Source organism: Andrographis paniculata, unplaced genomic scaffold (genome assembly GCF_009805555.1).
Source record: "Andrographis paniculata isolate CXL003 unplaced genomic scaffold, ASM980555v1 Contig86END, whole genome shotgun sequence".
In the NCBI taxonomy this organism is placed as follows: Eukaryota; Viridiplantae; Streptophyta; class Magnoliopsida; order Lamiales; family Acanthaceae; genus Andrographis; species Andrographis paniculata.
The window spans coordinates 2,656,121-2,727,950 of record NW_026137624.1 but is presented as its reverse complement, the minus strand read 5'-3'; the positions used below and the strand labels follow the sequence as shown (position 1 = coordinate 2,727,950).

Sequence of the window (71,830 nt, the reverse complement as noted above, 5' to 3'; positions counted from 1 at the left end):
TTGGGTATAAAATCAAGTAACTATTGTTTATTTTTTATATTATTTTTATATTTAAAATATTATATCAATATTTATTTTATATCTTATTAAATAATTATTTAAATTTAAATTTTTTTATACAAAAATTTAATATTAAAATCAAAATCCACAAGCAAAAACACACATTCTCTAGAAAAATACTTGTTATTTACTGTGCAAATTTAAATTGACTAATATAATTTAATAAAAGGTGAGCCAATATTTAACTGGCAGACAATATATAAAATTATATTTTTTATTCAAAATATAAAATTTAATGTTTATATTGTATTAAATATTTAATTTTTTATTCAATATTTTATTATTTTGAAACCAGAAAAGGGATTCAAATCTAAAACATCTTATTAAATTTCTATTATCTGAAAATATAATATTAATTACTAACATTTTATTATTTTCTAAATTTTTTCAAAATCTAAAAACTGTGTGTGTAATGGGAGCAAGTTAAAGTTAACTTTGTATTGGAACTAAGGGGACTATCCAATGGTCGACAACTATAGCTATACGACGACTCAGTTGAAACTCTTTCGTAACTGTAAGCATGTGATAAAAACAACATAGTACGTGGATGTATGTATAATGTATCTATGTATATGTATATGAAGAATTAATGTGTAAGTTTAATTTGTTGTTGTTTGCTTTTATTTATTTTTTTAACAGAAAGTAAGGATGGCATTGTGCTCGGGTAGACCCGAGACTCCACCCGGATCCAATATATTTATTTGGGGTCGGGTCTAATTATTTCGGTATCAGATTCAGATCCGAGTTGGGTCTCGGATCTAATGGTGGACTCTACCTGGACTCGAATTCGACCCGGATCACATTAATATATTACTAATATATGAAAATAAAAGACTTTAATCATATAAATTATATTAAAAATATATTTTTAGTTTAATTTATTTATTATTTTTTATTTTATTATAATATTTTGAATAAAATATATAAATTTTAATATGTGTCGAGTCCGGGTCTGTGTTCGGATCCAATTTCAAACTAAATTTTAAGAATTGTAAAAAAAAAATTTGAGTCTGTCGGGTCCATCGGATCTTTTTCGGTATTGTTCAAGTCGGGTCCGAGTATAATTGAGTTCGAATATAATCGGATCCAATTCAGGTCTCGGGTTCAATAATATATATACATAGATCTGGTCTCGAATCCAGCTTGACTCGACCCATACCTGACCCATTGTCATTCCTAGACGAAAATGAATGATAAAAAGTTTATCGGCGTGCCTCAAACTTTGGATTGCCACTTACATTAATTATGGCTAATCTTCATTGGAAAAGATTAGTAGGATTATCGGTCCTATTAAGTAGTTTTTACATATATAAATACTTGGTACTACTAATAAGTAGTTTTAGATTATTTGTATATATGTTGATTAGGGGCAGTTATACAGCTAATCTCAAATCAATACATCATAAAAGTATAAATATTGAATATATTATTATTGAGAACAAAAAATAAGATTTGGATTTGAATTCAGGGAGGATGAATAGATGGGGCCGGTGGCGATCTAGTGGTGGGCCAGATACATTCGATCGGATGGGTGTTGGGGCCAGGCCAATCAACGGTTGGCCCTACAAACAATTTTCATCCGAGTTTGGGCTTTGAGACGGTTCAGATTCAGAACTGACGAGGAAACAATTTTTGGACGGTTCAGATCGGTAATCGACGAGAAAGTGGTTTCGGACGGTTTAGATCGGTAACCGACAAGAAAACAATTTCGGATGGTTTAGATTGGTAACCAACGCAGAAGCGGTTTTTTGACAGTTTAGATTGATAACCGACATGGGAACGGTTTTTGGACAGTTCATATTGGTACCGACATGGAGACGGTTCTCGACGATTTAGTTTGATACGTATATTAACAGCCTCAACGAGAGAGAGTGGACATCTTCAATTGACATCAATTTTAGAGAAATTCTCATCGAGGATCATCATTTTAGTTTTTCAGTCATCCTTTTCAGTCATCCTTTTCAGCTTTCCTTTTTTCTTTTTTTTAGCAATATTATGTACTATCTGTCTAGAATCCGTGATCTCAGACATTCTTCATTCAAGTTCGAAATATATTTTAAAATTTTATTTTTTATTGTTGAAATTTTACCATCAACAAATTGGCAACCACAGTGGGAGAAAGACAAAATTGTTGATCCTACGTCTAACAAAAATTTTATACAATTCCGATCTGGTTGAGTCATTGCAAAGAACCTCATGGCAAGTTCTCAATCTCAAATGATATATCTTCATCCTACTTAGGGGAGCCTTCCATCAATTAGGATTTAGTCGGCCAGGATCAAGCCTGGGAATAAGTGGTAAGTCAGTCAAGAAATTCCAAAAGCGATAATTCCTTAATTTATTTATCATCCATTCTCCACCACAGGGCTCAGAACAAAAATTTTCCAACCCAGCCATCCGTTAGCCGGTGAAAAGTCGAAAGCCGGCATTTCGGTGCTCTACAGCGCTCCCCCACGTGGGCCTCAACTCTTTGTACAGTCCAGTCAAACAACCGATCTGGGCAAGGTAACCCTTCTTGTCTTTAATTCCTGGACTACTACATCTGATCAATTTTACTTATCATTCTTGTTTGACAAGGCCAAGTTGATCTCACGCCTCTATCCAAGATTCTTCTCTCTAATGATGCCTGACCAATGGTGACCGACTGCGTTTCACTGCCTTTCTCTGACTTGAGCAGCGAAGTTCTCTAAGCTTTAGCTCAAGTTGTGATTGATTTGTTAGTTCAACACTCTTCTGGCTTGGGTGCCACTTCAGTTCTTCACCATTTCATGAAACAAATCATGAAGCTACAAGCCGACCTTCCTCTGATTCGGAACCCATCGCCGAGGCCATCTCACCCTCCGCCTGCATATGATCCCACCGCCATTGAGGCCTCAATATCCAAAACCGATGAAGACCTCAAATAGGCACGCGAAAGGCTTGATGGTTTGCTCCAAACCCAAACCAATCCGAATGAAGACATCACCATTAAGTGGAGAGAACTGGAGCGCCTTCAAAGGGAATTGGAGAATCTTGAGAGAGAACAAGCCACCTTGGACGTCTGCATCAAAGAAGAAAGACGCATAATAAAAGGATATCAACAGAGCCGAACCCACTTATCTCAGGAACTGCAAGCATCAATCCGTTTGCGCCTCATGCACAAACATCAAATTGCATTCCACAACTCTCGAGCAGGGCAATCCAAACAAAAATAAGTTGACATACGGGCTGCTCTTAATGCTCTTTTGTAACACACTCTTATTGATAATAAAAATCTCTTTTCGATTAAGTCATGTAGCCTCTTGAACCTAGCTTATCTTTATGGATCTATCAACCAACTACTTATGGACTTCAATCATCACCATTAAATCTAAACTTAAGATTTTCACCTATAAATAAACCGTACCTTGGGACGAGCAACTTAAACCTTCATTAATCCAAATTCTCCTTGTCTCAATGTCCTTTTCACGCATTTGAACCCTAACCAACAATTGGAAAAACTCATTACAACCTTTCCTAGTTAGACAACACCCTGTTAGTTGTCATGCCGAAGACCTGATAAAAGTACTCAAGCAATTGAATTTTAAATTTAAATTTTCTCACTGGGGATGAAAAAATGCACCGTGTGATTTGTTTAATGGAACGCTTCTTGAGTGGATATGAGTGAGCCATTTTTTTATATCATCAGCCGAGTACCCGATCTTGATCATCACATGGATTTAATAGAACACCATGTTACAGAAATCCTTCTAGAACTTAGTTGGAACAACGTATTTTTCCAACAATGGTCATCCCTTACCCGAATGTGTGTTCTTGTCGACCGAGAACGTCAATCTTTGCAAGATATGGAAGTTCAAACTGAACAAGACCTGGAAAAGATGTAAGAGCAATGTGAATGGTACCGGCCTGATCTTGAGGAGCTTTTGGATGAAGAGCAAAAACTTATTTTCACCAGATGAGATCAAGATTCTGAGCCAGAATGAAAACAACATCCTTGCATCATTCTTTCAGATGACGAATAAACTCTTTGTGGGTAATATGGTGAGAAATGATGTAACCGGATACTGAAATCAGCCAAGAACCCAATAAACGTTTTTCCAATGAAGACCACACCCTGACTAATGATAAGAGTATGTGGGATCCCAAATCAGTATATGATTTGATTCAGAATAAACTTAATTACCTTATTTAGTGTCATGTTTTTAAATCAAATCACTTTTACCCACTTAGTGAAATAATCGGTCAATACCAGAATAAAGCAATGATGCTTTGAAGAAACATGATAAAACTTACCAATAATGTCGATCGCGCATGCTTAAACGGCCATGGCTTGATTGTTGCTTAGAGTTCGACCATCGGTAAATGATTCAATGGACCAGGTCTCTGACACTCTTGGCATCCTTTATCAAATCAAATACAATCTTTGAATATCATTGGCCAATAAAACCCCATGCGGTGTATGGCCCACCTCAAATTCAAACTTGTCCGATGAGCTTAAAAAATTCCACTATGTACGTCCTTCATTACATCAGTCGATTCCTCAGGCCCCATAAATCTTAATAACACATCTTTGATAGTCCTTTTATAAAACCTCTTCAATTAGCCAAAACCGTAATGCCTTCAGACGTATTCCCACGGGCGCAACCGAATTTGGTTCTTCGAGATATGCAACGATGTCCGTTCTCCAATCAGTAGGCGCATCCAACTCTGTATCAATGTTACATATAGATACAATCGGTACCTATTTACAAGGAGTCTGGGCTAAGTCATCTACATGCCGATTCTCTGACCTCGAAATATGCTCAATAATAACTTTTGGGATTCTGGATAGCAAATGATATACAAAATTTATGTACTGTCGCAACTGAGGGAAATTACAAGCATACCGTTTCATTACTTGATTGACTACCAATTTTGAATCTCCTTGAATCACAACTGATTGAATTCCTTTCGCAACTAAAACTTTTAATCCCATAATTAAAGCCTCATACTCAGCTGAATGATGAGTCATTGCCTTCAATTATAATTGCAATTTCACTTTTTGGGAATCGGGTCCCTCAAGAACCACTTCAGCTCCTAAATTCCAACCTAAATTGGACCCATAAGAAACATGTACCATATTCGGGTACTGATATATGATTGTATATGCCCCACTTCTTCCCGTTCGTCCTCAGTGAATTCTGCCAAAAAGTCGGTAATCGTTTGTCCTTTTACAACCTTGATGGTTCTATGTTTAATGAGAACGAAACTAATTTGATGGCCCATTTTATTAATCTACCCTACATGGTTATCCTATGCAAAATTAATTTGATCAAATCTACCTTGGAGATGACCTCAGTTTCTTGAGGGGGATGTGCTCCAATTTGGTACATGCAAGCACCAATGAATAGCATATCTTTTCGGACACCGTATAATTTAAGTCAGATCGCGTGAGGATTTTACTCAAATAATAAATGGCCCGCTCTTTACCGTCATCCTAATCATGTGCCAAAATATAACTCATCATATCGTAGGTGTTTGCTACGTATAACTTGAAAGGTCAGTCCCCACGATGAGACACCAACACAAGCGGCTCTGTTAGTGCCCTCTTTATAGCGTCCAAAGCCTGTTGATGTTCAACTCCCCAGATAAAATTGGTTGTCTTAGCTTTCAACAATTTTTTTATTGGCCTAATCTTTTCTGCAGCATTGGCGATAAATCTTTTTAAATAGTTTACCTTTCCAAGCATTCTTTGCACTTCATTGACAGAACTGGGCGGTCGGATCATCATAATTGCCTCAGCCTTATGCATATCAACCTCAATTCCTCTTACATGTACTAAGAAACCTAAAAAATTTCCTATTGACACACCAAAAATGCATTTGGTAGGATTCATCTTCAGATTATATTTTCTTATCCTACGTAATGCTTCTATTAGATCGATTAAATGACCCTCAAATTTTGATGATTTAACAATCACATCGTCAATGTAAACCTCCCTAGTCACTAATAAGGTCATGAAAAATTGCATCCATGACCCTTTGATACGTGGCTTTAATATTCTTTAAACCAAACGGCATGACGGTCCACTCGTAAATACCCAGAGCCCCAAGACATCCGAAGCCGTCTTGGGGATATCTTCTTCAGCCAAGAATATCTAGTTGTATCCTGCATATCCATCCATGAGACTAAGAATTCAATGTCCTGCAGCTGAATCGATTAGCATGTCATCCATTGGCATTACATATTCATCATTGGGAGTTTCCAAATTAAGATCTCTAAAGTTAACATAGATTCGGATCTTGCCGTTCTTTGTGGTAATTTTACAATATTTTCTTAACATTCGCATACCGACATGGTCGGATGAACCCTACTTTCAGTAGCTTCTCAATTTCTTCTTTGATTTTTGGTATCAATTCAGGGCTAACATGTCATGGTGGTTGTTTGCATGGCTTGAATCCCATTTTCATGGATAATCTATGCTCAATTAAACTCCATTTCAAACCTGTCATTTCCAAATAATCCACGCCAAGCTATACACGTGCTGTTGAATCAAAACAATCATCTCTCTTGTTGTTGCGGAGATAAAAGACCACTCACTCGAACCAACTTTGAAACCTGATCATTTGCTAAATTGTATTCAATTAGAGGATCTTGTGCCAAAAGAGATGGCTCCGTTTTTCTAACAAGCCTAGCCAATGGAACTGCCTATCTTCATTATAAACTTCTGTAATGTGCCATAGGCTATGTAGTCTACTTATTAACTGTCTTAAATAATATTGATTAATCAAAATGCTGCAAATTATCCAGGCTTGTATCAACCATAATAAACTTACTTAATAGAGTAATAAAGATTGGCTAACAACGAGCCACATACTTTAGAAAAATGTTATTTCACAAGAAAATATACCCTTGATTCGTGAGCTTACAGCTTTGCTATGAATATTCATTCACCAATACAGTTTGTGGGATATGAGGAATGTGCCCTGAATAGAGTACAAACTCTTCCACGGCTTCCGATGAACAAAAAGGGTTAGCACTGGCTTCCATCTTAAAAATCTAATTGTTTCCTAAAACATCAACTGCTTATGTAATGATAATGGTATGCATTGAGACAAATGAATCCAATCTCTTCTCAGCAACACCAAATAAGTGGTATTTGCATCTACCACAAAGAACACAGTGGATATTGTTTATGGTTCCACTTAGATTGGGGCCACCATCATGCCCTCTGGCTTGGTCGGCTGCCCAGTAAAACTTGTCATCTCGATATCTTTAGGAGCCAAATCGGTTACTCATTTGCTTAACATTTTTAGAGTTTTCAGAGGCATAATGTTGAAAACAGCTCTGTTGTCAATGAATACTTTATTGATCGGCTTGCCACAAATATGAGCACTGACATAAAGGGTTTTAGATGGGGAACCGTCCCTTCAGGGAGAAGGGAGAAGACCATTGGAGGAGGTGTATCCGATTGTAAGTTGGGATATGTTATCTTTATCCATTCAGGTTCTTCCGTATACTCCTTGGCGAGATTGGCCCAAATGGGCTCTTCCTCATGCCAATGCATTCCTGACATTCCAATTTGAAAGGAAAACTATTTGGCGGGTGGGCTTGGTCATTCTTTAATGAACGATTTCACTTCGGCGGTAGAGAACGACCCAAACAAAACTTTTTGGTTTCTTTCAAATTATTTTATGATTGGTTTAATATTGATTTGTCTGCAATACTGACATCTGAAAAATTTGGCCTTTTTATTTGGCCCTTCATGACTTCCATCTCCCTTTTGGACGGATTGATGGTCTGTTGTGGTGTCAAGGGAGACCTTGATTTCGGACCGGGATTCTAAGGTGGAAAGCTCCTTATCGTTAATTGAATGCCAGCCATGCCTAGCGGCATATCTGCATTTTACATTATGAATTTAAGTATGGTTCATACCTGGGAATCTAGGGTCCACATCAACCGGTAATGTTTCCTGTTTTGATTCCACTTGTTGTCAACCACATGCGGCTTCCAGGTCGTCCAATCTCGAAACAACGTCCGGTCTTTGAGTTCCATTTCATAGGTACTTTCAGGATGATCTCATTTATCTACAACTCGGGCTTCATACACCTTGAACTCTTTAACCTTTAAGATGTTCTTTTAGTCAGACTCCTTTTTTCAGTCATGGTTTGAAACGACCAACCATAGTAGCCACTATTACTTATGGAAATGGTTGTTGTTCCATACCCAAGATAATGTATTTGACTTGACCTACTTTAATAGCCCTTTGATTTTTATTTTTTTTTTGAAAAATGTGTGCATTGGCTTGTATTATGAGTGAAGGAGTTGTGCCATTTTGAATATGATTTGCCCTTGATTTCTTTTATAGTTGTTAGTCGTTGGCCTCTTGGAATTTGGATCTGACCATATTCCTAAATGATGCTAAAAATCTAATCTGCCTTAGAGATATCGAACGTCGGTTTGTCTTTTCCTTCCATTTCTAGGATCAGTTTTAATTTGGGGCATACATAAGGCTTTTCGCTGACAATTTTGATTGCCATTTTTTAAACTCCTACAATCTGATCCATATCTGGGACATACGACCCTATCTCTATGCTAGCCATTTGTTGAATCTTATTCCGTAAAATTTTTTGATATTTATATTTAAACAAAGATTCAGTCGACCCGCTTTAGATTCCAAACTGGCTAAGTCTTCAACATCATGGGCGGTTAAACCCTCTCGTAGCCTTGCATGCATGTTTCTGACCACAAGGTTGGTCATTTTTTTCTCTTCTATCAACTTCAGACACCTTTCCTTCATCAAACGAACCCGTTCAATAAACTGGGAAGCATATTCTTTAGGCATCTTCCTGATCTCTAACAAATCGGTAAAAAAGACCGTCGGAATAGGATTAAAGAACCTAGCCTGGAAGACTGCTTCTAATCCTTCCCATATTTGGATTTTCCCGGACGGTAGGTTGGCGTTATTTCTGACCTCACCCAGTTGGGCAATAAAATGATCAACGTCTTCGATGGTGGAGGAGTCGTTTTCTCCTGAAAACACATGGAAGTTAGAGATTCGATAATTTCTTAAGAGAGGATTTCAGTGATGATCCTTTCTGGAAATGACCTTTGGTAGGCAGGTCGGTTGGCCATCTGAGAATTCATGCCAAAATGAACCCTCAATACCTGTGCGACTTCCTCGGGATCAACCTTGAGTGGAAGGTGAGCAAGAACGGAAATTGGATCATGGGCTTGACCTTGTGGTCGTTCATCCCTTGAGTAGGTTGTTTGGAAGGGGTCGGGTCTTGTGCCCAACGGGATGTTGTTGGGATAACTCGGGGGGTTTTTCCCCTGTCCGTCATATTGTCCGTCCTATTAGGGGCGATAGCACTTGAAATAGTGCTATCCACCTAAGATGGCCCAACGAAATTCGGCTGAAGCCGTGAAGCAGACATCCTTGGCGGCGTAGGGATAGCATGCAACGTGATCCTTAAAAAAGCCTAATCCAGCATATTTTGTATTAAATTTTATTGATCACGCAACATTGCCTGCACTATTTCCGTTTGCTGGTTGTTCAATTGTTAAACATATGTCAACCATTCGGCTGGTACTTAAAGAGCTCATCCTGTAGTCAGGATGATGAGTGGAGCTGAGATAGTGGCTCCAATGGGCGTGCTGAAGGTTTGGGACTGAGAACTTAGCATATGGATTCTTCCGATTATTCAACCAGACCGGAGACGTATAAAGTTTTCGTTGGACGTAGGATCAAAAATCTTATCGTGTCCCCCACTGTGGTCGCAAATTTGTTGATGTGGAAAATTCAACAATAAAAAATACAATTCGGAAATATATTTCGAACTTGAAAAAGAGGTGTATGAGATTACATATCCCTAAACACCGAAAATAATTCATATCAAACCAAAATATCTGAAATTCGAAATATGAAAATCCAAAATCTGAATTAAAAATTTCAAACCAAACTGAAATATTCGAAATAATCCAAAAAGATCTATTTTTTATTATTATTTTTAAATCTATATTTTATTTTATTTTTTATAATATTAAAATATAATAAATAAAAATGAGTATATTAATATATAATTAATAATTTTATTTTTTTTAATATTTTATTAAAATATTAAATAGTATATAATAAAATATGTTAATAAATTATATTTCAAATTTCGAATTGGTTGAGATTTTTAATATATCAGTTTGAAAATTTAAAATTCATAAAATTTTCAATTCGATCCAATATGAAAATTTAAAAAGTACGAACCAAATTTTTGTTGGGTAATTGGTTATTTACACAACATATTAATTGGAGAGTGAAAATGCGAACCAAATTAATTAAATTAATTCAAATTCGATTTTACGGTACATTTATTTGTCGCAATACCTATTTAGCTAACAATTTTTAATTTCAATTTGATCTGGATTAATTTTTTGAATTTCAAATATTTTTGCTCACCTCTAGTGAGGATAGGAGGCTTCACTGCTCCTACATGGTTTGAATTATTACTACTTTTTTAGTTAAACTACAAGGCAAGGCAGAGTTCTAACCAACGATCTTATATTTGACTAATTACAAATCGAACTGACTTAGCAATCCTTTGTAAAATATTTGTTTAGGCTTTTGTTTATGTGCCTATTTTTATATTCAAGTTTTTAGGAATTTTGATATCATCCTTTAATTGTGGATTATTTTTATTTTATTGTGTGTATATTGTATTTCTTCCATTAGGTAAAAATGAACTTATCTAATTTTTATTGTGAGCACGGATTTTAAATGATATTCATTTTTTTATCTTTTATGGTAAGAAAAGTCAACACAATATTTTAAAAAATAGTAAAAAATAATACTTCACCACTTTCTTAACGAGAGTTACATTTTCTTTTAAAACAATTATTTAAAAAAATTATATTTTATTGGTAGTAGGTGGTGTTTTAGGTTAAATTACAAATTTATCCTTGTGAATTTATTTGTAGTAAAATGATATTTGTGTAAGTATAAGTACGATTAAAAGAGTATTTATAATGGAGGGTGGACTAGGTGATTATTAAATAGAAAAATGTAACTACGGTAAGGGGATAATCAAAAATAGAAAATATAACATTTGTTGTAGAACGAAAGAAATATATCTTTCGCTATAAAAATAAACGAACTTATTTTCATGACAAATAAATAACTAAAGTGAGCGTAATTTTATGATAGAAAAATATTACTCCCTCTGTTTGTAAAAATTAGAACATTTGGATTCAACACAGAAATTAAAAAAAAAAAAGAATATTTTATTGAAAAAGTGATCAAAGTAAAAAGATAGTTGGATGTATTTTTGAGAAGTAAGTTAGAAATTAAAGAAAATGAATAGGGAGAATGTAATAAAGGTAGTGATATTTGTTGTAAATAAGTATTGAACAGAGGACAATAATCAAATATTAATTTATTAATTTTGCCAAAATTAGTAATAAAGTAAATTTAACGGACAGACTAAAAAGAAAAGTGAGAATAAATTGGAGAACGGATGGATGGATGGAGTATTTCATTATATTCATGCAAAATGGAATTGATAAATTGTGTTGGAGAAATAAGAAAATTGAAATGGAAATTGAGAATGAGCAAACTACGTGGAATTGAAGTGGATCGACAGGTAAGAAGGGTCAGAAAAGAAGAGACGCCACCGAAAATCGACAGGTTTCAGCTTCCAAAATTTCTGCATGTAGCCAAACATGATCATGATTAATTAATGGGAATATTATATCTATATATGTATATATGAAGGAGGAGATGATAAGGCTACATATATATGTAAAAGCGTGTGTCAGTCTAGCTAGAAAAAAGAAAGCTGCAAATTCCGACTTTGAACGGTCGATCTGTGGCGTGGCGTTGCGTTGTGTTGTGGTGCCCTAGCCACTCAGACAAACAAACTACCCAAGAAAAACAACATATCATGTCGTATCATAGATCGTACGCCCTCTCTCTCTCTCTCTCTCTCTCTCTCTCTCTCTCTCTCTCTCTCTCTCTCTCTCCTCGTCGCCAATCGCCATGCACGCATCTTTAATTTTACCTCCCTCGTCTCATCTCATCTTTTTGATTCTTTCTGTCACCTCACCATTCAATCCCAATCTCATATTTTAATCTTTTAGGAAGGACGTGGCCTCACTCACTTTGCCGCTGCCCACTTTGCCACCAACGAATATTCTAAATAATACTCTTTCCATGTCCGGTAAGGGATAGTTTGATGGTGTGGGGAGTGAATTTGTAACGGTAAGGTCAGATCTAGTTTACAGGATATTAAGTTCGGTCGGAGGTTTACCCGGTGCGCACTTTCGGGTAGCGGCAGCAGATTCCCACACTTATTTATTTTTTACATGCATATTAATATAATAAAAAAATAATATATTGTTTTACTTAAATAAAAAAATAAATATATTTTTTTTATGACAAACAAAACAAATCTTTTTTTTTTCTTTTTTTTGTTTAATAGAGGAAGTATTTGTTAGTCACCACTCCCGTGTCATATATAAATATTGATTATATACACCAATATACATTGTCAAATATACAAATAATTCTAATTTCGTTTTAATTCAAATTATTTTTTACTATTTTCATTTGTTCTATTCAAAAGTATTTTTTTTTTTTTTTTTTGTAAAAGTACTTGTTAGAAATAAATTATAAAGTCTCAAAAAATTACATTATTATTCCTAACCAAAATAGGTACATAGTAACATACTCCATAAATTCAAATCTAAACTAAATAACTAAATCTACTAAATCTAAAAACTAAATATATAAAATATCTCAACATCTCCTATAACATAAACCAACTTGAGTTTGATAATAAAGTTGAATACACCAAATAAAAGTAACAGTTTCTTGTGTGATGTTGTCAAAGCCAGAAACAATGCTCTCAACTGAATTAGAGTCGAAAATAACATAACTCACAATGGAGTCGAAAAGAACATGACTCTGTAATGGAGCCGAAAATGACATGAGTCTCTACTAGAGCCGAAAACGATATGACTTAAATTTTTTTTACTTAAATTACAAATATGCATAAAGTTAAAAATAAAAAATGTCAAAACATCTTACACATTTCCACCAAACAATAAAATAATATTATTTTTCAGTCTATTACAAAATCTCAAAGAACTCTTTTGGTGTGGGACGGGAAAGAATATTTTTTATAATATTTATAGGAAATTATATCATCAAAAAATAGGTTGGGTGAATAAACCCGTATTATAAAACACTGTATTTGGTGGGATTTATTGAAGTTTTATTAATGGCTAACGGGTATGTACACTACCCATATTCTAGATTTGGTGCTTTGAATGTATTTCAACGATTTTAAACATTATTGAGTTGTATTGAGTGTATTTGTCACATCGGGTTTTTGTGTTGAGAGGAATATATACTTTTTCTTTTACTTAGTTTTGTTTTAAAGCCGAACTTAAAGAAAAATACATATATACTATATTTTAAAGGAAAAAAATGCAATTAGTCAATGCAATCAAAGGACTTGAAAAACAAACTAGTTCACTAAGCTATACTGAAACAAAATTTAAATATATCTAAAAAAGTAGTAAAATAATTGTATAGTAAATTCAAACTGGATAAAACTCTAGATATAAGTGTCAATAGTTATGAGCTAATAAAATTATGATGTAAGAGGTGTTAGGACAGTGAACAAAAGATAAGAGAGAACCTATGGGATAGAAATTGTGCAGTTGGGAGCAATATGAATGTATACGTTAACAAGGATTTGTACTTAAAAGAATGTGATAGAAGAAGTGAAGGTAATCTGACTAAAGATTTGAGCGACAATTAGGATTTTTGTTATGAAATGACAAATTTGTTATTTATTTTGTCTATAAAAAAGAAAAGAGTAAAGAAATAAAGATAAAAAAGTAAATTCTGTGTATAAAAATACGAAAAGGATAATAATTGTGAATCAAGAAATATTATCCCAACAAGTTATGCATACACTCGCCTATATCTGGCACCAAGTTAATGTCTGAGTTTTTGAATGGTTATCCTACTTAGATCAAGAAACCTCTGCACAATTTGAAAGAATCCTTCGTTGACCTTTGCAAATCCTTGACAAAAAAAAAAGGGCTATGAAGTTAGACACTCAATAAGAAATTATTGTGCAAGAGTTTGTTGCCATTTTTCTTCATGCAATTGCTCAAAAAAATAGTTCCAATATTTAATCAAGGATGTGATAGTACCGGTAAATCAAATCACGACCAGGGCCGGCCCTGGGCCCGGGCGAAAGGGACGCCCGCCCAGGGCCCAATCTACACAGGACCTATTATATATTTATGTTATCTATAAATATTTATATATACATATTATTTGATTTTAATGCATTAATAGAGAAATATGACTTGATGGTTAAGTATTACATGTACTACTCTTGAAGTTTAGAGTTCAAACACAAGGCTTTCCCGGTGTTTTACATATCACAATGGGTACACTACCCAACCCAATCACGCCTCACAATAGCCAACTTTGAGTTGCGGTTTGTGTATGTTTGAAGGGAGTGTCACTCACAGCGCGAGGTGGTGAATCAAACAATATCAATGGCTTGAATTTTTTCATTCCCACCACTAAGAACTTACTCTTTTTTTTTTCCAATTCTAAATATGTGAATGTCTTAAAAATTGTTACGCCGTTTAAATTCCATTGTGATCGCCTACAAAACTCTATGGTACATAACTCTGCACGTACTACCTTAAAGGAACGCTTCAACTACCATAATTCTCAAATTTGAAATGTCATAGTACAAGCTTTTGGTTGTTTGAAGATGTAGTTTACCATCCTAGAGGAGCCTATGTTTGACTACTAGCAAAGCACTACACAAATTAACATGATTGTAGCATGTGCTTTCATGAAAAATTGTACTCTCTCCGTCCCAAACAGTTTGTCCCAAACTAATTGCAATATTTTCAAATTTAGAAATAATTAATTATATTTATTAGTATATATTAATATATATTTCACTTTATCCCATCACATCACTCAAATTTAAAAAAAAAAAAAAATCACTTCTCTCTCCAATCATATCAGTTACTCTTCAAATTACCATACTTAATACTACCCACCTAAATTCTCGTGTCGAACACAAATATTGCACGATGTTTGAGACGGAGGGAGTATGATAAAGCACTCAGAACATTTTAAAGACCATTCTCTTGAAGGTGGGTCTCTTTCCTATTTGGATTCTAAGGAAGAAGACGAGCCTAACAAATTCCGGGATGACCCAAGGTTTGTTCATTTTCAGTTTCTATTCCTATTTTTACAATTTCGACTTTATATTCCATGAAAACAATACAAATTTTCTCTTATGAAATATCACATCAAATATTATTTTAATAAGAAATCCTACCCTCCAAACTCAATCCAAATGAGAAGATATAGACCCCTGACTGCTTGGATATGGCACTGAAAAAATCATTTTTGTAACAAAACTTTTTTGTCTCTAAATCTACTTTTTCCGTTACTAATCACATTAGAGACGGAATTAGGAATGGAATTACGTTAGCTACGTGAACTTTAGGGACGGAATTCCGTTACAAATATATTATTTTTTTGTAGTGTGGGAGGTACATCACAATGGTTAGATCGTGCTTATGCAATGAACTATCTACTTAACTAGCATAGTGATGCTGTTACGGATATATGTTTTGATGCCAAGTCGAACTAGGAAAGTTATGTATCGATTATGTACATGCCTTTGTCAATGGTGTATCGTTTTTCAACAATTGGCTTGTTGGGACCTATTATATATAAGACTTATGGATTGAACTACGTAGACATTGTTGTAGCTTGATATTTTTATTAAAAAGTAGAAGACAAATATTGGAAGAAATTGAGAGAAAGTAGAAGTTTATGGGGTGTATAGATTATTGGAAATTAGAGATGAAATGAAGTATTGATCTATAGTAATTTTACTCAAACCATAAATTTCAATTTTTTACTCTAAAAAGTATATTCCGTATTTCTCTTTTATATTATTTTATATAACTTTTTATATTTATAAATTACACCCCAACTTTAATTTATTTTTACAATATAACCCAAATATATATAATTACACATTATTTTTAAAAAATTATATAATTATATATCACTTTTTGAAAGGTAAAATTATATATCACTTTTAAAAAAATAAAATTATACATTATTTTTAAAAAATAAAATTATATTACTTTTCAAAAAATAAAATTATACATATTTTTTCAAAAAAATAAAATTACATATCATTTTCTGAAAAATAAAATAAAATTACATAATATACCAAAAATAACAAAGATACACAAATACTACAAAATACCACACAAACTCCACTCCATTTTGTACAGTGTTACAGTGTAGCAGACTGCAAAAATGGGGGGAATTTGGGGGTGAATACGAGCAACAAAGACTGGATCTAGTGGCTAAGTATGAATTTAAAAAAATTGCAGTGACTGTGTCTTCACAGGACAATAAATTTATATGTTTAAACCAACAACATGGCCTTCATGGAAAAGCACCTAGTGAACAAATCCTTTAAGCAAATATATCTACTTTTAAAAATTAATTGGCCACCCTAGTAAAATTTGAACACTGAAAAAAATATTTAAATTGACATAAATATTGTATATATCAATAATAAAATTAAACGCAAGGTAAACATAAAATACAGCAAAATATTAATTAATTAATTATGTTTTTATATGCAAGATGCAACAAATATAAATTTTGAAATAATTTACGATAAATATGATCAAAACTTGATATATATATACATAAATAGTTAAATAAATATAAACCACAAAATATAGAATAATCAAGAGTTATCATCCCCCATTTATGCATAATACTACGCACATAAGTATATATGGTGGGTTGATAGCTACATCGAGCGGGATGGTCCTACTCAGCGGCGGATCTAGAAAAATTATTCAATGGTGGCAAAATATATCAACTTTAAAATAAAATAAAATAAATTTTTTAATTTTATTAATTAAAAAAAATATACTAACAATTTACGGCTTCATTCGAGACATTAAAATTTATTATTAATAATAGAAAAAATAACATACCAGTATTATTTTTTTATATAAATTAATTATTTTAATTGAATTGAATTTTAATTATTTTGATACGGATGGTATTTTAAATTTTAGATTTTAAATAATTTATCTAATTTTTTTGGATAATAATGTATTTAAAATTTTAATGGGGGCCTACAATTTTTTACTGGTAACACAATTAATAAATCATAATAAATTTTTTTTTATCAGAATAAATCACTTGTGCCACTTGCCACCATTGGACAGAATGTAGGTCATCCCCTTGTCCTACTACATGGTATTGGGGATAGCAGAGTTGCGTTGTTTACAAATCTTGATAAGGACTATGTATATTATGGATCTGTTTTTTATATGTACACCTGAGCTGGAGATAAAGCACCAATCGTGAGGTTATAATACGGTTGTTGTGATGATCCTCCAGGTTTGTTCATAGGGTATTTCTTCTTTGTATATTATGTCATCCAGACATATTAGATATATTCGAGAAACATTATGGGAGAGATGCTATTAGTGTCTTTGTTAATAATGGAATGAATTTTTTATTAAACAAGATGATGTTAAGAATCGACAATTACAATGAATGTTTGAGATCTAAATATAGATTACATAAGCTCGTAATCTATTAAAACCTCATAACCATGTTATTAAATTTTTAATTTGAATTTAAAATTTCAATTTCAACATTCAATATAGAATTTGAATTCAGAATTTCAAATTTCAAATTCAAAAATTCAAATTTGAGAATTTATTTCAGAATTAATCAATACATTAATTCTCAACAAATGGCTACTACTATGAACTAGGTGACAATAGTATCCCTACCAATGAGTTTAAAGGGTAGACAAATCCAATTCTTGTTGAGTTGGGTGACCAAGATGATACTGAAAACTGAGAATGATTTTGGTGGGTTTAGAACAAAAATGTTTGGAGAGGAGAACATGGCTAGGGAATAGATATGAGAGAGCAGATGTTATGCATGAAATGAAAGGGTATTGTAACCTACAATTCTAAAAAAAAAAAAAAAAAAAAAAAAAAAAAAAAGACCAAACGGATGTAGAATACAAGTCATACTATAGTTATTCATTGAAAAATGAAATGTAAATCAATAATTTGAAAATGACATAGATTAGATTCATCTCCATGAATCAAACTCGGAAAGAAAATATCTTATATATATTTTGGAAACTTAAAAAGGACGAATCGAAATAAAAATAGGATAAATCGAATTCCGAAAGCAATCACTCCTCTCGAGCAAGCAGTTTCGAGAATCCACGGATTATCCGAGGTTACCGATGCGTCTTCTGTCTCTCACGCTATTGCATCCGAAGCTCAAACAATCAATTTTCCCTCTTGGCGGATGAAATCACTTCAACTCTAAGGAATCTCTTTAAATGTAGCTAGGGTCAACCTCTCTAATTGTTCTCATATCTAGGTTGTGTGTCCATTAAGAAAATACAAGGCTATATACACTAAATGAATAATTAATCTAAGCCACACATCTTAAGTGGCAACCTAATCTAAACCACACATTTTGATTAAGATCAAAGGATCACAGTCTCCAAGCAAACAAGTAACTTCGACCGAATCCGGGTTGCAATCGATCCGTCTAAGGTCGGGTTCGGGTGATCTGAAGCCGTGTCGGAGGTAGTTAAAACGTTTCTTAAGAGTTTGGAAGGCCTCTTCACACTATTCTGTCCGTACAAACAAAGCATCCTTACACAATAATATGGTGATACGCTGCAAAATCTTGTTGAAATCCTTAATAAAGCGACAATAGAATCCAATATGGTCTTAGAAACTTTGCGCAATCATTTCACAATTATAAGCTGACATCGTCGAAATATCACTAACCTTGGATATATTTTCTATCCTCTGAGAGATACTTTGTGGCCAAGAATTATTCCTTTGGTTACCATAAAATGGCATGTTCGGAAATTCAACCCCAAATTTGATTGCACACAGTGAATAAGCATTTGCTCTAGATTTGCGAGGCAAACGGGGAAAGTCTTTCCGCATACAAGAAAATCATCTATGAACACCTCAACCCAAGAATCTTGATAGCTCGCCTATCATGTTCTTTAATTGTTTATATTTTTGGAGTATTTGAATTTTTGGATTTGATTCTACTGAAAATTTGGCTCATATTTGGATATTTTGCAGGTTTTTGACTTAATTGATAAAATTAGTGAAAACAAGAATAATTGGAGAAAAAATTATGAAAGCCCAACAATTCCAAGCCCAGCTTCTATTTTTAAGGCCCAAGAGCCAAGATTTAAAAAAGAATTTAATGCAGAAAATTAGAATAGGCATGCAAGGGGCGGCCAAGGAGGGGAAGAAATGTGCAGTGTAGTTCAAGAACTGTTCGACAACCACAATTTCACTTGTTTTTATTCATTTTCATGAATATTAAGTAGATCCCAATCTAGTTCAAGGATTGATTAGGATTGAGATTTATATTGTGTGACATTTTCAGATATTTATTGATTATTGGTATTTGCATAATTACTGATTTAGTGTTTATGATTGTTGAATTAAATAGGTACTTTTGATCCGATATTTTATTTGATTCAATAGTTTAATGCCAATTCAAGTAGGGTATCCGTAATTATACATTTATTTGAATTGGTGGCGTACAGGTTGAGTAGTTACATCCCGTGGATTATGCAATCAAATTTTAACTATTCTGCGTAGGTAGTAGTAATTCGAACTAAGTTTTCTAAATCGTAATGCAATTAGGCGGTTATTATCTTTAGTTCTCTTTGAGAAGTTCTATAGAAGTAGTTGTTCGGTATTTTAAGAATGTACAAGGAATCAATCATGTTGTAGATTGGCGACATTAATGGTATCAGTCCCATTACTTGCATGTCAAATATCTATTTGGAGGAAAACACCAAACCTTGCTTACTACTCTGTTTTGATTAACGGAGACCTTGGGGGATTTTTTAAATCCTCCAGGGGGGTCCGGCAGGGAGATCCGTTGTCGTCTACTTTATTTGTGCTTGCGGCGGACCTATTGTCGAGGGGTTTGGAGCGTCTTTACCAGGGACATCCGGAGCTTTACTTTCGATGTAGATGAGGGTTTCGGTTGTCTCACTTAGCATATGCCGATGATGTGCTGATATTTGCGAGTGCCTGTGGGGTGCAGATGAGCTCTTTGACGACCTTTTTGGCTGATTATGCGAGGATCACCGGCCAAAAGGTCAACTGTAAGAAGAGCTCGATTGTTTTTAGTCGACGATGCCCGGGGGAGGTTCGGGAGCAGCTTCAGCCAGTCACGGGCTTCAGAGTGGCTGACCTCCCCCTTACTTACCTTGGTGCGCCCCTCTATGTGGGGAATCAGAGAAGCATTTTGTATGAGGAGCTGCTGGGGAAGCTTCGGAGATACTTGAGCCGCTGGGATTGGGCTGTCTTATCACATGGCGCTCGATTACAGCTTATCCGGAGCACACTTTTATCCCTACCACTATATTTACTTCAGGTTTTGCATCCCCCACAGTCGATTCTTCATGAGGTTGAGCAGATCTGTGCGCGTTTCTTTTGGGGCTCGTATCATGGTCACCGCCAGCGTCATTGGATTTCATGGGTGGATGCGGCACGGCCACATGACGAGGGTGGTCTGGGTGTTAGGCGTTTATCGGATATGGTTCATGCCTTCTCTATGAAGCTTTGGTGGAAGCTTTGTGAGGGTTCCTCGTTGTGGGCGCAGGCGATGCGGCATAAGTACTTTAGCGATTCCTTCCCGGGTAGAGCCTCTTGTCGGATATACGACAGCCCGGTGTGGAAGCGCTTGTGCCGCGTTAGGGAGGAGGTCCAGGCGCAGATATATTGGACTCTAGGTCGGGGGGAGTGTTTCTTTTGGGAGGACAGATGGTTCGGGGAGCAGCCCCTTTCGACCTTCCGGGGAGACAGCCGGCCGCCTCCGTCGATACTGGTCTGGGATATGTGGACAGAGGGGTCGTGGGATATTGGGCCACTACGTGCTTATCTTCCGGAGGCTTTAGTACAGCGTGTTATTGAGATCCCCTTCGACAGGTTGACAGATGATCGGATGAGCTGGATGGCTTCGGCATCCGGTACATTTACTACGTCCTCAGCTTGGGAGCTTTCTCGGGACACAGGGGTACAGAGTTGGCTTTCGGGTTTACTATGGTCGCAGATTCTGACCCCGACGATGTCGGTATTCTTGTGGAGACTGTTTCGGCGGCGTATACCGATGGATGAGATCCTTCAGCACTATGGGATCCTGGTTGTATCACGATGTCATTGCTGTTATGCGGCGATAGAGACTATCTCCCATGTCTTTATTGCTTTGGGAGTTGCCAGGAAAGTTTGGGGGCACTTTGCAGCATTATTTGGGGTATCATTGCCGGAGACATACACTCCGCATTTGTTGGTGTCATCATGGAGACTCTCTTCGGCGCGTCCTCAGAGCATTAGGGCGTATGTTCCGTTGCTGATATTTTGGTTCATTTGGACGGCTTTGAATGACGCGAAGCACAGGGGGCTTCGTATGTCTTTCGAGAGGATCATCTGGCGGATTCACGCACACTTGCAGACTCTATGGTGGGCTAGGGTCCTTCAGCGTCGACATTGGGAGGGTGATTTCCATATTGCTGATGAGCTTGGATTTCGATATCCCCCTACGGTTCCTCGGCCTCCGATTATAGTGCGTTGGGAGGCACCGTCTCCGGGATGGTTCAAGCTTAACACCGATGGTGCTTCGCTTGGCAATCCCGGAGCGGTTGGAGCGGCTGGTCTTATACGGGATTCGGCTGGAGCAGTGCTCGTCGCATATCAGGTTCCGATTTCACACGCGACGAACACTCTGGCAGAGCTGACGGCGATTCAGAGGGGAGTTGGGATTGCGATTGATCAGGGATTGGTGCCGTTATGGATCGAGACAAACTCGACGGCATGTATTTCTCTGATCTCCTCCTTGATGAGTCATTGGTCGCTTCAGAGGTGTCTTCTTACTCTTCGCATGCGCTTACGGGATACGACTTGGAGGATCTCACACATTTATCGGGAGGGGAACCGTGTTGCGGATATTTTGGCGACGACAGCGGTCTCCCTTCCGACGGAGCGGATACTTCTTCCGATGGATCTCCCTCGGGCGACTAGAGGCCTCCTTCGAGCGGATGCCGACGGACTTCCGGGCTTCCGTTTCCGGTTGTAGGCCTCGTCTTGGTATGATTTTACTTACTTTTTTATACTTTGGCTTGATAGGCTTAGTGTTGGTTGGTGTTGATGACTTAGGCATTTTTGCCTTAGGATAGATACTTTGATTACCTAGGCCAGTCATTCATGTTTGTTTACTTGGACTATGTAGCTCTACTAAGAACTACGTATGGTTTGATCTCGTTCGGGTACGTAGGCAGCCCACTTTGGGTTCAGCCACTGCTTAAAAAAAAAAAAACACAACGAAGAATAAATAAAAACATGCAATAGGTTGTCGAAAATGAGGTAACCAAATTGTTGGATGCCAACGTGATTTTTTTTTGTTTGATAGCGAGTGGGCCAGTCCTTCTTAAATGGTGTCTAATAAGGATGGTTTTGTAAAGGAAATCAATGATAAATGACAAGTATTCATGGCCAGACCAATTAAATGCTGGAAATTTTGTATTGACTACAAAAATTTAAATGATGTAACCCGAAAGAACCATTTTCCACTACCCTTTTTGAACCAATATTTGGAGAAAATAACTTTCTGTAAGTTCTATTGTTTCTTAGTTGGCCATTCGGGTACCATCAGATGTTAATCAATCCTAATGTTGTATAGAAAACTACATTTACTTGTCCACATGACACGTTAGTTACATGAGAATGCCATTTGGTGTTTGTAATGCTCTTGTGGCCTTCTAACGATGCATGTACCATATTTTTAGTGATATCTTTGACTCTTGCATTAAAGTTTTTATTGATGAACTTTATTTATATGGAAAGACCTTTCTAGTGTGCCTCTCGAAGCTAGAAAAGATTCTTGTTTGTTGTATTGAGTCCTATTTAGTTCTAAGTTGGGAGAAATGTCATTCCATGGTAAATCAAGGAATCATTCTTGGCCTCAAAGTCTTCATCAATGGGATCTATGTTAATAAAGGAAAAATAAGTGTAATCGTGAAGATGTTAGGTCTCAACTACAAAAAATTTGTATGAAGTTTCTTAAGCCACACTAGATTTTATTGCCAATTTATCAAGCACTTAAACAAGATTTTGCAGCCTATAACAGCTCTATTGTGTAAAAAATTTCCTTTTATATGGTAAGAGCAGTGCGAAGAGGGATTTCAAACATTCAAAAAAAAAAAAAACCATCACTTCGCCTATTATTCAAGCACCAGATTGGAAGCATCCATTTGATTTTATGTGCGATGGTAGCGATGCAATAGTAGGAGCCATGCTAGGGCAACAAATTGATTAAAAGCACCATATTATCTATTATGCATGCAAAAATCATGACAATGCACAATGTAATTACACTATAATAAAGAATAAAATATTGGCGATTGTCTTCGCTTTTGAGAAGTTTAGACCTTATGTGGTTTGTTCAAATACATTCATCTACATTGATCATGCAACTCTAAATATCTTTTAGAAAAAAAAAAAAAGGATTCAAAACTGCAACTGATAAGAGGAGTCATTCTATGTAAGGATTTGACATTAAGAGCACAAATCCTGCGGGTTGTGATAATCCAGTCGTTCTTATCTAAGCAGAATCCATCCAAATTTCTAGTTATCGGGGATTAATTTATGCTTTCCTGATGAACCTTAGTTATTTGACTTTGGTAAGGACTCTATTATTATCGATGCGTATCTAACTATGAAAAAATACCTCACATTCTACACAAGTGTGATGGTTCTTTTGTAGGTGGTCATTTGCAAGTGAGCACACGACTACAAAAGTTTTTCACTTAGAATTTTATTAGCCAACTCTACACTTGCTCTCAAAAATTTGTTATGAAATGCAACATGTGCCAATATTTAAGAATATTTTTAGATTGCAATGAAATTTCATCGAAAGGTATTTTGGAAGTTGATATAGTTGATCACTATCAAAAAAATGACCATTTGTAGCGAAATCTCATCCGCTACAATTTTTTTGTTGCAAAAGCTATTTTTTGTTCCGGATATTTTCGTAACAAATAGTTTTTTCGGTTTGATCAACATTTTTCTTTTGTTGCGGTATTTTTTTCGTTACAATTACAATACTTTTTATTTTAAATTTCATACTAAATCTAAAATAATCTAAATTAATATATCATATACATATCATATATATATACACATATATAATATTTATATATTAATATGTACAAATTGAAATTAAAAAAAAATTATTTAAAATTGAAACTATTATATACAATAAAAATTAAAATTAAAATTAAAACTAAAATATTTTTAAATAAACCCTAGCCACCCAATTCATATATTCTGTTTCGTTTTCTTTGTTCTTCTTCTTTCCTTTCTTCTTCGTCCTCTTCGTTCTTCTTCGTCTTCTTTGTTCTTTTTTGTCCTTCGTTCTTCTTTTTCTTCTTCTTTTTCTTTCCTTTTCTTCTTCTCCTTCCCATACGTCCGCCTTCACCTTCCTTTAATTTCTCCGCGCTGCACCCTTGAACGGCGCGTCATCTCCACCTTCGTCGGCCGTTAATCGCGCTCCGCCGCCGTCTTCCTCGACCTGTCGATAGCGAGTCACCACTGCCTACCAACGTCCTGAAATGCCAACCCTAGATCTTTCCGTGAGTTTGGATTTATTTATTGTTCTGTCTTATTGTTTGTTGTCGATGTTTATTTAGATGGAAGAAAATTTCAGTAAGATTGGACCAATAAGAAGATGCTTTATGGTTACCAAAAAATGTAGGCTAATCTAGTGCCCACGTTGAATTTCAGGATCACCTGAAACAAGTTTATGATTTTAAATATTGTGGACAACCAAAAGAATAATACTTACATGGGATGGAATTGATTTTAAAATTGCTTGTTTTGAAGTCAAAAAATCATGTTTGTTTTATTTCTTCTACTACCAAAAACATTTTGTCTAGACTAAGCTTTTATTTTTGGTTGGTCTTTGCTTGTTTTTATATTAGGATCAAGTGAGCATCGAAGGTGGCTATGTTCAATTGTAAGTAAAATTTGCTTTTTTAATAATTTTTTTCTGGATTTTATGAGTAGTACTAGTTTTGATATTGATTCTCAATTGTAAGTGTTGCCATTGGAGATACTAATCGTTCCATTGAGTTGAAGAATTGTTCAGCTGTTGGAGGTAGAAAGATTCTAGTTAAAAATGCCATGTATGGTGCTCATCTTGAGCAGCTTCGAACAAAAGACAATGAAGGTGTGTTATTTTCAAATTGTTGCATCTTTTATGTGTCTTTCTTGCCTCACCATATAACACATTGGCTGATAGATGAATATTGTGTTCGTTTCTTGTTTCAAATTTATTTTTTACAAGTTTATGATCATTTTGAATTTTTGTTGGGATTCTTAATTTTCTTCTATTCAATATGGAGATGCTATCAAACTAGAGAGTAACAATAATAAGGCTTTGTAATTCAATATGGGTTATGTATATGAGGTTTATATCTAATTTGGAACAGGAATTTGGGCTGAACTTGAGCAATTTTGATTGAAGTGCCGCTCATGAATTTATTTTACTTTAGTCCAGATTTAATTTGCATCCGTTGTTTAGCTCTTTGGAAGTGTGGATTTGTGGTGTAGAATGTTATCGTGTATGAATTAGCTATTATTAAACTAAATATTTAGAATATTTAATTAGGCTTATTTAGAATATTTAACAAATATTGATGTAAAACTAACACTCTTTCATTAGGCTTATGAGAAGCTGTATACTGCAGGGAGTTCAAGTTGAAGCTGAAGCAGAACCATGAAAAGTTAGCCATGAACAAAAATGCTGCTCTTTATCCTGATACCAAATACTATTTATTGCCCACCTCTTGGCTGTCAAAGTGGAGAAACTATATTAATGCTAGTGGGAAAAATGCTCCTTCTGCCGAAGTAGATACGATCGATACTGTTATTGATAAGCTTCTGTGTAAAGAGGTTTTCTGCAATCCTTTTTTCTTCCTTTTTTTTTCCATCTTTATTCTGAAATTTGTTCTTTTTGTTTCTTCAATTCGTTGTGTGAACCTTTGGGGCAGTAAATTTGCACAATGCTAGTCATGTCCCACGGTGTTAGGTGGTGGATACCTTATATATGGCACTCGTGTAAACTAAGAGTTGGCTATATTTCTTCTACTCTCTGTCACTATAATGTACATGATATATATGCTTCCTGACTTCCATAATTTGAATCAACATTGTAGACTACTCGAGAGGCCCCCAGAACTCGTTTGGAAGAGGGATCTTATTTTCCAAAAGTCTGCTGCTGTAAGTGTTTTCTGAAATATCGACTTTCTTTTGCCTCAAGCTCCTTCACCCTTTCTCTAATATGTCATGTTGATCTTTTTTAAGAAAAATTTGTTGGTGGGACTTTATTTTCATATTTGATCAAATCCTTCAATACTTGTGAAGCCAAACTATGCTTGAGTAGTTTAATATCATGTTTCCATTTTTCACTTTGTATTCTAGGCAGATCAACTGACATTTTTTACGGAGGATGATTGGAAATTACTCTGTGAAGATTGGGGTGGCACATTGTCCAAATGTATTGCTCCCAGCATTGAGATTGATGATACTGTGCAATAAATCAAAAAGGAGATGCCTGCTTCTGAGGAGCGTATTAACATATCTGAAGTCAATTCTAGTCAGTGTGGTAGGCCTACTGTTAAGACTTCTCCACAGGTAATTATGGATCTATCTTCCATACTTCTGCTCATGCATTATAGATTATTTGTTTGAGTTTTATGGAATCCTAGTCTTCCATAATTTCTTATACCATCACTTACTCTGATTAAAGTTAAAGTAAATAAGTCTAAAATTGTGATCGGTTGAATCTAATCCTTGTCATGTGGTGCATGTTGTGTTACACATTCCCATGATACTGTCTTTGTGGGTTATCTATTGTGCTTTTGTTGGTAAGTTAGGCATCCTAAAGTAACTGCCACTGCCAAAATGTATAAGGTATATGAAAGGTGAAGTTAACCAAACATAGCTGCAATGCAGTATGAGTGTACCTATTATTTAGATAATTTATTGAGTGAGTTTGTGGACAGGTAAAACAGTTGTATCTGTGTCTTGGCTTTGAATTGGTTGCTGAGCCAGTTAAGTTACCTTCTCTGATGTCAGATTTGTGCATGTCATCAAGTTTATTTTCTCCTTTATCAGTAGGTTTGTGAGGAGTGTATTGGTGAAAGGGAAAGCTCTGAATTGGTGATGAAACTTAATTATACCAATGAGGATATTTGTGTTTGTTTAATCCGCGGTAAGGAGCCTCCCAAATCAATCTTGGAAGCTTCAAGATACTATTTTTTTTTTTTTGTTATTACTAAAAATAAGGATACTCTTTTTGTTGTGAAATTGTGTTTGTTACAAATACCGGTACAAAAAATTATGAATGTCGTTTAAAATATTTTTCTGACAATCAGTTTATTGTAACAAAAATTAAACCGTAACAAAAGCCATTACAAATGCATGAACATTTATTGTAACAACTCTTATATTACGAGAAACATCCGCTACAAATAAATCAAAAAACATTGGTAGCGTTACAAAAACCGTTACAAAAAGATTTCTCACGCGCGTTGATTGTCCACTTTTTGTTACGGAAAATGTCGGTACATAGACTTTTTGTAACTCGAGTATATGCACCGGCCAAAATCTGGTACAAAATCGTTACAAATAGCTTTTTATAACAAAAAATGGCCATTTGTAGCGGTTTTAAAGCTGCTACAAATAGCCATTTTTTTGGTAGTGTGATGTATGGGGGATTGATTTTGTAGGGCCCTTCTCCAAGTATCATTGGATTACTAACATTCTGGTTGTAGTGGATTATATTGGTAAATGGGTCATGGAAGTTGCTCCCCCACCAATGATACGATTTAGGTAACAAAATTTATTTGATTTTTTTTTTTTTATATTTTTTGTGTTTTGGTGTTCTCAAAACTTTTATTAAAAAATGAGGGCACACGGTTTGTTAACTGATGGTTCCTTGAAATTTTTCTGAGGTACCACATTCACTCTGCCTTGCTATCCCTACTATCTGCAGTCCAGTGGTCAAGTTGAAGAGAGACATTGTGAACTAAAATACATTCTACAAACTATTTTAAATTTTTTAAAAGATTATCCTTGAAACTGGACGATGAACTTTGGACCTATCACACCACATTCAAAATGACAATAAAGATGTCGTCATTTAGATTAGTTTATGAAAAATCTTACCGCTTACCTCTGGAGCTGGAACATAAGGCCTAATTGACCATTCAATTTTTGAACTTTGATATGTTGCCAGCTCAAAAAAAGTAAGACTTACCTGATGGATTATGATATGTTCCACTTCCTTGCTTATGAAAACTATAAGATCTATTAGGAGCGAGATAGATTTTACAATAACAAGATAATTTGCCGCAAACATTTCACTGAATAGACAAAGTCTTACTCTAGAATTTCATGTTGCATGTTTTCCCATCAAAATTGAAGTCGTGATTGACTAGGCCTTTCACTGTTAAACAAGTGTCACCTAAAAAAGCTATGCAAATTGGTGCTCCTACTTTATCAAATTATCACATTGGGTTTCTTGTCAATGGGATGCAATTATAAATTTACATTGAAGAGTTTTCTATGATTTGGGACTCATGAACTCAAGATTTGACCCCTTTAATCACAAAGGATGGAACTCCAAATTCCATTTGACCCTTGTTCATCATGAACAAGGATTCGATATAAGGAAAAGAAACTATGAAAAAAATTGTATCATTCACATTGTCCTTTTTCACCCGCCCTATAATATTTTTGTAAATTTGTAACTTTCAAAATTACTACCTTCTAATATAATTTTACTGCATTCACTTTACATTTTGGATTGTATTTAGTTTTCTCTCTTGCTAGTTAATTTTGCAACTTTCTAGAATATGTATCTATGAGAAATAAATTAGAAAGACTAAAAAATTGCATTATTATTTATAACGAAAATAGAGGCCTATAAATAGACATAATATATACACCTCGATAGACTCAAATTTAAATAAGATAAGATCAAATCTAAATCTAAATCTACTAAATCTAAAACTAAATATCTAAATTATCTCAAAATCCCCCTCTCAAACTCAAATACTATAACAGAAACCAACTTGAGTTTGATAAAAAAATTTGAATATAGATGCAAACGACGCAAATAAAAATAACAGTTGTTTGTCTGTTGTTGCCACCGCTGCTCGACCGTGTCAAATCCAAAAACAATGATATCAACTGAATTAGAGTAAAAAAAACGGACTCATGATGGAGTCGAAATCAACAGGACTCTCGATGGAATAGGAAATAATGGCAATCTCGATAAAGTCGAAAATAACGGCACTCTCGATGGAGTCGGCAATAATGGAACTCTTGATGGAGTTGGAAATAATAGGACTCTCGATGGAGTAAAAAATAACGGGACTCTCAATGTAGTTAGAAACATGGCTCTGAAGAAACGCAACAGACAGATCACTGATAGTTAGAAATCGCATGCGTTTTATATTCATATCATATGCGAAATTTGGATAATTTTGATTGGATTCTACCTAATTTATATGCGAATTGTTTATTTGCTGTGTGCAGAGGGCAAATATTAAATTTGGCATAATTGGCAGAAAAATGAAATAAAATTAATTAAAGGCCCAAAAGCCCATCTACAAAATAATTAGGGCAAAAATCAAATAAGAAGGAAAAAGACACGCTTATTTGGAGAAGAGAACGGCTAGGGCAGAAACGCACAGGAGCAGGAGACTGACAGATCATATATCGCGCAGGAGCAAATCGACAGAGAAGATTTCCCCCTCTCACTATGATTTTATCTTTCTCTTTTGTTCTTTGTTATTTGATTATAAAATAGATACTTTCCTGATTTGAGGAGTGATAATGTTTTGGTTCGTTTGTTTTGAAGATTCTTGATTTTCTTTATAAAAGTTCTTTTTGATTATCAATATTTGTCTAATTCTAATAATAGCGTTTGTGATTGTTAGATTGATTGAATATTTTGGTACCGATATTTAAATTAGTCTAATAATCTAAAGTCAATTCAGGTAGGATATCCGTAATTGTATTCGCACTTGAATAGGTGACAACCGGGTTGAATAGTTCAATCCCGGGGGTTAGACAATCAAATCTAATTGCTCCTCCTAGGTAGCAATTGTTTTGAATTGGGTTTTTCTAGATTACAATGCGGTTAGGCAATATTCTTATTAGCGCACCTAGGTTTATTTGCTTAATTAGGGTTACTTAACGGTCGTACCTTAATTACCTACACTGTAAGTAAAAAATTGGTTGTCAGAGCTTGTTGATAACTATAACCAATTTATTTATACTTTAATAAGAATTAACTTTATTGAATTAATGATAAAACACAAGTGCCATAATTGTATCATCCCTTGAGACAGACATCCCTTTGATAGTCAGTTCCCCTTTAATTTAATTGTTTTGTTATTTTATTTTCATTAGATAATAAAAGAAAAATCCCCATGTATTTACTGCATTAGAATACGAAAGAGTGAATTACACAATCCCTGTGGAGACGATCCCTTCCACTGTATTACATTAAATTATGATCACGGATTAGGTGAAATATTTGATTGACCGCGCGAAAGGTCAATCACAGACATGACTTCAAATATAGACAAAATAAAGATTAAAAACAAAATCAAAATCAGAAATGGAAAGAACTAGGACCTATAGAAAATCTCAAAATTGGCAGACCTCCGGGTACATTACAGGTTGAATGTACCCGGAGAAACGTGGATTAGTAGGCTATATATACTGCAATGAGAAAAATAGACTTTGATACCATATGATAAATAAATTATACAAAAACTGGAAAATTGTATTATTATTCATAATGAAAATAGAGGCCTATAAATAGATATAATAAATAGACTCGATAGACTCAAATCTAAATAAGATAAGATCAAATCTAAATCTAAATTTAAATCTATTAAATCTAAAATTGAATATCTAAAATATCTCAACAGATTCTAATAGCTTTAGTGCTCGTTTCACAAAAATTACTCTTGTAAATCATGAAAAATAGGGCAGCCGAATTCTTAATTCTCTCAATCTAGTCCATATACTTTCTAAATATTATAGAATTATCACCAAGGCTTTCAAAACCCTAAACCCCTTTACGTTTCCTCTCTTGTTACATTAAAAATCTCTCTCTCTCTCTCTCTCTCTCTCTCTCTCTCTCACACACACACACACACACACACACCAATTCAAGCTCCCAATCAAACTAAGTACTTCCAAGTATGCTCAGACCTATTTTAGCATATCTCTAAACGATTCAAGGTACATACATTTTCGTCAATAGCTCATATTTGCATTCAACTTCCTATGTTTAACACTAGAATGCACAACATAAAGCAAATCATGTTTCTCAATCGTTTTGTAATCATCACATTTTTAGGATGTATTTCTGCCTTCTACATACCAATCATGTTCATACATATCTGTTTTGCCCATAGAACTTGCATTTATTTGAGATAACTTCATACTTCTTTACTCTTCACTATTGAAAATCCTACTAGATTTTGTACTCAATTGTTCTTGTTACCCATCCTCCGTTGAGTCTTTAGCTAATTTGTTTCTTCTTTACATCATAGTGAGAAATGGTATCTTAAAAGTCATCGGATGAAATACATTGATTTAACTCTATTATCTAAATATGTTTTTTTATGTCTTTATCTGCTGATCTCTCTCATCTCTCTCTATTTCTTAACACTTGACATGGGGTTTTTTATTATTTTATTTATTTCTTTTAGGCCCAAAATGGCCCAAAACTCAATGTTACCCCAAATTCTAATCCAATTAATCTATTCCTTAAATCAAAGCCCAAAATATATATATTAGCCCAAAAAAGGATTGTTTGACTCTGGCTCGGACTCCAAAAAGTTCTGGAGAACTTCTGATTAAAATCAAAACCAAGTCTCACAAATTCAAATCCCAAACTTCAACTCATATCTAAGTTAGAAAATAAATTACTCATATTCCATGGAAATCGAAAACACAAAGCGAAATAAGAAATCCATCAAGCCTTCAATTTGGAAATCGAAAAAGAAGAACAATATTGATAATGGAAGAAGAATGCCCGGGAGTCGTTTGCGCTCCTCCTCGAAGTTCTCTGCACTGCTATTCCTTTCTCCCGTTCTCTTCTCCCCACCAAGGATTGATGTCGTGTGAAGATTGTGGTAGTGTGCTTTTTCTCCCTTTCTTCAATATCCCATCACTTCTTTCTTTAATTTCTCAACTTTAGATCCCCTTTTCTGTTAAATACCAAATAATCTTTATACTGACAATGTTAATTAAGTGCTTCAAATTATTATCGTTATTAAATAAATAATATGTGCATATTATTAGGAGTTGCAACCGTTGGTTTAAAATTTGAATTCTTAATATTTAGTAATTATTGTATCATATTTTGTATTATATATTTTTCTAGTAGAAATAAAATATTCTCTTTTGTTCTTGTTTCTTTTTCTATTCTGCTAACAAATTTGGTATCAGAGCAAATAAATTCCAGGTTTCTTGGTCCATCTTCTCCAACACGAAGAAGAAAGTGAGGGCTTGTGTCGTATCTTTTTTTCAGAAGTAAAGTTTTTTGAATTTTTTTGTTCGTCTGTAAAATGTCAAACGGAAGTTCTTCAATTCAACTATTAATTTCAATCTTCAAATGAGAGAAGTACCATCTTTGGAGTTTGAAAATAAAGACTCTATTCAAGTCTCAAGAATTGTGGGATTTGGTTGAAATTGGATTTGATGACCCAGCTCCTGCAGCACCGGATCAACAATTGCGGGAAAATTGTAAAAAAGATGCAAAGGCATTGCTACTCATCCAATCGGCATTAGAGGATGATATTTTATTCCCGTATTGCAGCTGCGAGAACATCCAAGATGGCATGGGATATTCTGAAGCAAGAATATTTGGGTGACGACAAAGTACTTATGATTAAATTGCAAACCCTTCAGCGTGATTTTGAAACACTGAGTATGAAAGAAAAAGAATCTGTCCAAGAATATATGTCGCGTGTTTCTGGTATTTTCAACCAGATGAAATGTTATGGAGAATCTGGATCGGTCAGTGATCAGATTGTTGTTAGTAAGGTTCTCAGAAGTTTGATTCCAAAATTTGATCACGTTGTTGCTGCAATTGAGGAAAGTAAGAACTTGTCAACGTATACACTTGATGAATTGATGAGTTCTCTTATGTCGCATGAAGCAAGATTGAACAGATTCTCTGAAATCAGAAGAAAAAGTGTTTCAAATTAAGGGGGAGAGTTCAAAGGGAAAATCTGAATTTTCTGTAAATCGTTGGCACGGCAGAGGTAGCTTTCGAGCACGAGGTCGTGGTGGAGGCAGGGGCAGGTCTTCTAAACCACGACAATTAAAAAATCATTATCAATGCAGTTATTGTAACAAGTTAGGGCATAAGGATGCTTATTGTTGGGCAAAGCAGAAGGATGAACAGAAGCAGACAAATTTTACCGAGCAAACCGAAGAAACAAGCAAATTATTTATGACACATTCATTAATGTGTGGTGATGAAAATAAAGATATTTGGTTTGTGGACAGTAGTTGCTCAAATCACATGTCGGGAAATAAATCTTTATTCAAAGATCTTGATGAAACACAAACATGAGAAGTTCGACTTGGTGATGAAAAGAAAATGAATATTGAAGGAAAAGGTACAAATATTTTGAAAACAATTCAAGGTGATTTTTGTCTTCTCCATCATGTGCAATTTGTGCCTACATTAGCTCATAATTTGCTAAGTGTAGGACAATTGATTTCAAGTGGCTATTTGGTTATGTTTGATGGCGAATCATGCATTATTCGTGAAAAAAAATTCTTGTCAGACACTAGCGACTATCCGTATGACAAGAAGTCGAATGTTTCCATTGGATGTCTCTCGATCAGTGGGCAAAGCTTTGGTTGTTAGGAGAAATGAAGAATCAAATATTTGGCACTTACGTTATGGCCATCTACATGTAAATGGTTTGAAGTTGTTATGTCAAAAAGAAATGGTGGTTGGATTGCCAAATATTTCAGAAATTGATGTTTGTGAAGCATGTGCGTATGGAAAACAGTCCAGAGGTTCATTTCCTAGTGGACGATCTTGGAGATCTTCAAAGTTCTTGGAGCTTGTACATGCTGATTTATGTGGGCCAATGCAAACAGAATCTCTTGGTGGAAGTCGATATTTTCTCCTGTTTACTGATGACTATAGTCGTAGGACTTGGGTTTATTTCTTGAAACTCAAATCTGAAAGTTTCGATAACTTTAAAAATTTCAAGGTTACGGTGGAAAAGCAATGCGGAAAAAAGTATTAAGGTGTTGCGCACTGACAGAGGCAATGAGTTCTTGTCTAATGATTTTATCTATTTCTGCGAAAATCATGGCATTCGTAGGGAACTTACAGCGCCTTATACACTGGAGCAAAATGGTGTTGCTGAAAGAAAAAATAGAACAGTGGCAGAAATGGCGAGGAGTCTTTTAAAAGCTAAAGGACTTCCAAATTCTTTTTAACAGCCGGGTATTTATTAAATATATCTCATACGAAGGATGTTTTGAATAGAACACCATATGAAGTTTGGAATGGTAGAAAACCCCGGGTGAGCCATTTAAAAGTTTTTGGTTGTCCAGCATATGCTTTGATTAATCTGCATTCAAAACTAGATGAAAAATCTGAGAAGTGCATTTTCATCGGTTATTGTCCTCAATCAAAAGCATATCGTCTGTATAATCCTATAAATGGCAAAGTGATAATAAGTAGGAATGTGGTATTCAATGAAGAGGCTGCATTGAAGTGGAGTGTTGACAAGGATGGTGTTATTAAATTGGTTCCTGCAGATTTCGATGAAAAAGAAAGTGATGTATAAGGTGTTAGACATTTAGATCATGCACTTTTGAATGGCAGCATCAGCGTCTCGAATACGCCTGCACAACTCAGTTCGATAAACAGCAGCAGTACAGAATCCTCACCACCCTCTATCCGACACAACGGCAGCGCAGAATTGTCACCATCCACTGTCCAAAACAGTAGCAGCGCTGAATCGACACCAAGAAAATTCAGATCTGTTACAGAAATTTATGAATCATGTGAGTTTGCTTTGTTAGCGGCTGAACCTACATCTTTTGAAGAAGCTGTACAAAAATCAGAATGGAAAGAAGCTATGGCAAATGAGCTAAATGCTATTGAAAAAAATTCAACTTGGGAGTTGGTCGATGCCCCCCGTGATAAAAATATTGTTGGCTTGAAATGGGTGTTTCGTACCAAATATAATCCGGATGGAAGTATTCAAAAGCATAAAGCTCGACTCCTCACAAAAGGATATTCACAACAACATGGTATAGAATTTGACGAAACTTTTTCTCCAGTTGCTCGCTTCGAAACTGTGAGAATTATTTTGGCATTAGCTCCTCAGTTAAATTTGCCAATTTATCAATTTGATGTGAAGTCGGCTTTTTTAAATGGTGCATTGGAAGAGGAGGTGTATGTTTCTCAACCTCATGGATTTAATGTTATTGGCAGTGAAGATAAAGTTTATAGGTTACGAAAAGCTCTTTATGGGTTGAAACAAGCTCCTCGGGCTTGGTACAGTGAGATTGATTAATTCTTTCATATAAATGGATTCTCAAGAAGTGAGAATGAGCCTACTTTATATATAAAGAAGAAAGGTAATGGCGATTTCTTGTTGGTTTGTTTATATATTGATGATATGGTATATCTTGCATCATCAAATCCCTTACTTGATGATTTTAAGCATACCATGATAAGCAAATTCGAGATGACAGACCTTGGGTTGCTAAAATATTTTTTAGGACTGAGGTTATTCAGAGTGAAGATGGAATTTTTATGGATCAAAAGAAGTATTCTACCGATCTTCTAAAGAGATTTAACATGGTGAATTGTGAAGTTGCAGCCACGCCAATGAATATTAATGAGAAGTTACAGTATGAAGACGGGACTGAAAAAGCAAATGCAACATTATTTCGAAGTTTGGTTGGTGGCTTAAATTATTTAACACACACTAGACCTGATATTTCTTTCTCGGTTAGTGTTGTGTCTAGATTTATGCATCATCCTACGAAACAACATTTTGGGGCTGCTAAGAGGATTAACAACATGACCGTGTATAATTGTACATGGTCGTGTAACAACATGGTCATGTAAAATTATACACTGAAATATACATGGCCGTGTAACAATATGGCCGTGTATAATTGTACATGGTCGTATAATTTCTAGGTCAACTGCCACGTCACATCCGTCATGTCCACGTCAGCAATTTCCGTTAGTTTTTAACGGTTCGACCAAAATTGATTAAAATTGTTTTTAATGAGACCAAAATTGATTGAAATTGTTTATATTGGGATTAAAATTGATGAATTTTTTATATTGAGACCAAAATTGATAAATTTTAATTATATTATGACCAAAATTGATGAATTTTTTTTATATTGAAACCAAAATTAATTTTTTCCCTTACTTTTATAATATACTAGCTTATTGCATACCAAATTTTAATGTAAAAAAATAAAACAAGAATGAAAACACAAACACCTATAAATTTGTCATCAAATCCTCTATTCTTAATTTTTTATATTCCCTCGATGAAATAAAGATATATGATGAGAGAGGACATTAGTAAAATTTATGTATTTTTTTTAACTATAGTTTTATTATTTATTGTTTTTTTTTTCAAAAAAAAATATCTTTAATAAAATCTTATTTATAATTTTTCTATCTTAATTTTTATTATATTATTTTACCATAATGTTCAAATATTGTTTAAACACAATTTTATGATGAAGTATTATACAAAAGCTTTAAATTTAATTTTTTTTTTATATATTCCTAACATTTAAATTCAAGATTTATAATATATTATATAATATAATATTTTATGAAAAAATATTAAAATTTATAATTTAGATATTTGTTTTATTTATTAAAATATTTTTTTCAAAATTTAAAAAAAAAATAATATTCAATTTTAATTTATTTAATCACATTTATCTTTTGCATCATTGTACATTAAAAATCTCATCATATTTGTATAATCTTCTGTACAAATATCCTATTAATTTTACAAGACACTAATAAAATTATATTTGCAATTTTTTCTTATTTTGTACTAAAATATAATAATTAATATTCAAAAATCAAATACAAAAAATAAATGACACCTTAGAGCTAGTTGGACGTAATACTTTTTTTTTACGTTACTTTTTTTAAAAAAAAAAATTATTATTTGAACATAAAATATTACACCCAAAATAAAAATTAATACTAAATTCAAATAAATTCTTCAAATATCATGTAAAAATTGAATCTAAATAGTAATTTAAACATGATATTTTGATAATAATAATAATAATTTCTAAAAGAAAATAAATAAAAAAAGAGAAAATAATATAATAAAAATTAAGATAAGAGTATAAATTTTATTTTATTTAAAAAACTAGAAAATGTTGTACACGTATTCTGTGGATGCAAATTGTATTTACACTTATGATATAGCATAGTTTATTACCATGTATGTATTCATACCTCCACCTATATATATATATATATTAGTTTTGAATGAAATAAACTTACCCCACCATTTTACTCAATTTCTCTCTCAAATTCTCTCCTACATAGCATACCTTTAATACATAACATATATAAATACACATATAGGGACAATTGTGTAATAATAATAAAAAAATATAGACAATTTTACAGTGACATGATTATTTATGTCAATGATACTATTGTTTTAGAACGGATAAAAATAGTAAACAAAACTATTGTATTAGGACGGAGGAATAGTAGTTAGCGGTAGACATAATTAATATTTCTATTGGCTATCCCTATTATAATACTCCCTCTGTCCTATATCTATTTGCTTTTTGCACAAAATTTTAGAAGTATTAGTATTATATTGGAATAAAGTAAAAAGGCTAAATTAACCCTATTAGTATTGTATGATATAAAAGTAATGACATTTGTATAATATACTAAATTGAAAAAGTATTTTGTAATATTAAGTAGATAGTACAAAAAAAAAATGGATACTTTGTTACGAGACAGACCAAATGAAAAAATAGATAAATTGTTAACGGAGGAAGGGAGTATTACAATAAGAAGTAAATAAAGTAAAAAATGAGAATAATAATAATTTTTACAAGAAAATAAATAAAAAAAAATGAGATAAAAAATAATATAATAAAAATTGAGATAGAATATAAATTTTATTTTATTTAAAAAAACTAGGAAGTAAATAAAGTAAAAATTAAAAGAGATAAATTAGCAAATTAATTAATTTATACGTGAAAAGCGGTTGTTCAAACCACAAATTACATCTCTCATTATACCACAAACATGAAAGTTTGCATTAAAACAGATGAATTTTATAAGAGACAACAACTAAGAAGAAGCTAAGCAGCAGGTAAATATTGCATGGATGGTGGATTACTACGCACAAAAATCACTCTTTTTCTTCCATTTTGTTATCCTAAAGTTGCACAACTCACAAAATTAATATTGATTACCTGTTAATTTCTAGTTCTAGCCCCATCCCAGACCCAGGGTCTATTGGTTACCTTCATCCCCGCGCGACTCAATATCCGTGCCTGAGTTGCTTTCTAATTTAGATACAATGTCCGGCCCGCATAGCTTTATTAATTCATCCTGTTTCAGCAGAAAATGCCATGATTTGGTGTATAAAACTGATCGAATTGCTACTGCTTTAATTCTCGTTAGACCCAAGCAATTAGCAATGCTCACATCGAAAGTTCTAAGTTACAAAACATAAAATAAAAAATTGGACAATGAAATGAGAAAAAGATGGGAACCTTTATGGAGTGATTCTCAGATGTAAGTTTTTGGCATTCCTCAGAAATCCTCTGCAACTCCTCCCTAAGAGTGTGATTCTCATTATTTAATGTTTCCACCGTACGCTGTAGATCTTCACACTCAGCCTGCAACATTGAGAAAAATTATAATCGAAGCATGTGCAGAGAAGATGAATGTTAAGAACATCCCAAGTAGCTTGTTTTTATTACACTAAGAAAAAAATATTACAACCAACTCCTATTTTCCACATGAGAATAAAACCTTCTCCTACTAAAATACACAACCAACACGTATCACATCCTACACATATTTTGTATCTTTATTGCATCCAATGGCCTATGTTCAATCAGTTTGATGAATAGAAGTTCACTAGAATAAATCATAAAAAAGATTAGAAATCTTAAAGCCATGCCAGCAAGCATTTAAATATTCCCAGTAATTGTACTGCAGGAAAAATGAAATGGAAAAATATATTACAAGGCAATTATTTTACACTCTACTACTCCCATGGTCCCAATTGTTTTTGGTCATTATTACTAATTTGGAATATCCCAAAAATTTTGCTGTCTTTTCTTAGTTTCCAAGAAATTATATATAATTTATAGAACATTTCAAACAAAAAAATAAGGACAAAATAGTTCTAAAGCAAGCTCAAAACCTAAAATGCCACGCCTAAACTAAAACATGAAGAAATATTGGGACAGGGAAGTATTTCACAAGGTACAACTTATCAGTATCCACACAAAATGATGAGAATGAATCAGAGTCATAATAATAATAATAATAATATCATCAGTGTTATTTCTTCATACACAATGCATCTTTAACCATACTAACTTATGTGATGAAAAATTTGTACAAACACCAAAACGAAATAATCTAGAAGACTTGTGGCCTTTCATATCTTAAATTTTTTGTGCACTTACATGTACTAGTGTGTGAGAGGATAAGATGAATATATGTGTATACAGAGATATCAGGATAATAACTTCACCATTAATATTTGCAATGATTTGATTTCATTTTAGTTATTGTGGACAGGTGTTAGTAAATATATAAGATAGAAAGTTATTGTTTTAAGTGTATTTAGTAAGGGAAAGAATCATGTCCATCATTAACTAAAATTCAGAAGTTGGACTCATGGTGTAGATGGTGTGAAGTAGATAACTCTGGGTTGCCATCGTCTTGTCTCAACCCTGAATTCTCTTCCAGAAATAAGACAGGTTGAAGTGAGGGTCTGTCATATCTTCAACTTAAAGCAATGGTAAGTAACGGTACCTGTTTCCGCAATCTTGACCTCCGTGCAGATTCCCGGTTAGACTGCTTTCTTTTTTGTCTTTTCAATTCTCGATCATCCTGTATAAAAAAAGTCAACTCTAGGTGTGTCAAACCACAAGTGAAGTTCAAAACTAATCTGTATAACCAGATGCAAATTATGAATCTACTATCCAAACGATGAACTATTAAAACCGCAAAAACTAGTTTCAGAAAAAAAAATTTTAAAAAAAAGAAAAAGAAAAAGAAAAAGTTTGTTTTGTTTAAAGCATTTTAAGAAAGGAATTTGCAGCTTTTCATAGGGTTGCCATACTAGTTTTGTTGGCGTTCGCAATCCTAATCTGCGTAGATTTAGAAGCATTGAATGCAACACCAATTACCCAAGAATTCAAATCCAAGTCTTAAAATGCAAGATTGATCATGCACACAAACAAAACTATGTGAGATTCCAATCCATTAGCAACTCAAAACAGGAGAGTTAACCAACTAAGGACCAAAAGAAAAATGAAAAGGTCCCTTTTAAGTACAAGGCAAATTTTATATATATATATATATATATATTGGTATGCATAAATATACACAATCATATCAAATGCTACTACACATTCAGGGTATAATGGCTACAGAAGAAGTTTTAGACCGTGTATCGCCAATTTTCAGAAAGATTATTTACATAATACTTACAGTTTAGTCGCTAGGTACTATAAACTAGAAATTACGGCTAAAATGGGACTTGATAATTCAAGGAGAGGAAGCAAGAGACAGATGATAGCCATACCTGAAGCCACCGATCATTCATCACTCCAGATTGACCAATGGCTGTAGAAGCAACAGGTACATTTGGATGCATTTTCATCGCTGCAGAACCAGAAGAAGGATTCCACAAATCCATAGCAATGTTCAGATTAGCTGCTGGCACAGAGACTACAGGATTACCAGGTACTGAACTCTGGAAACTAGTTGAGGCACCATTACTCTGACCACTTGCCCCTGATATTCAGAAAGCAATTACTAGATCCGTCGTCAGAGGGAAGAGTGCACAAAAGAACTGAATAGCCCTTACCATCAGCAAGCATTTGATCAAAGCTTCCTTTCTTTGCTGCAGACAATCCCTAAAATATATAACCATCAATTGTCAATGCAGACAACACATTTCTCATCATAGTAAAGAAATTTTAAGGTACTATGACTCAAGTAAAAGAGCAAACGACCAACTTCCTAAACTTTAGTATCAATGTCCAATAATACACCTGGTTATTGTCATCATTACTTGCATCTGATGAACCCTCACTCCCACTTTCAGCACTGTTCACAAGAGAGAGATTATTGATGTGTAATGACTAATGAGTAATCAACATAGATCACAAATCACAAATGTTATAAATAAAGAGCGCTCAGATACTATATGTCTCAAACCACCTTTGAGTACCAGCATCATTTCCAGAGCCTGAAGCAACTTTTCCAATGTCTCCCATCTTGCTACCAGCCAAAACATGGTTTCCAGAAGTCCCTTTGATTTGTTTCCCCAAAGCATGGTCCTTCCCTACAGTGCTCTTCCCATCCAAATCAGCAGTTCCAGGAACAACACCTGGCGCCTGCAAGGACAACAGACACAAGGAAATGCAAACCCTTTAAAGCACCTGACACGTGATAGTTCCCAACATAAAATTATCGTGTCAATGGCATTTGAGTTTAAATTGGATCCTAACAAGTTCTTGATTACCGTAACCATATTAGGATGAGTGTAGACTCCGCCAGGAGGATATAAAGCTGGGTAAGGAACTGGGGTTCCATATGGAGGCATCAGAGGATGCTGAAAAGTGATTTGAAACATTAAACAAGTCACAGTGAAAATGATGAGAGAAAAATCAGTAACTACTTATTTTCAAAGTACACAAGTGAAGTTTAAGTATTCAGAAAATAACCTGGGTTCCCCACATGTAGGGGTGGGGAGTGGGTGAAGCAACGGTAGAAGCAAAGAAAGGTGGAGCAGCTCCAGCACTATAAAAAGCCTATAAGGAAATTGTGCCGCTAAAGATACCTTCATGAGAAGCAGATAATATCCAACAGCAAATGAATAGATCATAACCTGCATAGAGCTTTGCCAATCAGGATAAGCGGGTGTAGTAGGCGTAACTGGTGCTTCCTGTTAAGATGATCAACAATTTCATATGTTCAGTTGGTTTACTCCATATATGCAAGCAGATTCGAAACATAGGACCCTAGAAGAATTTTAATAGTGTATATGTTAACAAATAGACTAGAAAATAGAATTACCGGTGCTGAGGATGAAGGTTTGGAAGACTTTGTTGGTGTGCTTTCTTCCCCAGCCTCCATTAGAGTAGTAAATAGTAGATTCAACTCTGTACCTAGTATTGGCTGTTTGCAATGGGATCTTTGGATTGTCAACTAAAAGTCGAGAATCTGCAATATTCCAAGATAGATACTCTTTACTTATAACAAAATTCTTGATTTACCCATGCAAGATGTAGTAGCAAAAATGCAAGTGTAATATCTGTGGCCTTTCAGGAGCATTAAAGCATACTGTTTTGACTATTTTTATGTTGAATTAAAAATGAACACCCGGTGACATTGCATGATAGCAAAAAATTGTAAGGACAGAGGACTTGGAGGCAACTCATTCAGATAAAAAAGGGCACACCAATGCATGCTTATTTGTTCATCAGCTAGTTATTTAATGGCAGTAATAACGTGTATATTTCGGAAGATAAAGCATAGAGCATCCTAGCAATGCCGATGTTCTTGCGCAACAAAGTTATAATCACTTACGAACATGAGGGCAATTTTGATAAATTGAAAATGAAGACAGATACATCTACAGGGTTAATCACCCATCCCATGCCAACGTCGTCCAAGACAAAAAGGAGAACCGAACAATCTTCAAACCCTAGTGACCTCTAATATGCCCTAGGGGTTGGTTCACAAACAATCGGACTACAAGGCCTTGTGCAAAGGGCCATCTGTGCTTCACCACGTACACACATGGATTGGCAATCTAATTGGTGGCGGCTCAACAGTTAGTCCTGAAGATAATAATGGCCTTGCCAACAAACACATCTGACTGCCATTGCTGCACTATAGCAACTAGACAACCTTGGACTACAAGAACATGAGATTATAATGAAATATTATGAACCAAAAAACTGAATACAAACACCTGAAAATCAATGGGGAAATAAATGAAGTGGTGGACTCAAAATAGGAGTTAAGCGCCATCTGCATGTCAAAAACATATAAAAGTCAAGTAAATAAATCACGCCGCGGACACTTTTGAAAAAACCCCAGTATTTTCCTCAAAGGTTTAACAACAAAACCACCTAGAAGAATTGAAGGTGCATTCATTGTCAACTCTCAACATTCGGTTGAGTTCAATTTGCAATTAATGATCTGACTCGTTTAAGGGTGTTAGTGAGAAGATTGAAAATCATCACAACAGTGGACGTTTCATTTAGTTGTAATACGAGCCCTACAGCCAATGGCAGAACACATTCACTCCCATGGTATAGAAAAAAATACCATGAACTATATAATCTATGCACTTACATAAGCCTATCAAGCTCCAGCCAAACAAGGTATATACAAACTATAATGAGCTTATTTGATTGAAGATCTTTAGTACCATGAGACATTTTCAATTTCTGCGGTTTTCACTTAGTGGTTTGTTCATAAAATCTTCAAAATTGCATTATGTTTAAATTTATGCATGTTCCAATTTTCATTGAATGGCATATAACTAAAAGCTTTAGGTTCTGTTATGCTGAGGTTTATTTATGTATTTATTTTTCCTTCAAATTTTTTAAAATTTTACTATGCTCACAGGTTCTCAATAAAAACATACCTATTTTCCATAAAAAAACATTGTATCCAACAACTTTTCACTAAAACCAAAACACAAAAACATAAAAATAAATATAAAGTAACCAAACCCTTAATGTTGAAATTTTACTTCCTTAATTTTAGGTTAGTTTGATTGGTATCATAGAGAAGATTCAAAAGCCTCCACAGCTTTAGATTATTCTGCGGAGTCGATTATTATGTTTACTTTTCTTAGGTGTGCATGAGGAAGTTCTTAGTATAGTTTTTCTTCTCATTGGCTGGGAACAACTATAGAAAGATTTAGATCATCAAAGAATGGTGGTAGTACAGTTAGTTCATTGCAGTACACATAACATATCGCCTTACGAATTGTCAAGATATACTTGCATCATATATATTAGCTTAAGCAGAACCTTAGCATACGCCTAACGTTATTTCACAATAGTGGGTTGTAGCAAGTTTTTCACTTACGATGCAGTAAGGAAGCATTTGGTATACAATAGAATTGCAGAGAAATGATAGAAGATAATGGAATTGAAGAGAAATAAAATATCAATAGAAAAAAAATGCAACTATTCGGATGGATCAATCAAGAATATATAATTAATCCGAAAAGAAAGTTTTAACAAGTGAGAATCCACGAAGAAATATATATGGTGGTTCGTTTTGTTTAAATAATAAATTAGATTCGATGTTTTCTAAAATTATATTCTAGTGTAATTTTTTAAAAAATCATAAAAATTAAATATTTGAATAATAAATTAAATGTGATGTTTTGTAAGATTAAATTAATATAATTTAATTTTTTTTATAAAGATAAAATAATACAATAAAATTAAAACAAATAAATATATTGCATCAATATTTATTTCTTTTATATCTCTGGATATGGAAGAGAAATAAAAATTATTTATTTTTTAAGTTTGATTTCTCTGACTCGAACAAATAAAAGAAATCTGCTCTCAATTTTCTGTACCAAACACACCCTAAGAAAAAAGTGTGTTGTCGCATCGTGAGTTTTCCGATTCCTTTTCCATGTGAATGGAAATGTACATTTTTTCCTTTATACTTTATACTTACGAAAACTCTAAGTGTATACGTTTAGGGATTAGCGTAAAAAAAAATTCTAGATTGGTGTAGTAAAGGTTACATAATTCTAAAATAATGTCTGCAATATTTAGTTGTTTAGGAATATCTTAGAGAATTAAACTCCAGTGATAGCTTAAATCAATCTCCATCATATAAGAGGTGGACTAGTCTAAACTAAATTTGGTTGGATCATTTGTGCAAAGCAACTAAGTCAATTGTAATTTCCATTTTCCAATACAAATCTTTATCTTAGAACTCTTGTGTCCCTTGTGATTTATCGTAGTGTTTGCATACAAGAAGACTATTATCAAGAAGGTTGACTTATTCGTTGAAACATGAGGCGGGTAAGTTCTAAATACCACACTCAAGAAACTCGTGAGGACAACAAGTGTGTAATAGTGTAAACGAAAATCTAGAGAACTCAAAGTTGATTGCAATCAATCAAATAAATATATAATCTGCAAAGCATATGTGATTTCCATACATAATAATAATAATAATAATAATAATAATAATAATGACATCTAAAACATAAAAAGACCAAAATGAATAGTTCATACCCGACCTTTCGTTTGAGTGGGGTTTCTCCTAGTAAAGTATTAAATATCCATTGAAAAATAGAAAGATTGATTAAAGGTAGAGCGAACTATAAAAACTTAGTGTGGGCTGTGGGCTGTGGATGAGAATTAATTTAACAAGTAAAAATTTATGGTAAGTTTAAATTCATTGACACATGACCATAAACAAAAACTACGTCATTAACAAAAAATCTTCCACAGTTTCTCAAATGAACAATGACAAGTCGGTAATGTTGGTAATATATTTAATAGTGCTTTGGCAAATACTTCAAATTTTCAATAATATAGGTAATGTAAACAAAGAGCACAGACATAAAAACAAAAAACGAAATAAATAAATAGAATAATTAGTACAAAAGAGAAGTAATAAATCAAAAAACCAATAGTTCTCTTCCGAATCATAAAACAAAATCCAGAAATATATATATATCATTTTTCAATTTCCATCTCTGTGATCAATAAAGCCACATGTTTACAATAAAAGTTTGATGGAAAAAATTACACTACAACACATGGACACACCAAATGTCTGTTTTCATGGTGAAAACCTAAAAGATTCACCAAGATACATGTTAAGTAACTATTCCACATTCTAATTAGTGAAGTCTACTACACACCACGCTCTTCAAATTGGCACATCATTAAGAATTAATCATAGTCTTGTTCTCGTAACTCACAGGACAAATCCATAAGAAAATGTCTTGAATATCAATAAAAGTGTAATGTACACCAGTAATATCATGGTAACAACAGTTCGACAAATTCTTTCATACCTCCCATAATTCTGCCTATTCACAAAACTTTTAGCAAGAAAACAATCTCTTACCGTCTATGTATCACCAACTAACAACTTGTGGTCACTTATTTCAATGATTTTATTAACATAGTAAGTAGTAAAAGCCAAACCCTAGCATCCAGATAACTATAGCCTCTATGGTCAGTGTAAACTAGTCTTTTGGAGCATACCAAACAACAAATGATAAAGCAACATAATGCCGATTTAGATATACCCTTACACGGAATCCAACTTAGACAGTAAATATAGATTGGGTCACTGCTACACGGAAGCCATGAACCAGACGAATAACAAAGCCCGAGTAAAGCGATAAAAAACATAACAACTCCTCAAAAATTGGCTCTGACCGACAAAGGACCAAACAAAATTCGTAGAAACAGCTAAAGATTCAATAGCGGATTTCACAAGCCATAGTCCGATTAACCGCCAAAATCAATCGAAAGCGGATAAAAAAGTATAATACGAAATCATAAAGTCTATGAGGTAGGCGAATTACCCAAATTGATTTGTAGCGTATCTCTTGGATGCCGGTCGGTGTGGCAAGGCCTCCAATGGCCGGTGGAGGGAGAGGTAGGGTTTTTGGGGTGTGACACGTGACTGAGAAAAGAGACCAACTGGTGGAAAGTGAACGGAGAGAGATGACGGGGCAACCAAGTATCTGCCTTTCTGGATAAATAGATAAACAGCTTCTAATTTTGCCACTTGCCCCTTTAGAAATTCACAATTCGCACTTTCAATCTTACTATTCCATCATTCTCATTTTAAATGATCCGTCCATCAAATTTATTGTTTTCATTTTTTTAGCCTGTCTTAGTCAAATTTATCTCAATATTAATTTTGACAAAAGTTAACAAATTTTAATTTAATTATTATCTTTTATTTACCACGTATTTACTGAATATATTATATTATTTGTTCATTTATTTTATTTTTTAATTAAATTTCAAAAATATTTTCAATTATCTATTTTTTTTTCAATAAAATATTTATTTTTTTAATTTTCTTGTCGGACCTAAATAAGCTAATTTTAATGGACGAAGAGAGTCTTTTTTTACCTTGGATTCCATATTTAAAATTTAAAACAATACTTCATCTTTTCCATATAATTTATTTCTATTTTTTATTTTTTTTTGTCTCACCTAATTTGACTTTTCTTTTTTCGTTTTACATAATTATACACTTTAATCATATTTTAAATTTCATAATTTATAATTTTTTAAATTTTAATTAAACTTATTAGTCATCTTAATTTTAATCTTAATCTATAATTATAATTATTTTTAGGGTATACTGTTTTTTTTAGTCGTGTAACTGGACCCCTTAGTCCAGTAATAGAGCCTGTCGCAAACTAGTCCCATAAGTGAAAATTTTTCGTTGTTTTAGTCCTCCGACGCAGGAGATGCCCGCGTGGCTCGCGGGAAGCCACATGTCCGCTAGGTGTTCAGACAGGTCAGCGACACCTGGCAGACACGTGGATTTTATTTTATTTTATTTTATTTCTAATTTTTTTTAATTTTCTTTTTAATTGGACCAAATAAAAAAAAATAAAAAAGACAAATAAAATAAAAAATCAATTTTAAATCAATTTTTAAAAAATGAAAAAAAATGGAAAAAAAATAATAAAATTCATGTGTCCGCCAGGTGTCGCTGACCTGGCGAACACGCAGCCTCCGCCGAGCCACGCGGGCGTCTCCGGTGCCGGAGGACTAAAACAGCGAAAACTTTTCACTTATGGGACTAGTTTGCGACAGACTCCACTTACGGGACTAAAATGATAAGGAGATCCAGTTACGGGACTAAAAAACAGTTTACCCTTATTTTTATTAGTAATATATTTTTTAATTATTTACTAATTATATTTTATTTAAATTCTCGTATCTACTGAAGACAAAATATATTGGACGGAGTGAGTAATATTTAATTTGTTAATAATAATAATAATAATAATAACCTATAATATTATCATCTTATTATTTTTTATAAGTGATATAGTTAGTAATTTTAAAATAAAAATTAATATATACTTAAAAAATTAAAAATATATATTTAAAAATTTTAAAAATTATATCTTAGTAAAATATAGTACTCTCCCTCCGTCTCAATACAATAGTCTTGTTTACCATTTTTGTCCGTCCAAAAATAATAGTTTTATTTCCATAAATAATCATATCACCATAAAACTATTCCTATTTTTTCATTTTTATTACACAATTGTCACTGCTTTTTATACTAATACACTCTCAGGGGCAAAAAAGTATTTTATCTATATTTTTTACCAACTACCAATATAATATCAATATTCATTAAATTTCGTACCCAACCCAATTAAAATTATAGTTATGGAACGTTGGGAGTATCTAATATGAATATCATTTTATAGAAAATAGAATTTTATATATAAAAATTAACATAAATAATTTTTTAAAAGATGGAAAGTTTTATATCGATAAAAATATTTATCTATTATTCAAAAAAAATCTTAAAAAATGTCAAATCAAACAATTATTTTTATTTTTTTATATTATATCACAAATTTATTTTACATTCAAAATATCACATCAATTTTTATTTATATCACATTAAATAACTATTTAGATTCAACTTTTTACTATTAAAAAATTCTAACCCGCAAAACAAACGCACCCAAAGAAATTTCAATGGGTTATGAAATTAATTAAATTTATTTGTATTTGTTAAATATATTTTGAATTAGTAAATTTTACTAAATATAAAAAGTGTCATTATAAAACAACTAAAAAAAAGTACTACTCTCTCCGTCCCGCAAGAAGGTTGCTATTAACTTTTTGTGTTCAATATGTAGTACAAATTAAGAAAAGAAAACAAAAATATGTTTATTAGTCTCTTATAATACATATACAATGATATTTATCGAGTAAATTATTCAAATATAAAGATATTTTTAATATTAAGTACAATGACGCAAAAACTAAATGACAGCCTTCTTGCGGGACGGAGGGAGTATTATTTATTATGGGATTGATGTAGTATTATATTAAGGGTGTGTTTCTTCAAACCCAAAATTGGGGTTGTCCACTGTGCGGCCTGCAACCTACAGCTTTTACTTCTTTTTCCTTTTTTTAAAAATTAAAATATAATTTAATATTTATTACTCTCTTCGTCCCACATAATTTGTTATTTCTTTTTTTGAAATATAATTATACATTTTAATCACATTTTAAATTTTAAATTTTATAATTTTTTAAATTTCAATTAAACTATTTAGTTATCTTAATCTTAATCAATAATTATTTTTACTAGACAATAATTATTTAGACTAATACACTTCTTAATTACTTACTAATGATACTTTACTTATACCTAAATTTTCGCGTCTACAGTAATATACACATATTATATGGGACAGAGAGAGTATAATTATAGGGGAAAAAAATATATACTCCCTCCGTCCCATAACAAAGTATCCATTTTTCCATTTTGGTCCGTCTCATAACAAAGTATCCATTTTTTTTAGTAACCGTACTATCTACCTAACATTACAAATACCCTTACAACTTATAATATATTACACAAATGTCATTACCTTTATATCACACATACTAATAAAGTTATTTTAGTCATTTCTACTTTATTCCTACTATATCCCAATATAATACTAATATTTTTAAAACTATGTGCAAAAAGCAAATGGATATTTAGTTCCGGGACGGAGGGAGCATAATATATATGTCATTTTGTAGAGAATAAAATTTTTTATAATACAAATAAATATATATGTTGAGTATAATATAAATTCATAATCAAATCATACAATATAAATTTTATCAATTAAATTTAATACATATTTATATGATTTTATTCATTATCCATCAAATCAATACACATCAAAACTTCTCAAACCCCAACCAAACCTAAACACAAAATAAACATCAAAATTCAAACTCATCCCAAAATTTAAATAAAAACCAAACCAAAACCAAAATTTCCCCAAATCCCTCTAAAGAAATACACCCTAAATCATCTTCAATCCATTATTTTATTTTCGTAACAATTATATTAAAAATGCAGTTAATATATAGTAATTTTATTCTAACCACATAAACGTCAATTTTTATTCTTAAAAAGTATATTATCTATATATTCCTCTTTCATATTGTTTTATACTATAATTTTTTATTATTTATAAATTACACCAAATTTTAATTTATCTTTACATTATCACTCAACATTTATGGAAATATATGTAAAAATAAGTATTTCCAAAACAAATAAATTACACATTATTTTTGAAAAAATAAAAATAAAATTACACATTACTTTTTAAAAAATAAAATTGTATATTACTTTGAAAAAATAACATTATATATTATTTTTCAAGAAATAAAAAATTACATATATCACTTTTTAAAACATTACATTATAGATTATTTTATTAAAAGATAAAATTATACAATACACTCCAAAAATAACAAAATTACAGAAAAAATTAAACTCAAAAAATGAAGTAGAACTAGTACTACTCTATAAATGAAGTAACACAGTAGCAAACTCCATTGATGCGGGAAATTAACAGCCCCTGATGCTTGTTTGATGTCAAAAATCTCTTTTCGCAAAATAATAGCCCGGGATGCAGGAAAGAACCTTTCGATGAACTTGTGCTTCATATCCATCCACGTGGTCACACTCCCGGCTGACAAGTTGAACAACCAATCATTGGTTGCATCTTTCAAGGTGAATGGAAAAGCTCGGAGTTTTATCTGCTCCTCATTGATTCCCAGTGGTTTCATGCTCGTACACACCATATCGAACTCCTGCAAGTGCTTGTGTGGTTCCTCCCCTACCAAGCCATGAAAAGACGACAATAAATATATTAGTCCAAATTTAAGCTCAAATTCCGTATTATCGGCTATAGCAGGAAAAGTAATACACAAGGGATACTGAATTAAATCGGGAGCAGCTAGCTCCCTAAGAGTTCTCTGTCGTTTCATTGAATGTATCACAACTTCTTCAACTCCCTTGGCCTCTTCACTCTCGTCGGAACTAGAAATGTTAGTCAGTTGGATAGCTAAGTCAGGTTTCGGCAGCTCAATTTCTTGCAAAATGTAGTAGTTCGGTAAGTAGGGTCGTCTTCACAGTGAACAATAACAATATTGAATATTCGGTTATTTATAATTATACTATATATATAATGGGGGGTTTTGATTTATCATACTAAATTAGGAGAAAATAAATTCGCTCAACTAAATAAACTAAAATAAAATAAAATGCAAGGCGGATTACCAAATATGATTAAACTCTAGCATAGACATGAATTTTCTGTTCGGGATATAAGATTTTGTTTATCGACTAAAAATCAAGTTCATTGACTTGTTTGATAAATTGGTTATAGTTGATCTACACGCATTCACACCTAACATTTCCTAACTTGTCGATAGCTAAGGTACGACCATTAGTGATTTCCCTAATCAAATGAGAATCCTAGGTACGACCGTAGTTTTACTGACTCGACAACTTTAAGTACTAGAAAGGCTCAATTCAATTTTACAAAATTCCTACGCGGATTTGTTCAAAATTGATTCTAATTCTTTCCTAGAGTATTCCTCTAGGTTGCTATACCAATTGAAAAATTACACAATTACGGGTGTCAATCTCTAATTTAGCTACGAAATCTCAAATCAATACGTGCGCAATAATTAATTTAAGATTTATAAACTTATAAATTAGAAGAATTAGAAATACCCAATATCGATGAACACCAAATTATATAAAACTAACTCTCACAAATTCAATCCCAAACATCAATTCACCTATACACTAGAAATGAAATTACTCGGAATTCATAAAACTTGAAAACACGAAACAATTGAAAAATTTCATCATGCCTTCAATTCTTTATAAATAGGTAAGGAAGAACAATACTAGAATAGAAGAACGCCCCGAAAAGTCTTCTGCAATCCTCCTCCAAGTTCTCCTCTTTGTCGTCTTCTCCTTTCTCCATTCTCCCGTTAAAAAAAAAAAAAAAAATGATGTCGTGGTAGAACGTGGTAGTCCCTTTCTCTCCCCCTCTTCAATTGCAAATCGTGTCTCTTAATTCTCCATCTCAAGATACCCTTTAAATTAGATCCCCTTTGCACTTAAATCCTCACATAATCTTTATATTGTCAATTTACCCCGGAAGACCTTTTTGTAAATTTTCATATTTTTCATGTTGTACTTGTGTTATCACGCCTAAGGCATTTAGGCGTTCTGCTCATTTTCTCTCAAATCAACCCAAAAACTTGTCAACTTCATGAAACCTATTACATAATAATAAACACACCATAGTGAGCATATATACAAAATTCCGCGTCAAAAAGTTGCCCAAAATATAGCAAAATATTATCATATATAACACTTATCATATATACGATACAAGATGCTCAATATCAATCCCAATACACATGCAATAATCATCAAAAATCTTGGAGCTGAATTTTCTTTATTGGGTGATCTAAAAAATTGTGCTCGTAATTTAATTATTTGAGCAAACAACCTCGCAAATGTCAAATTGCGGGTGGATAATATGTTAGTTTAATTAATTAATTAATCATATTTGAATTTTGATTACTTTTTAATCATCTTATATAATTAAACTAACCTAAAATTGTGGCCCACTTTTCTCCCATTAAGTCTATCACATTCAAAATATACGTATGAAGTGGCAGAAAAATCGTGATTGACGGTTTCTCCTTTTTATTATAAATACTCATACATACGGGTTACTAAACCTTCTCTAAAAAAATCAGAATACACCATCGCTATTTGAGAGCCAGGGTTTGGCAACGTCATCCTAGGGTTCCAAGATTTGACATCTTCACAGGGTTCCAAAGTTTGGCAACATCCTTCCAAGGGTTCCAGAATTTGGCAACACCATCTTCCCATGGTTCCAATCTACCGTTTTCTTGAAGAAGAGAGTATCGAGAACAAATTTAATTTTTAGCAATGGCTGGAGGTTTGTTTTGCTATTCGATTCCGCTAACATATTTGATTATATATTTATTTTTTAACATTTGGTATCAGAGCCTTTTTGCCTCTTCCTTGCTCTGAATTTTCTTCTCATCAAATTCTTGATCAAGATTCGCTTTAATTTCTTATTTGGAAATATTTTGGTTTTTTATTTTCAACAATTGCTTTGCGATATTTCTTAATCAAGATCCGATCCTGCTATTTGAAAAAATTTCATTATGTTTTTGGAAAAATTTTGAATTTTATTTTGAAATTAATTAATTGAAAATATTAAATTTCTAAATCACGTCTTTCGGTTACAATTGAGATTATACGCGTTGAATGAATATTATGCGTCGATATCCGTGCATTAAGAATATGTAAGAGGTGTGTTTTGGTTTCCGTGCGAAATTTAGTATTGTTGCAGTAGTACTCTTGCTGCAGTGGTAATATTATTATTATTATTATTATTATTCATGCAGTACAGTAGCATTGTTACTATTATTATTATTCTTCCTGCATTATTATTGTTGCTATTATTATTATTATATTTAATATTATTATGATGATGTGGCATACAAAATCGTTATTATTATTATCATCATCATCATGAGAAGTACGGACGGTGCAGTAGTATTGTTACTATTATTATTATTATTTTGCATATATTTGCACTGTATTCTTGATTGAAGCATGCTGATGGTGTTAATCTCATTTATTTATGTGAACTTCATATTATATATTCATGATGTTTGTGATTTACTTTAAATTTTATTTAACTGCAGAATAGCCACAGCATCTTCGATTAATTAAAATTTTATTTATGATTTATTTGAAATCACATTAATAGACATCGATTGTAATTATCATGTACGATGTGATGAGATCTACCCACAGGAGTCTTGTTATATTTGTATGAGTAATTAGGATAAAATATCGAGTTGTATTTCTTAATCTACCCACAGGAATTGAGAAAAGGAACACAATTTGATAGTTTTATTGTAAAGTTTTTTATGAAGTCTAATTGAGTAAAACTTTAGCCCACAGACAAGTCTTATGTCTTTAGATTCATGTCTTGATGTGTTTACATTGGTAGAACATGTAATTTATTTGTCTTGTTTATTGATGAGCATATATGTTTAGTTTTGCAGCATTTAATCCCATGAATTTCTCTGACATTAAATATGATATTCCCGAATTGACCGGTGATAATTACAAAATCTGGAAGGAGAGGATTTTCCTTCATTTAGGTTGGATGGACATTGATTATACTATACGGAAAGACGAGCCGCCGGTTATTACTGAAACGAGCGAGCCAGATGATGTGGATCTTTATGAGCGATGGGAGAGATCTAACCGTCTTTCCATAATGCTCATAAAGACTAAGATCTCTGCTGGTATCCGTGCGTCTGTCGATTAGCATGATAATGTCAGAGAGCTTTTAAAGGCTATTGACGAACAATTCGTCAAGTCTGATAAGGCTCTTGCCAGCACACTGATCATTCAGTTCTCCACCATGAGATTCACGGGTGTGAGGGGTGTGCACGAGCACATAATGCGCATGCGGACATTGCGGCGCAGCTGAAAAGCTTAGATGTGACCATGTCTGAGACCTTTCTTGTTCATTACATTTTGTGCACTTTACCTTATCAATACGGTCCATTTAAGATATTCTACAACACATAAAGATAAATGGTCCATTAATAAATTGATGACCATGTGTGTTCAAGAGGAGGAGAGACTATTGATGGAGGAAGGTGAGAAAGTGAACCTAACGGTCCATGGCAAGAAGAGAAAGCATGATACAAAGGGGAAGGGACATGTGCCAGCTGAGCGGGTTATAAAGAAGGAGTCTACGTGTTTTTTCTGTAAAAAGAAAGGACACATGAACAAAGACTGCATTAAGTTCAAAACGTGGCTCGAAAAGAAAGGTATCCCTTCTGCATTTGTCTGTTATGAATCCAATATGGTTAATATTAATTATAACACATGGTGGATTGATTCTGGTTCTACAATCCATGTTTCCAATACCTTGCATGGTATGGAAAACCTAAGGAAACCAATGGGAAGTGAACAGTTTATTTATTCCGGTAGTCGGATGCGTTCGCTTGTGGAAGCCATTGGGACATGCAGTTTAGTGCTGAGTAGTGGTTTTGTTTTGAAGTTGGAAAAGACTTTTTATGTTTCTAGTTTTTCCAAAAATTTAATTTCTGTATCGAGACTATCATGTTTGGGTTTTTCGTTTCACTTTATGGATTCTAGTTTTGTTTTGGATTTTGAATCTAGAACCGTTGGTTGTGGTGAAATTAATGATGGTCTTTATTCGATCAAATTGAAAAACAACACTACTTTTGATTAACTGCATGTCACAGCTGGTTTAAAGCGATGTGTTATGAATGAGAACTCATATATGTTATGGCATCGTCGATTGGGACATATCTCAATTGACAGAATTAAGAGATTAGTGAATGAAGAGATACTTGGTACCCTGGATTACACTGATTTTGAGACTTGTGTTAGTTGCATTAAAGGCAAGCAAACTAACAAGTCCATAAAGAGTGCATAAAGGAGTTCGAATCTTTTGGAAATTATTCATACAGACATTTGTTGTCCAGACATGAATACAAGTAGTCCGAGATACCTCATCACCTTTATTGACGATTATTCACGGTATATGTATCTTTACTTACTTCATTCTAAGGATGAAGCTTTAGAAGCCTTTAAAGTTTTCAAGGCTGAAGTAGAGAAACAATGTGGAAAACAGATCAAAATCGTCAGATCTGATAGAGGTGGTGAGTACTATGGCAAATACACAGAAAATGGACAAGCTGCCGGTCCATTTGCTAGGTTTCTTCAAGAGAATGGGATTGTTGCCCAATACACTATGTCTGGTTCTCCGGACCAAAATGGTGCTTCAGAACGAAGAAATCGAACATTAATGGACATGGTGAGGAGTATGAAGAGTAATGTGAAACTTCCTCACTTCTTGTGGACTGAAGCGCTAAAGATGGCTGCGTATGTATTGAACCGGGTACCAACTAAAGTTGTCTCAAGGACATCTTTTGAATTATTTAAAGGTTGGAAGCCGAGTTTGCGACATATACGTGTTTGGGGATGCCCGTCTGAGGTGAGAATTTATAATCCACAAGAAAAGAAGCTAGATCCGAAGACTATTAGTGGGTAGTTCATTGGATATGCCGAAAAGTCCAAATGATATAGATTCTATTGTCCATCTCAGAGCACTAGAATTGTGGAATCGAGAAATGCAAAATTTCTCGAGAATGACTTAGTTAGTGGGAGTGATCATTTTCCAGATACTCATTCTGAAAGAGATCACTATAAATATCAACCTACTGAGTCGAGTGATAGATTGATTGTTTTCCACGCTCATCAAGTTCCAATGCGTATTAGACGATTAACTAATGAAGTTTCACAAACTGATGAAAATGATCACGTAGATCAAGTTGTTAATGAGGAATATCAAGAAAATGTTGAACAACATGCTGTTGAATCAGTTGGTCAAAAAGTTCTTCATAATAATGATGAGACAACATTGGGAAGATCTACACGAGTCAGAAAATCAACTATTTCTAGTGACTTTATGGTGTATCTTCAAGAATCGGATTACGATATAAAAGCTGCAAATGATCTTGAAATGTTTTCCCAAGCCATGAATTCTAAAGAATCCGATTTATGGCATGGTGCTATGAAAGACGAGATGGACTCTATGGCATCAAACAAGGTATGAGATCTTGTCGAGTTGCCTGATGGTGTAAAAGCCATCGGATGCAGATGGGTCTTCAAAACCAAAATAGACTCTGATGGCAACATCGAAAGACATAAAGCAAGACTTGTTGCTAAGGGATTCACTCAAAGGGAAGGAATCGATTTTACACCGAGACATTTTCTCCGGTGACTAAGAAAGATTCCCTCCGTGTGATCATGGCATTAGTAGCTCAGTTTGATTTTGAGTTACATCAGATGGATGTGAAAACAACATTCCTGAATGGTGATCTAGAGGAACAGGTTTATATAAAACAACCTGAAGGATTTACCTCTAGTGGTGGAGAAAATTTAGTTTGTAAGCTTAATAAATCCATATATGGATTGAAGCAAGCCTCCCGTCAGTGGTATTTGAAATTTCATAATGTTATCTCTTCATTCTGCTTTGAAGAAAATGTCATGGATCACTGTATATACCAGAAGGTTAGTGGGAGTCATATTTGCTTCCTTGTGTTGTACGTGGATGACATTTTGCTTGCAACTAATGATAAAGAGATGTTATATGATGTGAAACAATTTCTCTCAAGGAACCTTGATATGAAAGATATGGGAGAGGCATTTTATGTCATTGGCATTAAGATCCATAGAGATAGAAATCGAGGCATTTTGGATTTGTCTCAAGAAACCTATATCAAGAAAGTTCTAGAAAGATTTAATATGAAAGATTGTTCACCAAGTGTAGCTCCCATTGTGAAGGGTAACAGGCTCGATTTGAGTCAGTGTCCGAAAAATGACTTTGAAAGGGAACATGAGCAATATCCCTTATACTTCAGCAGTAGGAAGTCTTATGTATGCTCAGGTTTGCACCAGGCCTGACATATCATATGTTGTTGGAGTATTATGGAGATATCAGAGTAATCCAGGTGTTGACCACTGGAAAGATACAAAGAAAGTGATGAGGTACCTTCAACGTACGAAGGATTTTATGCTCACATATAGACAAACTGATGTCTTGGAAGTGATTGGCTACTCCGATTCGGACTACGCTGGCTGCATTGACACTCGGAAATCCACATCGGGTTATGTGTTCATGTTGGCTGGTGGAGCTATCTCTTGGAGAAGTACGAAGCAGTCTATCACTGCTACTTCCACTATGGAGGCTGACTTTGTTTCATGTTTCGAGGCTAGCTCGCATGGTGTATGGTTGAAGAGTTTCATATCCGAGCTTAGAGTCGTTGACTCTATTTCCAGACCGATTAAGTTGTACTGTGACAACTCTGATGCGGTGTTTATGGCTAAAAACAATAAGAGTGGGAGTCGAAGTAAACACATCGACATCAAATATTTAGCCTTAAGAGAACGTGTCAAAGAAAATAAAGTGGTCATTGAACACGTTAGTACGGAGTTGATGTTTGCTGATCCCTTGACTAAAGACATGCCACTAAAGAGTTTCAGTTATCACGTAGCAAGTATGGGACTTGATTCTACAATGTAGTTTATTTGCACACATTGTTATTTGAGACTCTTATTCAGTTTGATGTTTTCTCGCTTTATTGTGCACATATTTGTTTATTATTGAGAAAACTCGCTTATGTTTAACCCGGAATAAATATATGATTTTTCATTCATATTGTGAATTTAGTTTGAGATGCTTGACATATCGTGATACATGGAAGGTAACATTCGTTTATAGAAGACCTACCGCCATGATTCGTATGTAAAGTTTCTCGTTATGTTGTGATAGTTTGAGTGGGCCAAGTGGGAGAATGTTAGTTTAACTAATTAATCAATCATATTTGAATTTTGATTATTTTTTAATTATCTTATATAATTAAACTAACCTAAAATTGTGGCCCACTTTTCTCCCATTAAGTCTATCACATTCAAAATATACGTGAGAAGTGGCAGAAAAATCGTGATGGACGGTTTCTCTTTTTTATTATAAATACTCTCACATAAGGGTTACTAAACCTACTCTAAAAAAATCATAATACACCATCGCTATTTGAGAGCCAGGGTTTGGCAACGTTATCCTAGGGTTCCAAGATCTGACATCTTCACAGGGTTCCGAAGTTTGGCAACAGCCTCCCAAGGGTTCCAAAGTTTGGCAACACCATCTTCCCACGGTTCCAATCTACCGTTTGCTTGAAGAAGAGAGTATCGAGAACAAATTTAGTTTTTAGCAATGGCTGGAAGTTTGTTTCGTTATTCGCTTCCGCTAACATATTTGATTATATGTTTATTTTCTAACATAATAAACATATGTCCGACCATCTAGTATATGCATTGATAAGTACCATAAATATCTGAATGGTCCACATATATCACCCTGAGTTCATTCTAAAAATGCAGGGGATTCATTTTAACTTTTTTGTGATGGTCTAGTTATTAACTTCCCCACTCGGTATTCATTCTCCCATTCCTCATCCCTGGTGTAAGAAAATTGTTAAAAACCAGACAAGCTACTCATGAAGGTGCAGGTCGTGGTAGTTGAAGAGGAAAATGTAGAGGTAATAGCCGAAGAGGAAACAATGTGATGAAGTTGTTGTTGATGTTGTGCTACTTTAAGTGGTGTTTCGTGAGCCTTCTGAAGTTCAAAATCCAATGGAGATCACTCATACTAATCGTCCCCATGGTGTTTCTAACATCAATTTGATTCCTTAAATGGAAACCGGTGAGGATGCCTCACCGACATATATCAAGTCTTCTGATGAAAAGATTGCCCAAGAAAAAAGAGATTCCGACATTCTTGCCCCTATTGTTCAAGAAGAAAATATTATTGTTGATTGAGAAATACTACTATTGAAGGTGGTGTTCCTGATCCTGATAATGCCGAACCCATAACTGAGCTGGAAAACCAAGAAGAACCAGTGGAGGAACAAGTTATTGATGACCAAGAAAAATAGAGGTGACAACCCTATTCTGTCATCCATTGACGAATCAGATAACAAAATTTCCTCTGTCGTCCTTAAGTGTTCAGAAGAGAAAAAATGGCAAAAAGACCACAAAAGCAGGTTCTTCCTCTGTTTCAATTGTTTAGTCTTGGTCGTGCTTAAAATGAATCTTTCTTTAACAAAAATTAAAAAAAAAATAAAAAAAATAGAAACTTCTATTAAAAGGCGATCTCTCTAGGCAAAGTGATTAGTAAAAATAGGTTTGAGAAACTTAGTTACAAGGAATTGAGATCTTGGACTATTTCGAGTCAAAGCGTCTCTCGCATTGGGCAACCTTGCTCTCTCAATTCTGTCCAAAATTGGTAAAAGAGTTATATTCCAAAGTCATCTCTGGAGGCAGAGCATCCTATTTTGGAAGGAAAAATATGAGTCCAACTCTTTTATCGGTGAAATATTATTTCATTTATCGATTTTGTGCTTTCAATGTCTTTCCCATCACTAAAACATCATGCTTATCCACTTATATGGACAATTTGGTATATTCAATCGATAAATATGTTGCTCATGCGAACTTTGGTCTGATTATTCTAACCAAAATGCATGAGTTCACTAAAGGAAATATCCTTAAGCATGCAAGGTTGTCATGCCCTGCCCTCATTACAACTCTCCTTGCTGAAAATAAAGTTTTTCAAGTTGAAGATGATGAGATAGTGCAAATCTCCTCCCATGGTCTGTCATGCAACCTTTTGCAATCTCCACAACAACTTCAAAGATAGATATGTCTTGATTGGTAAAGCCAGAGTCCAAATCTTGCAATAGAAAGTCATGCGCATGCAACGCAACGTAAAGCCCAAGAGCGCAATGAAGTTATGCTTAACTTCGTAAGAGAGTTGGGACAAGTGTATCTTATGCTACCCGGACTACTAACGATGGCTCCAGATATAAAAGACTCAAATGATGATGATGATGCTGAGGCATTTAGTCCGGACTGTGCATATACCACTCCTTTTGGCTGATGTGTCTTCCAAGAGGGAGAAGACAGAAGGGAGTCAGCGTTATGTGAGTAATACTTTCTTACTCATCTTAATGGATTAATGATGAATTGATAACTTTTGGATTAATGTTTTGTAGGAACTAATAGATTGCTGCTCTTGCATGCTTTGCAAGATCTATTATTGCCATTTTTGTTTTATGGTATACAAATTGAGGGGGAGTCCTCATTTTTGTTTCATTTGATTTGATTTGGTATGCAATAGCTTGATGAATTATTGGTTGAATTTTCAGTCAGTAATAGTTAAGAATAATTACATAAATTGACTGTTGTTGGTGTCTGTAGATCTCTCAATATTTTTTTCCTCTCGATGTATGGTATATCAATAAAAAAAAAAGAGAGATTATTGGTATGAAAATTTTGATTGACTATCAAATATTTGCAAAAAGAATAGACGACCAATCTGTTGCCTGTTGCACTGTCTATGATCATCGAATCAAGGTCTATTATGATGGATTGAGAAATATCTATTGGATGAGACAAATTGAATATCTGATCCGATCCGCAAGGACCATGATTGGGAATTGTTTGATCGTCTTTCAATACTTGATTGCAACCAAAAACAAAAAATATTGTCTATTGTGATTGCATTTAAATTGAAGGTCAAAGGCGAAGAAAAGAAAGTCTATCATTAACGAGGTCTTTGACATATCAATTTCATTTTCATATACATCGATATTTTTCATAGGATGTGTCTAAGCATATTTGACCTTTTAGAATCCATGATTGTCGATTTTTGTTTGGAATTAGCCCAAAAAATTTCTTTTCGCATTTATCGTAAGATACTTGTCAAGTAAGCAAGCAATTCGACATCCCATAAATCACCGGACATAGCTAACGTAGCACTAGACGAGAGATATAAGTGGCGAGATATAGGTGCAAACTATAAAAATGCAACTCAGCAATTCATCAAACTTTTCTACGAAAAGCTCAATCAAACAAATCAAAACAACATATACTCTAGAACATGCAATGAGACTTAACATAACTGGAATGTACACAAAATGATCTAACTAGCCACAGATTTTTAAGATATAATACGATTACCAAATGTATTTTGTTTATAAACAACGAACACAAGTAAAATTTATTTCTTTAACCAGTGTTTTTCAAATTAAGCAATTCATTAGAACCAAACATATAATATAGGATTGGGATTAAATGATATCATCGACCGCTGCCTAAACCATGATTAGTACGTTACGTAGTAATTAACCTTGTTCATTACCGAGAGAGGGATTAATTAATTAGCGACACTAATTAATATCTCCATGCTGACGTGGCGACGAGGGGCCTATCATGCCAGCAAAGCAGCATCTCCCCCTGCCGTTTTGCCACGTGGAATCCTCTAACTTGCAAGCGCCTGAGCAAACAGTCCGCCTGTATGTCCGCAAACTGGCTCAGCCCTACCTGCCGAAGCCCCGCCGCCAAAAGCGCCTCCCTCCACGCCGCCGCACGCCTCCCCGCCGCCTCCACCGCCTCCACAATCTTGGGATATAACACAAAGGTTTCGATTCTCCTCATCCAATCGCCGCCGCCGTTAAAGTTCGCCGCCTCCAGAGACTCCAGCAGGGTGGAGTAGAATTCTAGGCCGTCGATCACAGCCTGGCGATACGGCGTCGTTCCCAGCCCCATCTGGCCTTCCATGTCCACGTGCACAACCACGTGAGGCGAAATCCGCCGCAGATCGTTCAGGAACCCCGTCCCGATTTGCCGGAATATCGCCGGAGATGATAGCACCGCCACCTTCTCTCCCTCCATAAATTTAATCGCCTTGAATGATAAATACTCGAAGCTTCGAATTGATATGAATTGGATCTCGAATCTAATGTTCAGCTCCCGAGCGAATTGCGTCGAATTCTCCCGAACCAGCCTGGACTCCGCCGCGTACTCCTCCGGCACGATTGCTGATATCCGGAGCAGCGGCGGCGCGTGGTCCGACGACCTGTCGGCCAGCTCTTTCATGAAGGAGGCCCAGTGACCGCCGAGGCCGATGTCGAAGTCGATGACGTGTACAGGTGAATCCAAGGCGGCGTCGAGCAAAGCTTGGTTGGCCGTGAAGCTGGAAAACATGAAAATGGGAGAGATGTTCGAGAAGGTTCTCTGAGCCTTGATGGTCTGAACTATTTCCATGGAGTTTGCCGGCGGGCGAGGGGAGCCGGTGAGTAGCGATTGAAGGGCTTCCTTGAAGTAAAAAGCCGCCCGCTGGAGCGGCTTCCCCGCCGGCGAGCTCAGCCGCTGATTGAGCCGAGCCGATATCACGTGAGCCAGCTGGAACGACCCCGTCTCGAAGCACTCTGCCAGTCGAATCAGCTCATCGACGAAATCGAGCCCCACAACGTCGCCGGAAAATCCTTCGAACAAACCCATCATACTATTCGGATTGTTAGAATTATTATTATTATTGTTATTATTGGCGATGTCAGTGAGAAGCCCGAAATCAGCAACCGCCAACTGATTGTTCGCGTCGAAGGAGGAACTAATTAGCGGTGGAAATTCTGGGAGATGGTCAGTAATCTCGGGGTGGGGGTGGGGGTGGGGGTGGGGAAAGGGAGGCGGCCGGGAAACGGGAGATTCGTCGTCGATGTCGTGCAATCCCAATTCTCTCATCAAAGAATCCCAGTCCTCTAATTGTGCAGCAGGTTGGTGGTTGATCAGGGCATGATCGTTTACTTCCAGATTATCGGCGGCGGTCTTCTCCGCGACAGGGCTGGGGCTTCCTCGGAGATCAAGGACGGAGCTGGGCTCGTAGGCGGCGGTGCAGCTAAGGGCGGCGTGTTTGGCGGCGGCGTCGTCGTGAGGGTTATTTGCAGACGGCAGGGGTACTTTCATTTCTTTTTTCTTGAAGAAATTCAATTAATACAACAGGTGCAGTGTCGAATGAATTTGGGATTTTGCTTTTTCCTCCAATTCCTAGCTTCAACGAGGAAGCACTGTTCTAAAATCGCAAATATGTGAGGGAACCAGGGCAGGGCAGGGCTGGGAGGGGGTCTTTTGGGTTAGATGATTGATGGCCTTTTATCTTTATCTTTGCGTTGCGTGCATGGGAATTGCTGTTCTTGGAAAGTCCATGGACCCCAGGGCCAGATTGAATCCACACCGTCCGATTGAGAATCATCAGGACAGTGATGGGCCCAGATGGGGCGGGCATGACGCGACAAAGACAAGACAAGACGATACATAAGATTGAGATTAGATCGAGGAGAACACACATACACATAGTTAATATATGAATTTAGAGTCTGTATATTTATTCTAATTTTTTCATATTTTATTATTTTGACTTTATATTTTTTTTTTACGAAATATCTTATTAAATATTATTTTAATATCAAATTTAAATTAAATTTTTTCAAACTCAATCAAAAAGAAATACACTCTAAATTGAATGGGAGAATAAGTTCTGTTTAGACAGCATATTTTTACTTATTCAATACTTTTTATTTTTCAAAAATATCACATCAAATATATTTTTTTTTTCACAAAATATCAAATTAAATACTAATTTTTTACCTTTTATTTTTTTTCCAAATTTTCAAAAGCCCCCAAAAATTCATATCTAAACAAACCACATATATTTATATATAAGTATTAGTATTATTGGAATTAGAAGCTTGTTAGTGAAGGATGTGTTAGGATGACATGATGCACTTTTGAATTCCATTGCCTACTTTCTTTGATTCCCATCTCTCTTTCTTTCTTTCTTTCTTTCTTTCTTTCTTTCTTTCCATTGTTACGTTGCCTCATTATTGGCTTTCCACTTCTCCCTATTTCTTGCTTTTTCTCCGCCCCTTTTACTTGGCTTTACCCTCCTTTCCACTCTCCTTTACATTAATATTATTATATCATTGTATAGGTGAATGATTAGGGTGTTGCATTGTGCTAACTAGGAGTATGCTGATTAGTTCACTCACTATATGAAAATATACCTCATCCATCCATTAAAATTAATTTATTTGGGCTCGTTACGAAAATTTAAAAAAAAAAAAATGAATATTTTATTGAAAAAATGATAGGTAGTTGAAGGTATTTTAAAAAATTTAATTAAGAAATAAAGTAAACGAAGAGAGAGAATGTAATAAAGTTAATGGTATTTGTCGTAAATAAGTATTGAATTGAGGGTAATAATAAAATTTTGATTTGTTGACTTTACCAAAATTAATAATGAAATAAATTTAATGAATTAATTAAAAATAAAAAATAAAAATAAATTTGACGGAAAGAGGAAGCATTGCATAAACATATTCAAAATGCATTGCACAACATATATTGTATTTACCGATAGCAAGCATTGTTTGCTCTAATTTATAATATGTCGTATTAATATATACATTATATGGTGAGATTTTTTATAATATGTGATGTAAACTAGTATTTATATTATGAGGAATAATTTGTATTTTCTCTGTCCTAAAATTATAGTCTGGATTGTATTCGACACGAGATTTAAAGAATATTGATATTATATTGGTATTGGGTAAAAAGTATACGTAAAAAACTTTTTTGCTTTGTGAGTATATTAGTGTAAAAAGTAGTGATAATTGTGTAATAATAATGAAAAAGTAAAGATAATTTTATAGTGATATAGTTATTTATGAAAATGAGACTATTGTTTTTTAACAGACAAAAATAGTAAATTATTGAGAGGGATGAAGTATATTGTACTATCAATATAGTATATTTTAAGTATGGTGAGTACTGTATTGACTATAATAGTTCATCACATTGACAACAACTCATTATTTATATATATATATATATTTCAGTCTTCAGTATAGAGTTTGTCTTTTTTTTTTTTTTATAATTTTAACCACAAATTGATATTATTTTTCCTTCATAATTTTAAATAAAAATAAATTATTATTTATTCATAAAATATCGCATCAATATATTATTTAAATAAAAATTCAAATATTATTTAAAATTAATTTTTAACTCCAATCAAATAAAATTTACACCACAATTTTTTTGTTTCTCGTTTATAATTATGAGTATATAATTTCAAATGCACCCTACAATATATATATATATATATATAATTTTTTTTTTCCATTATTTATAGGTATGTAATGTATATAGTGGTGGGAATGGGATAAAGTGGAGGTAGGATGGAATCTGCAGTTGGCAAATTGGTGTGGTGTGGAGAAGTAGGGCAGGGCAGGGCAGGGCGGGCAGCCTAGAAATTTCTATGTATTCAACTAAAGGCGCCTTTCTTTAAGTGCGATTTTTATTTGTGAGGGAAGACGACGTCGTTTTCTACTTCTACTTGTATTTCTGCAACATCTTAAATTAATGAATAATGTGTGCGATTGTGACTGTTCGGAAGTGTGGCTCAGAATCATACAGAACACATGCATGATGGTCAAATTCAAATCCACTCGTTTGCCTACTCGCTCTGATATTTGTGCCAGTATCGTTATTACAATGACAATGATATTATCACCAAATATTTATCGCTGTTAAATATATTATCACAATATAATAAATTAATTAAAAGAGAAAATATAGAATTAGTACGAGTGTCTTTATATAAAATATATAAAAATATGTAAATAATATAAAAATAATAAATATATATAAAAAAACACACTGTTACAAAATTTTTTAATTATAATTATATGAAAGTGGTTTCGGTGTTGATGTGTGCAGCACCATGCTGATAAAATATGAACCATCCATTATAATAAATAAATTTGGATGATTTAGATTGAAGAGGGGTATAATTGTCTTTTTAAATCTAAAAAAAATATTAAAGGGTGGGTATGTATGTACGTAAATCTCTTTTTCTCTCTGCTGTCTCTTTCTCCATTTTCTTTCATTTTCTCTCCCGCGGGCAGCACCTCCCCAGTCCTAGTAGCCGCCTCCATCTCCTCCTTCTTTCTCTTCTTCTCTATGTATCTCTTCCTCCCTCTTTTACTTTTTTTTTCCTCCGAACAGTTGATCACCAGTTGTCTAGATCGCTGCCAAAAATCGCCGTTCTTCCACCAACCCGCCGTGAACCACCATTGTCGCCCAATTGACCCGCCGCGAACCCAAGTTTATTTCGGCATTTTCTGATATGATATTTTAATGTTTTTTTTTTTGTTTGAATATTAGTTTAAATCAGTAGTGTATATGAAAACATGTTTAAAGTGTTTTTTTGTGGCAATTTCTGGGTAACACTCATAATGTTTGATAGTACAGTAACATGCTAAACACAATACAGGGAGATGCATGTTTGTATTAAATAAAACGTTGGGTATAGAATATCTAAATGCTTATTCATCCTTTTTTCTATTTGTGTTAATAGGTTTTGGAAAATATATTTAGAATTTATTTTTTGTGGCATTTTCTGGATAAAATTTATAGTATTTGATAATACAATAATATGCTAAATACAATAAACAAATATGCTTATTGGTATTCAGTAAAATGTTTCGTTTAGTAAATGTAAATGCTTATTATACGATGTTCATAATATTTTGTAATTAAATCATATGCACAAAGATTGATATGTTGTTGGCATTGTTTCCTTTAGTGTTGGAACAATAGCCAAATTTTGATCCGTAAAAATATTTTTTGGTGCACAACCACCCATGTACTTCAAAAAGATATTAAAAACTCACTTGAATGAATATTGTATTTCTTCATACAACAACGTTGTCCCAAATATAAATGTTTGGCGGTGATTATTAAATCATGCGAAAATACCTAATGTTGCAGTATTGTTACAATCCAATATATGAAAACAACTTACGAGATGTTGTGTACTTTGTATTATGAAGCTGATTTGTAGAAGATGAAATACTGAATAATGTAAGATGAAATGCTGACTACCGAAGTATTGTATTTGATGCGAATCAGTTTTTAATAATGGATAATTGATTTTGTTTGTCTCCATCAATTTCATCCATTACTTTTGTTAGAAGAGTTTTAGTCATTTTTCCACATGAGGAGGCGAATGAGAATTTAGGTCTAAGTTAGTTATAAAAGTTAGGAAAATTTAAAAATTACTATTAAACCCCTAAATTAATACAAACCTTAAAATTAAAAATTGTAATTCAATGGTTAATATTGAATCAGTATCGTGGTTAATATTGAATCAGTATTGTGCTGAACTTTAATCCCAGCCATACTTATGTTCTTACAAAACCAATTACTTATCTGTCCAACAAAATGATGTATCTTTATTTGGCTTCCGAAGCTGAAAACCAATTATTCGCTCCACATTTTTGGATCACCACGAAATTTAAAATATAAATATTTTATTCAAAAGTATAATTAGTTAAGTGTATTTATGAAAATTTAAAAAGAACAAAAATATAAAATTTCAATAATGATAGTGATAGGTGTTGCAAATAAATACCGAATAAAATATAATAATTAAACATTGATATTTGGACTTGTTAAAATTAAGTAATTAGATCAATTGAGAGACAAACAAGAAAAATGTAAATAAATTTGTCGGACAAATGAAATATATTTTAAAATAAAGTATAATAGGTAAAACATTAAATTATTGTATCATGAAAAATTTATTAAAATGTTAATAAAAAAACTTGTTTCGGTTAACGGAGTTAAATCAACATAGTGCTGAGTTAAATCAATATGGTGCTGATTTGATTCAGTATGTACATTTTTATAAAGAACTCACCCCATATTCAACATAACGTGATAACACAATATATAACACATATTTTGACAGCACATTATATAGCTAGAGTGTAACTCAGTGTTATACAATATATACACGAGTTAGTTTTATACTCTTTCCATGCCATATAAAATATCTATTTTTTCTATTTCGGTATGTTTCACATAATTTGTCATTTCATTTTTTGAAAATATAACTATATACTTGAATCACGTTTTAAATTTTGTAATGTATAATTTTTAAATCTTAATTAAATTATTTTAGTTATCTTAATTTTATTTTTATTATACAATAATTATTTTGATTCATACACTTAGATATTGGATGAGATTTCTCATCTTGTTTTCGAGGCTTTGATTTTCTTGACTTAGATATTTTCTTCGAAGCAATACGTATTAGTCTTTTCCTAAATCGTCCATAAGCCACAAAAATAGGCTTATTTTTCTTGCAAATCTTTCTTCTTAGAGAATGATGAATGAGTTCTAATCCTCAACTTCTCCTTCCATGGTTATGAGTCAGTTGTAACAACAACCTCCTCGGCTTCTTCTTCATGAACAATAATATCAACGTCTTTATGCTCCTCATTGTGAACCGATTTTGTAGTGGACTCTTCATCAAGTTGAGGTGAGAGTCCATTGACGTGCCTGTTGATAATCTCCTCCAAACTATCATCACAAATAGAATCTTTAGGGTTTACGTCCGTACCTCCCCTTCCAACTTCAGGAACATCGCCATGACTGGTAGTCGGCTCCTCTGCAGTAGCCTCAGATGAATTATCGTCATATTCAACCCTTTGTTCCTTAAGAGCATTACCTCATTCAGTTTGTTGAACACTGATTACAGTAGGAACGTTCTCAACAGTAGCACTAATAGAAACATTTTCACCAATAGACTCATTTTCAACAACATTTCTCGCATCCTCTATCTCAACATCTCTAGTAGTAGTAACATCGACTTCATTGAGACCAGCAATACCGATTTCAACTTCCTAAGTTTTCTCTTGATCTTTTGGTGCAGGTACCTCTGGACCAACAAATTGATCACCCAGAGATTGTAGGCTATTGCAGCAACAACATCCTCATACTCTTTCAAAGGACGTTCCATGGAGGGAACAACTGAGATAGGATCAGCCAAGAGAACTGGACCGGGGAATTTTCCGGAATTAGAAGATTGACTGATATAACCAGGACGCCACAATGACTTCTTCTACGTGCACGGCCACGGCCACATGTACCATCTCTTCTAGTTTTTGGGTCTCCTCCAAATCGAGTTTGAACCATGACTTCTCATAAAGAAGATATTAATCTCGAATGGAGGGTGAATATTTGTAAGGAAGTAGTTATTTTCACCACAACATGCAACGCATAAATAGCCAAGATGATGTGGGGGGGGGGGATTTTTACGGCCACCAATTCAAATTTCAAACTAAAAACTCCTCCTAAAACTAACCAATTCCTTAAAAGGTTGTGATTACAGCATTAACTATGACTGCTCTAACAACTCTTGTCAAATCACCTTTTTGGAAAATAATTTCTTCACCAATAAATAGTCTTTTTGCCATTTTCTGAAATTCTTTTTTTTTTTTTTGAAAAATTACTCTCCAACATCCACCAATATTGTATCATCCTAACAAAATAAATTAGAGGTTTTATTATTGCACTCATGCATGCAAGAGCAAAGAGAGTATGAACACGTACTCAATTCTCTTCATAGCTTTTCGAAGCGGTCTGCATCCAAAGTCTTTGGGAGAATGTCTACTTTATGTTCATTAGTGCTAACATGTTGTAGCTCACACAACATTCTCTACCAATGTTGATGGCAATCGTATTATAACATAACATGGTGAATTAATCTCGATCGATTCCATAGTTATTTAACATCTGATGGATCCACAAAAATTGTACACTGAAACTGCGAGCTGCGATGTATTCCGCCTCTGCAAGCAACAAATCGATAGAGTTTTGGCAAAGAGGTTTTTCAAAAGCTTTTTGTTGTTTGACCAGTCAAAAAGCTAATTTAGATGTTTAGTAAATTAGATTTTTTAAATAGCTTATTGGATCAAAAAAGTTAATTTCTGAAAAGTTATATAACCTAATGTTTCAGAAGAGTTTTTTTCACTTTGATTTTCTTTATTCCTTTTACCCTTAAAAATTAGTAATATTTATTTCACATACATATGAATATATTTTGTATTGTAGTAGTTATTACTTATTTTTATATATCTTATAAATTATAATTTTATTTTTATAAATTTTAGTATAATTAAAATTATTAAATTTTATATATAAACCATCTCATTTCAATTGTCTTTATTTTTATTTATTTATTTTTGTCCCACTTTCATTGATATATTTTTATTTTTGATAAAAATTTATTAAATCTAAACATACTTAACAAACATAAATCAACTTAATTAACTTTATAATATATAACATCATACATCATATGAGACTTACTCAAAACTCTTTTATTCTACAATCTCCCACCTCTTCTTGGAGTCGACAGCCATTAGGCGAGTTTGGTACCACTTCGCGGAACTTTTTCATGTTTCTAGACCAGAGACGCACGTACTGCATCTTGTTATATCCTTTTGGCGATTATCGTTGACGCATACTTTGAGCATCCAGGCACTTATCCTATATTGATTATGTGGTTTACTTGGAATGCCCGGAACAATGCTAAGCACCGAGGTATACTTTTTTCTTCCGATAGAATCATTTGGTGCGTGTACTTCCACTTGCAGATTTTGTGGCGTGTCAAGATTCTCTGTCGGAGGTATTGGGAGGGAGATTTTGCTTTGGCGGTTCGCCTTGGGTTCCGATATCCTTTGTCGATTCCCCGGCATCCGGTACTTGTCTGATATAAGGCTTTGTCACCGGGGTGGTTCAAATTGAACACCGATGGAGCGTTGATAAGAAACTTCGCGCCGG

At 33.9% G+C, this 71,830-nt stretch overlaps 2 protein-coding genes and 1 long non-coding RNA gene across 9 annotated transcripts; 1 reads left to right on the top strand and 2 right to left on the bottom strand.

Moving 5' to 3' along the window:
- Window positions 1-26,349: 26,349 nt before the first annotated feature.
- On the top strand, window positions 26,350-27,486 carry LOC127242218 (uncharacterized). Its single transcript, XR_007836753.1, has 3 exons — window positions 26,350-26,463; window positions 26,665-26,877; window positions 27,364-27,486. It is a non-coding gene; the product is annotated as an uncharacterized LOC127242218 (long non-coding RNA).
- Window positions 27,487-32,464: 4,978 nt separating this feature from the next.
- Window positions 32,465-47,294, bottom strand: LOC127242216 (G-box-binding factor 1-like). 7 transcript variants are annotated; one of them, XM_051261677.1, is made up of 13 exons: window positions 47,133-47,294; window positions 42,614-42,760; window positions 42,426-42,482; window positions 42,262-42,348; window positions 42,060-42,149; window positions 41,756-41,931; window positions 41,587-41,641; window positions 41,400-41,448; window positions 41,115-41,326; window positions 40,340-40,417; window positions 39,061-39,186; window positions 38,758-38,896; window positions 32,465-32,483 (listed from the first exon to the last, which is right to left on the bottom strand). In XM_051261677.1, exons 2-12 carry the CDS (start codon window positions 42,671-42,673, stop codon window positions 38,798-38,800), a joined length of 1,089 nt encoding a protein of 362 aa, XP_051117634.1. In that variant the 5' UTR covers window positions 42,674-42,760; window positions 47,133-47,294; the 3' UTR covers window positions 32,465-32,483; window positions 38,758-38,797. The 7 variants fall into 7 exon arrangements, 5 of the variants coding, with proteins under 5 accessions (XP_051117634.1, XP_051117633.1, XP_051117635.1 ...); XM_051261676.1 differs by lacking the exon at window positions 32,465-32,483 and adding an exon at window positions 35,040-35,292; XM_051261678.1 differs by lacking the exon at window positions 32,465-32,483 and having other exon boundaries at window positions 38,547-38,896; window positions 41,115-41,194; window positions 41,273-41,326.
- A 14,878-nt stretch (window positions 47,295-62,172) lies between these two features.
- On the bottom strand, window positions 62,173-64,273 carry LOC127242292 (scarecrow-like protein 15). The gene has a single exon (XM_051261774.1). It carries the CDS (start codon window positions 64,097-64,099, stop codon window positions 62,528-62,530), a length of 1,572 nt encoding a protein of 523 aa, XP_051117731.1. The 5' UTR covers window positions 64,100-64,273; the 3' UTR covers window positions 62,173-62,527.
- Window positions 64,274-71,830: the final 7,557 nt, after the last annotated feature.

Excerpts from the sequence above, each read along its gene's own strand:
- LOC127242216 (XM_051261677.1), bottom strand. The coding sequence starts at position 42,673 with ATGGAGGCTGGGGAAGAAAGCACACCAACAAAGTCTTCCAAACCTTCA. Across the intron at positions 42,150-42,261 it reads CCTACATGTGGGGAACCCAG|CATCCTCTGATGCCTCCATA; the intron begins GTTATTTTCTGA and ends ATCACTTTTCAG. Across the intron at positions 41,327-41,399 it reads TGATCAAATGCTTGCTGATG|GGGCAAGTGGTCAGAGTAAT; the intron begins GTAAGGGCTATT and ends TCTGAATATCAG.
- LOC127242292 (XM_051261774.1), bottom strand. The coding sequence starts at position 64,099 with ATGAAAGTACCCCTGCCGTCTGCAAATAACCCTCACGACGACGCCGCC.